Source organism: Motacilla alba, chromosome 13 (assembly GCF_015832195.1).
Source record: "Motacilla alba alba isolate MOTALB_02 chromosome 13, Motacilla_alba_V1.0_pri, whole genome shotgun sequence".
NCBI classification, from domain to species: Eukaryota; Metazoa; Chordata; class Aves; order Passeriformes; family Motacillidae; genus Motacilla; species Motacilla alba.
In genome coordinates this window covers 15915666-15976613 of record NC_052028.1, presented here as the reverse complement: position 1 = coordinate 15976613, position 60948 = coordinate 15915666, and the positions used below count along the sequence as shown (strand labels likewise).

The following is a 60948-nucleotide window of genomic DNA, read 5'->3' as shown; positions in this document are numbered from 1 at the left end:
GAGCTTCCCGTCGCCCTCTCCCCGTCCCCGGGCAGGGGTCGCGTTATTCGCGCTCGTTTTGGACCCGCCGGTTTTCTGCGCTCCTGAAAAAGTTGTTTTTACGCGTCCAGGAAATCCCCAAAGCGCTTGTTCGTTACGTTTTCACGGGGAAGCACTCAGGGCAAGAGCCACGCCGTGGTTTTTAGGGACGGGGAATTAAAGGACCGACGAGACTTTGATGTGACAATGCTTTGTCGCACGCGTCCCGCGGCCGGGACGCACCGCTGCCCGGTGATGGACGGGAAAACAGTTTCAAGAATGAAATACCTTCCGGGCACTGGGAAGTCTGGGCTGCTTCGAAGGACAAAGCTCTAAACGCGGCGGGGCTTTGTCCCCATCCGCCCGCCCCGGGCAGAGGGGTCCCCGCGGCTCCGCTGGGAACGGGAGCGGGGCTCGGCCGGGAAGCCCGAAACCGCCGCAAGATTTCAGGGTGTTTGCGGCTTGTCTGTCCGCACGATGCTTTCCAGAGGAGATAAAGGTCTGACTTCTCGGGTACTTCCTGCTGGCCGTGTAAAATCCGATCCGTCCTGCGATGTCACCGTGCGCGCTTGGCGCTCCTCGGGAGCCCGGGGGAGGGCAGGGCCGCTCAGGGGGAGTCACATTTAACATGAGAGGGTGTTCGGGCTTTAATTTGTCTCCGAAGTGCTCTGTCCTCGCCCGCACCCTCCCGCAGAGGTGAGGGACCCGCCGCGTTCCGGCATCGCCCTGCCCGGGGGTGCCGGCTCAGCCCGGGCACCGCGCGTTCCCCCGGGGCTCCCGCGGCAGGCAGCATCCATCCCGGCCCCTGCCCCCTGGAAAAGGCCCTTCCTGAGCGATCAGCCCCTTCCTGAGCGATCAGCCCCTTCCTGAGCGATCAGCTCCGCCGAGACGGATGGCAGGACGAACCCGGGTGACTCGAGTTACAAGCCCTGACCCTCGGCTCCTCTCCGGCGGCTCCCGGCCGCGTCCCCTTTGCTCCCAGCCTGTGACCCACCACCGGAGAGCCATGAAATCTGTCCCGGGGCAAGCCACAGGCTGTGTGTCCCTGTCCCCTTCCCCGTCGCTCCCGCGGGGCCTGCTCGGGATGGCCGCTCTGCCCTTCCTGCCCGTCCCCTTGCTCCAGAAAAGCGAATTTTCGCTTGGGCGCCGCTGCTTTTGCCGCACTTGGCGCTGGGCTGCCCCGAGGAGCCTCCCCGCTGGCCTGGGAAATGTTCTGCGCTCCCCAGGGTGAGCAGGTAATAATATTGCATATTGCAGGTAATAATAAATCATCTCAAAAAACCCCACAACAACCCCTCCTCAGAAACCAACATCCCCTCCAAATTCAACAAACCAACAACTACCAAAATAAAATTCAAAAATATTAAAAAAAAAGAAAGGAAGAAAGGAATATTCCTCGCTACCACGGAACTCTCGGAGCCGCGATTATTTTTGCCCTGAGATGCTTTTGGCAGAGCCGGGTCCTCCTTCCCCACTCCTGAATCCCACAAACGGAGGCACCGGGAAAAGCTCAGCCCTGCCTGGACCAGGACTTTGAGCTGTTTGTTTTTTGGTTTTGGTGTTTTTTTTTTTTTTTTTTTTTTTTTTTTTTTTTTTTTTTTTTTTTTTTTGGGAGAGGGGAAATAATCCTTTGGTGGGTTTTGTAAAGATCTGACGGGGAATGGATCGGTTTCTCCGAATTGTTTCATTTTTTCATCCTCTCCGGAAAGCAAAAAAACTCCGCGTGCTCCCGCGGCTTCTTTTGTAGATAAAAAACGTTTGGGAAGAAATCCCTGCAAAATTAAAATAGATAAGAAAGAGAAACGGGTAAAGACACGCAGGAGAAAGGGTTTTCATCAGCGTGATGAATCTATAAGTTACCGTACATAAAACACAGATATTTTGAGGGCATGGCAAGAACAAAAGGGCAGAAAGAAACGAAAATCTTGTAAAAGTTATTCTAAGTTTTTACCTTGCTCTTTTTTTTTTCCTATTCCGTGTAAAATTTTCAATTTTTGGATATTTTCGCGAGTATTATTATTATTTATTATTATTATTATTATTATTTCAAAGAAATGTCGCATAAATAAAACCAGGTCTGATTTTTCCCCCTAAATTTTGCCTTAATTATCAGCCCGTCTTTCAGAGGTAGAGCGGGAAACACCTTTTAAACGGCAGCCTTTTTTTTTATATATATTTTTTTTCTTGGAGCCCTGAAAATCTAACAAAAAACCCCCTGGGGAATGGAGGGAGAAGTGCCCGGGTGCCGCGGTGCTTTCCTCCCGACCAGCTCTGTGCGATCCCTGCCCGGATCAAGCCCAGCCGCTGCCACCTTTTCTATTTGTCAATTAAATAACAAAAACAACAACAACAACAACAAAAAAATCGAAGTGAAACGCACAAAACGTCAACCGCCCTTTAATTTCGCGGGCAGGATTTATTTCCTGTAGAATGGGAAGGATTTGGGGTGGCTGTTGCCACTTCCTTACACTTTTGTCCTCTCTTCTCCCGGGCGGTCCTTTGAGTTACTTTTGGTTTTTAATGACATCGTATCTGCCCTGCCTGAAAGCTAAAATTAGTGCGGGGAGCCGGCCGGGGGGATCTGCTTTTGGGAAAGCAGGAATCCGAGGGAAGGGATCAGTCCCGGGGAGCTGCCTGGGAGAAGGGGCTTGGGTGGGTCTCGGCTTTGGGATGGGGGGTTTGTGTCCCCCCAGGGCAGGGGGACAGCCGGGTTCCCTCAGAGCTGGTTTTTAGAGCCAGCACAGGGATCTCCAGCCCCTGGCTTGAGCATGGCCAGGGTCTGTGTGTGTGCAGGACATCCCTGGGCAGCACCTGCTGCAAGGGGAGCACGGGGATGATGCTGCTGGAGAAACTCACTCAGGCCCCATGGCCAGGCCCTGTCTCCAGCTTTCTGATCTGGGAAAAGGTCCCTGGGGAGGCACTGCAGCTTTTCGGGGCACCTTCACATTTAAGGTTAGAGCTGGAGTCAGGAAAGATCCTTTCCTGTGATTTCTGCTGTTTCCCTGACCCTGGCCCAGCGCAGTTTCAATGTTCAGCCTTGATCAGAGCTCAAGAGGACATTTCCTCCTCCAGCGTTTCTCTGGGCAAAGAGGCACCACCGGATTTTTTCCATAATGATGAAAACATCTGGCCCTCTCTGAGCTGTCAGGCTCTGCTGTGCTTCTTCCCAGATGCCTTCCCCACTCCAGCCCTGCAGCTGCCCCAGCACAGCCCCTCGTGCCCAAGGAATTCCCGAGCTCCAGCTCAGGGATACTCGACACTGTCCACACAGGGAGACTGACTGCTCCAGGATCTTCATTCCCTGGCTTTGGGTTTTAGGCACAGCCAGCCCAGGGAGGTGGAAATCTCCACCCTGAATTATTTTCTGAGGTTTTTTTTTTCCCTTCACTGCGTCCAACAGAAGTTGTTTCCATCACTGCCTCTGTATGTGTAGCTCAGGATTAGCTGCTCCATGGCTTCCATCCTGGAATGGGGGGGTACATCCATGCTTTCAGCCAGGACACTGATTTTCACTGTCCAAACATGCCTCAGTAATAATGTGCCCTTAGTTTTGTGTGTCAGAGTTAGATCAGGCATCCGCTTTCAAAAAAAGTAAAAAGATAATAAACTCCCCAAAGAGAAACAAGGAAATACTGAAGCACTGATTCAACGAGATCCTAAAGTGCTGATCAAATTTTAAATATCTGAATTGCAAGGATCTCTCACGTGCTTGAACTTTCATAACAGAACTGAGGGGAAACATTAGAAATTTTATTGACATACTGTGATTTAAAAGAAAGAAAGTCACAAAACTGAGCTGCCCCTGGAAACTGGAAAAAGGTACATCAAAGTGGAATGACTGAAAAAATAAATATGTTCTTGGGCCACAAGAAAACACTCGAAAGATGCATTTGGCTCCAAGTAGCCAGAGCAGCCTGAGCCCTGTCTAGAGCAACTCTCAGGATTTCAGCATATGAAAGGAAAGGGGGCGATGTCCTATGTTTAAAAATATGACTTTACTTAGTCCCAGGGAAGAATAAACAAAGCAAAGCCAAAATCCTCAGTGTCTCTAGAGGAAAAAAAAGTGTTTAACCACAATTCTAAACTATCCTTTTCCTTGTCCCTCCCCACTTTTTAAAAAATGGACAAATAACAGCGCCAAGCCCCAAAGCTTTGTGTCATATTCCAGCCTCTCCAGCTTCACTCTCATCGATGCCAAAGTTCATGGAAGAACAATAATATTTACAAAATATGAACCTGATCCAGTCGTTCCCATTCAGGCAGAGCTCTGCACTGAAGGTGATGGAAGCTGTGGCAAAACAGAGTGGAAAATCACGACGTATCTCCTGTCCTGGGAACTTGAATTTCCCCAGGGATGGGGAGGCTCTGCAGGCTGATCCTCGGCTGTGCTGCTGCTCAGGGTTTTGGTGCTGTGCAGGAGGAGGCAATGGACAGGGATAACTACATGGTGGGGATCTAATGGAAAGAGATTCCCCTTCCCATTCCTGTCCTCATTCCCAGCACATTCATTCTGAACCACTTGTTAGCATTAGCTGGATTAAAGTTCCAGTGGGATAAAATGTCCTGCAATAGGGATTTCTGCTCTGTGTTTTCAGGGCAGAAAATGCTCCTCTCTCTGTGTACATTTTTATTGTAAGCTCCATTGGCCCTGGAGTAAATCCTCATTTTGAAAAAGCCCCTTGTATGACTGGAGTCACTCTGAGCTACTTTTTGTACATATCAAACACGAGGGGAAAGGGACGTGGTGTGAGCTGCAAAGCCAGGCCCTCAGCACTCGGGATGTGACTCTGTTGTGTACATTCCCTGTCAGGCTTTTGGGTTTATTTCAGCTCTGCCTTTCCCCCCTAAAGCCTGAGTATCCCGAAGTGCACAGGATGCACAGTGCTTGTGCAGCAAAGTAACAATTCAGTCTTTAGTTTTATCCCTGTTGTTGAGCTCCCAGCTTTGTTCCACAGCAAGATCCCGTACCTCAGAGTTTTTCAGCCCCTCCTTCATTTCAGGGCTGTCCAAGTGCTCTGAAGGTGTGAGAGGTTCTGCCTTTGCCTATCCCACGTGTGGAGAGGAAATAACCAGGAATTTTAGCCCTGGATTTAAGGTGCAGACCGTGAGGCTAAAAGCATCCATGGATTTGGGATACTCCGTGTGAGATTGTTGCAGCGTGAATGAAAAGAATTCTGGAGGTTAAAAGATGCTACAGCATTCCAGGCATGGAGAAATTGCTATTAAATGGAGGGTAACTTGGCTATGTTTAGGTGATTCTCATGTAGATAAGAAAAATTCCTGGTCCTGGTGCAAAGGTGAAATATTTTCCTAAATGCACAGATGTGTTACAGTCACTCAAAGCAAGAATCCTTGGGATTTTTCTGATGCATTGTTTTCCAGCCTTGCTCTCCCCTGAGGTTTTCCAAATAAAGCAGGTAGATACAGGTTCCAAAAAGAGCCAGGTGCCTTTTGGCTCAGCTGCTAAAAAGTGTTTAGTAAGTGAAAATAATGGAAATAGCAGTGAAATCTCCATTAGGGGGAGAGCCAGGGATGAGAGGCTTCTCCAGCTGGCCAGTTTGGAAAGCTTTTGTGCATGAACAAGAAACAGGGGGAAAAAGGATCTTCTCTTGGGTAAATGCCCTGAACTGATGGTTTACAAACTGTCCTCCCGCTCGGGCAGCCCCTTTCTCTGGGATGAGAAAATCTGCTGCAGACAGGTGCCACCAACATTCATCTGCTCCACCTGCAGGCGCTTGGACCGTTCTAAAGCTAGAAAAAGCAGAGCTCCTTCTTGCTTTTTGTTTACTTTCCATTCTGCAAATTTAAACCCATCTAATTACGGCTCTCCAAGTGAACAGTCCATTTGGACGAGCTCGCAGCATCCTGCCTTCCTGCCTTTTACAGGGAAAGCTGTCTCAGCCTGTCGGCATCAGCTCTGTCTGCTTTGGGACACCCCATCCTCGAGTGGCTTCACTTTTATCAGTGGTGGTGGGACATTTTTCTGCTGGGAAAGGCCATCCTCGGGAACAGAAGCTGTTACCTCATCAGAAAGGTGTGAGGTGGGCCTGCCTTTTGATCACTTGGTTGACTCAGACTCGACGCGAGCGCTGTGGCAACTCCACGGCCGGGGCACCAAGGCATCCTGTCAAACCCATCCCCTTCTCCTCCCTGCCATCCCAGGCTGGAGATAAGCAGTAGTGAGATGTCTGTCTGTCTGGCTGGCTGATGGAACCAGCAGTTTCTGGTCTAATCCGTGCTGGGCTGCAGCACAAGTGTCTACCAAGGATCACAGAGTATTATGTTTTATACAATACATTCTGGTGGGTAAATTTAGAGTTGACAAGTCCCTTCCACAATTGGAGGACTCAAGGACAGTCCTATCAGGTGGCAACTGGCGGGGGGAGTATTTATAATCCATTTGCTGACTGGAATTAATATGAATCTGTCATCCCTTGTGCCACTTGGGAAGCCACGTAACCAGGGGCCGGCGGTGCCAATAGCTGTGGGAGATCTTTTTTGGCAATAGCTGGACGTGTTTTTCCCTACTGATTTCAGAAAAAGTTGTCACTGAGATAAAGCACTGTCTGGATCCTCTGTTTTCTGAGCCCTGCAGACTTGGGGAAAGGGGACATTTGACACGGGCAGTAGATTGTGGTGTGGGGGCAGCCAAGGCACAGCTGGTGTGTCCCAGGAGCTGACAGCTGTCTGGGGAGCAAGCTCAGAGCTTCTGGCAGCCCAGAGCAGCATCTCCTGCTGCTGTCTGGTTTTAGCAGGTAATGCTGCCTGTTATCTGTGCCCACAGACAGGGAACTGAGGCTTCCTCTGCTCTAATCTGGTGAAACACAGCCAGGCCAGCTTCTCCAAGCCAGAGAGGCGCTCGGCTCTTTCCTTGTCAGCTGGAGCCACAGATTCACCCAGTTTCCCCAACCTGCTTGATGTGAACGCCTTGATGGAGTTTCTTACCTCGACCCTGTGATTTTGGTGTGTGCCAGAAGCAGCTGTGAGTGTCACCCACAGGAGTTCCCTGCAGTGCAAACACCCGGGGGCTCCTTGCTGGGCTGGAGCTGCGGCTGCCTTGGGAGCAACGCGAGCTGTGTGGGGAGGTTTCCTGACAAATGACACCCCTTGGCTGTGCAGCTGGCTGATGTAGATGTAATAAGTGACAGTAAAAGTGGGGACTGTTACAGCTGAAAGGAATTGTACAAAGCAATTAATTTTTCCCAGGTTTTAATGTCTATTTTTGCATTTCGTTGTGTTCACAAAGGCACAATTTCCCTCCTTCTTTTCCCCAGACACAAACCTCTTTCCTTGGAGATATTGTTTAGCCACATTTTATCTCCAAGCAATTAAAGCCAAGTTATTTTCAATCCATTAAAATAACACCCTCTAAGACCAGCCACCCAAATTTTAGACACAGAAACACAAAACCTTTAAGGAAAAAAAAAAGTTTTATTCAGTGAGGGTTTCCTGGAGACTTTTCTGAGGAATAATGGGAGGCTGGTGGCATTCCCTAGAGATCTATCAGGCTGTCCTCTGCCTGATCCCCTGGTGACCCTGAGCTGGGGAGCCCAGCTCCCCCTCCTGCTGATGCTCCCCAGGCCCCGGGGTGCAGCTCCTCGCCCATCCCAGATGGACACAGCCAGGTTTCAGAGCTCTGGCATTTGGAAAAAAGATCAGAAATCTGGCCTGAAGCTTCCAAGCGGGGAATTAGGTTTCATTTCCTCTTCTCTGCCCCCACACTGGGTGGAACTGGGGCTGGATGGTTGCAGAGGCAGTGCAGGTCATTAGAAGAGCCTTTTTTCCCCCTCCCTGTGTCTCCAAGGCTCTCTGTGTGCACTGATGGCTGAGCTCAGGCAAGACAGCTTAGCTCTTAAAAGTTTCAGATGTCTTTCCTAAAATGAGCACAGAGAGAATTGTTCTTCCTTTAGGACAGTCCTTCTAGACTCCCACACCCTCCTGAAATGGGAAGGTTTGCCCCTGAGACCTCTTGGCTTCTTGCAGAGAGATTTTATTCTATTTTTATAGAAAATTTAATTGACTGTAACTGTGCCTGCTAAATCTGAGGAGAATCTTGCATCTTACAGTTCCAAATGAAAGTTCCCTGGAGTTTTTATTGAGAACTCAGGCAGGTTGGATGTGCTTAGGCAGGTAAAACAACTGGGGATAATATCCAGAATTTACCATTTGGCCTGAGACTGCAAGGAAAGGGATACAAATCTCTCCAGTTTGGCACATTGCATGCTCAGAGAGAAAATTGCACTGCAACCCACAGCTTGCTTCACACCAGATCTTTTCACTGTCTGAATTTGACTCCAAGCCCACGCACGTTTCAGAGGAGAACTATATTCTGCATCCCTAAATCACATGAACTGCTGGAAGTTGGCACAGGTTTGTCCCCAAACAGAAACCAGAGAAAAGGCTTCCTTCCAGAAAATCTGTTGCCAGATGGTCATTTTGAGCAGAAGGAAAAGAAGAAAATGTTAAATACTGCTCTGCTTTGAAGAGTGGCTTCATAAATGCAGCTTCATGCACACTAATGTTATTGGCTGTTCCTTCCAAAGTCGTGTCAAGAAGTGGATGTGTGTAATTTATCAATCTGTCTGTTCCCTGAAATTAATGGAAAAGCCAAATTTAAAACCTTGGACTCTTAAATTCTTCTATATTGCATCTCCTTTTGCTCTGTTCCTCTGCACAAACCCCATTACCATGCACCACCCTCTGCTGATCATTTCACAGGCCCTGCTGTTCATTTTGCTTTTCTCAGGTATTTATTTCTCCTGGTGCTTTTTTTTCCTGGCATCACAGACAGGTCTGTAACTGCCTGGCTGCTCTCAGCCCCTGCTTTTGAGGACAGGCAGTGCCTTTGCCCTCTGCCTGCCTGCTGTATCTCACCTGTCCCTCACAAGTTCACTAATGGCCCAGATAAGCAGCTCCAGGAGGATCCAAGGATAAAATTCCTTGGGGACAGCTGATTAGGAAATATCCCACTCTGCAGCTGGTTCTGGCCCCACTCAGAACTGAGCTGTCCCTGCTGGTGTGGTCGCTGCTGATGCTGTAGGTGAGGAGGAGAGCCAAGGCAGGGGTTGTTTGTCCCCTGCAGCTGCTGATCCTCTTCCCTGCTCCTCGCCAGGCCGTGGGCACAGAGGGGTTAAAGCACCTTCGGAGGAGTTGCATGGAAAACCAGCAGTGTTCAGATATTGATTAATCAGGTTTTATACAATGATTTAAGCTGTTTTTCCCCGTGTCTGAGCCCCCTGGAGGGAGGGAGGGCTTGGAGCAGGGCTCAGCTCTGTGGGGGCAGCAGGGGGACAGGAGGGATGGGCAGGAACTGAGCCCAGCCAGCTCCACCTGGATATCAGGAAAACCCTTTTTCCTGGGCAGTGCCAGCCCTGAGCAGAGCCCGGAGGGGCTGTGGGGTGTCATTCCAGAGCAGGCTGGACACACTGCTGTGCCCTGAGCTCGGGGGTGGCCCTGCTGGAGCAGGGAGGTGGCACCAGGGACCCTCTGTGGGCCCCTCCAGCCTGAGCCGTGCTGTTGGATTATGCTTTTTACAGACTAGAGATGGGGCAACCCAGGGGTGTTTTAAAAAACTTCTATTCTATTTTTAGTCTCATGTGAAGGGCGAGATGATGCAGATATTATAATTTACACTATCACAATCAAAAGCTAACTATTTTTAAATTACATTATAAGCGTTTCATGGCTTATTAGCTTTAGTCACACTATGCCGTAAATGCTTTAAAGCTAATAATTTAAAATTACCCCCTGTGGGTCTTACTACGATGCATCTTCCATAGTTATATTTCTCTCAAGTATCAATTTTTTTTTTTTTTTTTTTTTTTTTTTTTTTTTTTTTTTTTTTTTGCAAGGCCATCCTTTGAAACTTGTTTCTAGTTCAGTTTCTCAGCAATGTCTGTCCACTCCAGGGCATTTCCAAGCCAGCATTTCCTATCTCAGGCTTTGCATACAGGTGGGTACTACGTGAGCCTTCTGCCAGGCTTTGAGGATTTTCTGTAAATCCATTTCCTGCACCCTGCAGTGCTGCCCCAGCCCCTTCCCGTGCCCATGAGCAGTGCAAGGTTGCCTTCAAGTGAAAGCAGAAAGGAACTGCAGGGAGGGAGGGATGAGGGCTCTGCGAGCTGCACTCCCAGCTGCAGCTCTGCACTTGACAGGACAAGAGAATTTATCAATAAAAAAGACGCAGGAACAAACTGCCGCCCCGATAATTTGGCAAAATGTCCGTAATTTTGGTAATCCCGACCAGAATCTGTGGCTGCACATCCCTGAATTCACAGAGTTTGGGCTCCTCTCCCAGTGCTGCACGAAGATTGAGCTGGGGCTGGGTGGGAAATGCTGGTGCTGCCAAAAGGAGTCAAAGCTTCACCCCTGAGAGTCAACGCTGGCACGGGGCTGTTCTCACCCTCCTCTGGTTTTCCTTCAGTAGAAATAAGTTTTTATCTTCTCCCAGCCTGCCTGACACCAAGGGCCAGATTCTCCCTGAGTGTGCAAAAGGACGAGCTTTGCTTTCCCATTGTTCTGCTTTTCTATTAAATGAGAATTTTAAATATCTCATGTATTAGTGACAGGTCATTTTGGTCCATTTGGATTATGTTTCTCCTAAAAAAAAATGCTACTAACTTCAGAACTAATGACACAAATGGTCTGAGTGTGACTTTCCTGAAAATAGCCTTCTCTAAATTTTATTTTCTTTTACTAAAATAGCTCTTGAAATAATATCTCAGAGTTTACTTATATTAATATCAACTTTCCACTGTTTCAGAGCCCAGCATCCATTTTTTTGGAGGTTCTAAATTAATATTATTTTTATTTTAAGTCCTTGCACCTCCTCTGCTGTTACCCCCGGAGTTATAAAAACTGGATACTGACAGGAGAAAAGGAACTCCTCTCCAGAAACGAGGAGACCTAACTAGGAGTGTCAATTTAAACAAATTAAAAACCTCCAGCTGCTCTGTGTCCTCTCCCCACCAGCAGTTGCAAGGCAGAAGAGTCTGAAAGGGTTTTTTTGGTCTTTCCTGATGCTCTAAATCCACACGGGAGAGAATTCTGGGGCTGGGGACAACCTGTTAGAGGTCGTGGGGCCGTATTTGACTTTTTAGGCTCTGAGCAAATCACATTTGTTTCACATTTCCTTCCTGTCGTGGACGTGGCCGTGGAGGGCAGGCTGCTGGGAGCAAACCCAAGAAGAGAATTTGGCAGATAATTTGATTTTAGCTGGGTGCACAGCAGCCCAGTGCTGCATTTCCCTAGGCAGAAAAGGGGCTGCGAGTGCAGTGTAACAACCACACACCAAATCCCACAAACTATTCCCACGTTTGGCCGTGCTGGGGTTTTTCTGGGGTGGCAGATCTCCCACCCCTGACCCAAAGCTCCCATCTGTTGCTGGTTTTGCTGCTGCTGGAGCCGCAGGTCCTTCGGGCGCAGCCCTCCCGCTGCTGCCTGCAGAAGGGGTTTTCCTCCCTCTTGCTGAAGATGGTGCTGCAGAATAGGGAATTGTGGCTCTGGGAGAGGAGTGTGGGTGGGCACTGCTGCTGGGGGCCAGGGCCTCCTCCTCTTCCTCCTCTTCCTCCTCTCCCAAACCTGTGCCCGTGGCTGCCAGGGCTGCAGGAGCTGCTGGCAGCACTGGGGGACCACTGGGGGACCCCGGCAGAGCTGGGGGTGCTCCTGCCCTTCCTTCCCGGGCAAACTGCCTCCCTGGGGATGCTCCTGCCCTTCCTTCCAGGGCAAACTGCCTCCCTGGGGATGCTCCTGCCCTTCCTTCCAGGGAAAAGTGGCTCCCTGGGGATGCCCCTGCCCTTCCTTCCAGGGCAAACTGCCTCCCTGGGGATGCTCCTGCCCCCTTCCTTCCCAGGGAAAAGTGGCTCCCTGGGGATGCTCCTGCCCTTCCTTCCAGGGCAAACTGCCTCCCTGGGGATGCCCCTGCCCTTCCTTCCAGGGAAAAGTGCCTCCCTGGGGATGCTCCTGCCCTTCCTTCCAGGGAAAAGTGCCTCCCTGGGGATGCTCCTGCCCCCTTCCTTCCCAGGGAAAAGTGGCTCCCTGGGGATGCTCCCACCTCCTGCTGCCCCACAGATGTGGCGGTGTCAGGGCAGGCTGGGTGGAAGTTCCTCACCCACCTTTGCCAGGTTGCTGTGCCTTTTCCTCACCGTGCACAGGAAGGAAGGTTTGGGCGTGGGGCTGCTCCAGAGCTAAGGGATTCACTGATGTTATCATGCTTTAAATCAAGATAGTTGAGTTTTGAATCCCAGTCCTGTCCCACACTGATGTGGGATGCAGTAATCTCTTTGCAGGGATCCTGGTTCACACTTTGCAGTCAGATTTCCTGCCTGAGGTGCTCTGGGGAATCTCATGGCAGCAGTTTAGGATATTACTGCCCCAGGTCCCCACCTTGGGGACAGGACAAGCTGCACTTGAAGTTCTCCAGTCTGAAAACTTTCTTGGTTTATTTTTTTTCCTATTTGTTTTGGTTTTGGTTTGGTTTTGGTGGGGTTTTTAGTTTTTTGGTTTGTTTTTTTTTTGTGTGTGTGTGTGTGTGTGTGTTTTTCTCTTTCTTTTTTTTTTTTTTTGGGGGGGGGGGGGTGTATTTTTTTTTCCTTTCTTTTTTTGTGGGGGACAAACTGACCTTTGCCAACGGTTTCAGCTGCTGTACCAAACTCCTCCTGAGATGGAGGTGTGGGTCCCATGGGGCAGGTTTTGCTCCAGGAGTGGTGACCCTCAGCAAAATCCTGTAGGGATCCTAAACTGAGCTGCTGTGGCTGACCAGAGCCCTAAACACTTGCATAAAATTTGTTCTGGATTTGCCATACCTGTATACATTTACTTTGTTCCACTTATCAGGCGTTTATTCAGATTTTTAGCAGGACAATTTCTTCCATAAGAAAATTATGCTGGGCATATTTTTCTTTTTGTTTTCCTTCTTTGTTTTTGGCAAGATTTGGTTTTCTTTTGTGATATATGAAATTTATCAGGATTGAAATGGGAAACCAGAAAAGAAATGAGAAGGAATTGTTATCTAAATTAAACTGTCTAATGTGTCAACTACAGATGAAAATTGAAAAGTATCAAGGCCTGTTCTGTGTATAAAGCTGATTTGTTGAAGGAATTTTTAAGTAGGGAGTGAAAGAAAGTATTTTTGCTGGTCAAGGTCTTCACAGTTTTAGTAATAGAATATATTTTGGACTTTTTGATGGCTAGAAATGGAAAATAAACTTTCCTGCTTTTCAATTCATTAATTAACACCTGAATGATAAAGTACCCCACTCAAACCGATTGAATAAATCAGAATGAACAATTCTGATTATTTTTTCTGTATTTGCAGTAAAAGTTATTTTCCTCAAAACTTGTTGAGTCTTTTGCCATGTTCAGGTCATTGTGTGTGGCTTCCACCACTTCAGCAGTTTGCCTTTCCTTTAAAACCTTCTCATCCTCCATAATTTGTGCAATTTTTCTCTGCAGCGCAAAGGATTTCGAGACGTGATGGCATAACTTGGATTCTATTTCTGATGTCATTTTAAATTCAAGTAGGCAAAATGAAAAAAAAAACAAAACCAAAATGTAATAATTCAATGTACATCTCCAGCAGGAGCCCCCAGCGGCTGCCCGTGGATGACCCAGCAGGTATTGTCAGGCTGGCACTGGATTTGTTGGCATTGGTCTTGACTGGGGAGGATTTCTTATTTTCTGCTCTCCTGACGTTTATTCCTGAAGCTCTAAGAGTTGTGGCGAGGGGTTTGGACTTTTTCCATCCGAGCCTAAAGGATTCTGCTGGAGATGTTTCCCCAGCACCCAGAGCTGCAGCCTGGCACGAGCAGAGCCAGGACACCCAGCGCTGCTCTGGCTTTAATTCAGTGTTGTAAATCCAGGAGTCCTGCTTGGCCTGCAGGAAGCCACCAGCACCCAGGAGATCCTGGGCCACACCTGGAGCTCCAGGTGGATGTCTTGCAAAACAAACCACATATCAGCTGGCTCCTGACCCCTGTGTTTTGGCAACAAACCCTTCCTGTGCTCTGCTAGGCGCTGCTGCTGTGCTACGTGGTTTGGGGCCAGTCACTTCTCACCTTTGCTCCTTTCATCCTTTGCTGTGGCTCTTCCCAGCGTCACCTCCTCGGCCCAGGGACTCTTGTACCATGTATTTACCTGGTTTGAGGAGGGTAATAATCATGAGGGCCACCTGCAGCAGGTCTGACAGGTCCAGCTGGCCGAGCCTGGGCACAGCACGTTCCCTGCTGGGCTGCGCTGGGCACCGTGCAGGGCAGTGCCCGCAGCTCCTTCCTGCTTGGAGCTGGGGCTGCCCCAAATCTGGGAGCTGGGCAGGGGGAGGGAACCAGAGAATGGGTGAACAGGTGCAGGAATAGCAGGATGTGGTGGTAGTGGACACAAAGCTGTGTGTCCTGGCTTTGCCTTCATCCCTTGGCTCTTGGGGGGGATTCTGGGGACCAGAGCAGCCTCCCCTCTGCGCTAGGCTGTGTGCACAGGCTGAGCCTCATTAGCAGCTCAATTAGTAGGCAGTGGAGAGGTAATGTCTCCGGAGTAATTTCTTCACTCCCCGTGCCTTCCACAGAGTCCCAGTCCCTCCCTGCAGAGGATGGGTGTCCTCAGGGAAGGGTCGAGCTGAGCTTGCCTCTTGAAATACACCCACAGCGAGCAATTTGTCAGCTTCACTCCCTTGGAACCCCTGTAAGAGGGAACTGTGGAGCAGCTCAGAGTCCCCATTTGCCTTCTCATCTTTTCACATCTCTGTTCCTCCCCTTTCTGTCCTGTCTGTTCTTACACTTTCCTTTCCTCTTGTTCCTTGCTTCTCCCTTTCTCCTTTTTTTTCCCTCTCTCCTTTCTACCCCCTTCTGCTGCTGGATATTCTGAGCAGTGACAGCAGCTGCTGGGAGCTGGAATCCAGGGAGATAACAGCACTGCCATGAGAATCAGCCTGCCCAGCCACAATTAGCCCTGCTGACATCTTTCACCTGGGCAGAGCTGCCTTATCATTGCTACTTCTCGGAAAATGAAGGGTCACAGATACTGATCGCAGACCCCAGCATTTCCCTCTGGTTTTTGTGTCGCTGGAATCCCTTTCTGGCTCCCCTCTGCCCAGGATTAGTTCTGCATCCCTCTGGTTCAGCTGTGCTGCTGTCAGATGGAAAGCAGGCACCGGAGCTTCCAGCGCTGCTGGCTGACACAGAGACCCCGGGAAAATCCACCTGGTGTGAGTGACACCACGTCCAGGAGCCTCGGAAGGTCCTGGAGTTCAAAGCCAGAAATAAAATAACCCAGCAGAGCTCTACGGCCTCTCTCTGCTGAATCCCTGCCCTGTCTTTGGGAACTGTTGAAGGGCACGGGGCAGAGGCAGCTGGAGTGTTCCTGTGGGGCTGATCCCATCCCAGCCTGCTCCTGCCTGATTCTGCAGCTCCTCACTGGGGATATGGAGATACTGGCAAGTACTCAAATACTCCCACAGGTTTTTTTCCCACGCTGGATGGGCTTTAGCATCTGTTTCTAAAGCCTGTAGACAGTGGGGCTGTCCTTCCTGTGTTTTGGTGGCAATTTCACCTGTGTGATAAAGAGAAACCAGAGCCAACTTTGTGCTTCTGTGCTGTTGTTTCGTGGGTTGTAAGATTGCAATCAGAATGATTTTTGGTCTATCCCAGTGACAGACTGGAGGCACCAGCCCTCCCGTGACACCAGCGTGGCCTTGCCAGTGCCACAGGGGGGTCCCTGGGTCTGGCCCTGCTGTTTTTCTGCCGGAGGAGTAACCTGTGAGCGTGGGGGTGTGTGTCCTTGAGTGTATTAGAGCAGGGGTTGTGCAATCCTTACTACAGGTGCAGCTGCACGTGTGGCACTGCAGTGGCAGCCAGGGCCTCGTGTGGGGCTGGGGCATCTCCTGGACTGAGCTGACCCTGCCTTTCATGTGCTGTCCCTGCAGTGACCCGTGCGTCACCGCCGTGCTGCTGCTTCAGCCGCCCGGCACACGCCGTGCCTGCTCCAGAGCCACCACCCTGGAAGAGCCCTGGAAGAGCCCTCCTTTCCCAGCTGATGTGGCTCCAAAGCGAGCCCTCGGTGCTTTTGTGACCCCTGAAAGGGTTTGAAGTTCGCTCATTTTCTCGTCCCGTAGAGGATTGCTAAGACAGGAGGATACTCGTGTTTTTAATTTGAAGATAAGGATGGGTGTTGCACTGGGGATTTTGTTTTTCCCACCAAGTCTGGGCTGCCCATTTCATCCTCTGCCCTCTCTGTCCTGCCCATGCCTCGTGCTGGTAGAGAACATGATCTTCCTGTGAGCTGCCCACAACCCTTTGTCCCGACAGAAGAAAACACAGGTGAATCGCCGGTGGAATTTGAATCCATAAATTGCAACATTTGGATGTTTTTCTGACCTTCAGTGTTTACAAGGTTGGCTGGCAGTGGCACGAGAGAGGGTTTGACCAACTTGTTGGTCAACTGGGCTGAAATCTGTTCTTGTCCTGTTAGTCTGGCAATGCCCTAAGAACAGCTTGTTCCAAGCAAGCTCCTAAATGAGTTTATGTGCTGGACTGGCATCATCCCATGTTCTCAATACTGTCTCTGCTCCTTTCTCACTCCACCCTTTCAGGTTTTTGATTTCCATGCTATTGCTCAGAATAATTACTATATTTTCCCCCCAAAATGGTCTCATCCTGCTACTGTTTTCCTTGGGGAGGCACAGCTGTCTTTTCTCCTTTAAAAAGAGGGCCTGACCTTTTTTCCAGGGTGTGATATGTGACCAGCAGAAGGAAAAAGTGTAGGATGGCCAGAGTTCAAGCAATGGGGTACATAATGTCATAAACCTCAGTAAACTTTATTGCAGATTTTTAAAAGCAGTATTCAGGACTTACATTTGTCATACTTAAAGAGTTGTACAATTCTGGATTATGTGGAAAGGCACGATGGATTTCCTGCTTTTCCATGGTTCACAAATGGTCTGTGCTTAGGGAGTGCTGCATGAAAACCCAGTGCCTCAGATCAGGCATTTCTGAACGTGGGAAGTTTGAGGACAGATTATTTTCAGCCTCATCTCTTTTCTGGCTTTGACAAGACTGTCCCTGATAAGCCTGTGGAGTCAGGAAAGCTTCAGTGATTGGAAAAAGCCTAATCCTAATGTCCTGCTATTATTATCAACAGGTTGTTTTAGAGGTTTTGATGAAGATTGGGCCTTTAATTACTGTCCCAGAGTCATTGCCCAGCCCTGGGCTGTTGGCTGTGGCCAGCTTTCCCCAGCCCCTGTCCCACACACCTCCTTTCCCAGGAATCTGCAGAGTCAGCTCTGCTGCCATGGGCTGCTGGGACTCTCAGGAGCCCTTTCTTGCTGCAGAGCATTTCCAGCCTCCCTGGGCATCCTCTGCCCCCTCCAAGCCATCCTGGCTGCGTTGAATCCCTCTTTCTGTCCGGGCTGAAACGCTTTTAATGAGCTTCTGCAGACTCATCATCAGTCAGTGGCAGCTTTTGGGTCAGCAAGTGTAGGTGGGAGAAAACCACGTAATTCCTGTCATTGCTGTTGCAAAGCATCTTGTGCAGGCAGTTAATGCTGAGTGCCCAGGCAGGCACTGCTTCATTTTCTGCATGGGGAGGCAAAGGGCAATGTTTCCTTCTACCCATGGAATCTTTTTTTGGCCGGGGTTCTCTCCTGTGATACACGGATCAGTAGCCCCAAGGCTGGGGCTTGCTGACAGCCAGGAGCTACTGCAATCATAAATAATAATAATAATAATATTTTACAGAAGGCTTCAAGCATGTGCACTGCATCCCTCTGCAAACTGATTTTGTAGTGACTTGGTTTCATGTCAGTTTAGCAAAATGCTGAATGTGCATAGTTCCTCTTCATTTTATCTTAAAATAGGACATCTAAATAAGGAGCTCTGTAGGCCTTTCCCAGTCTCTCCTGGCTGTCAGCTTTCACTGAGCTTCCCCACACCTCCCACTGCATTTTTCTCCAGGGTAGGAAGAGACTCTGCAATGTAAGTGGGATTATTCATGGGTGACAAATGTAGCCCGGTGTGACTGTGGGATATAGAAAAGCAGCTACAAACTGCAGAAAATCTGAGAAATGGAAGCAGGGTTTCTAGCAGGGGTTTCGTGCCATGATGGCTCAGCTAGCAGAGGGCTGATCCTGTGCTGGGTTAAAATGCAGCCTGGTTTTAGCTTTTCCATGAGCTGCTGTTTCCAGTGGCACTGGGGAAGCTGGTGCTGCCTGTGCCACGGGGACTCTTTGCTCCTGCACCGTGTCAGCCAAGCCAGCCCTGGTTTCAGCCCTGCTGAGGTTCCTCTTGCAGCACCACGTCAGGGCTGGTGTCTGTGGTGTCACCAGAGCCACTGAGATGTGTGGCAGCTCATCCAGCACTGCCCCTGGGGCACTTCCTTCCAGCAGAGTTCCTTAAAAAAGCTTCCATCCACACGGAGAACCTCACAGCAGACTCTCCAAAGAACGGCTTCTTACTTGAAAAGAATTTCTAAATCAACTCCAAGCCACGTTTTTATAGGGAAGGATGGTATTTGCAGAAAAGGTTAAGGCTGTAACAGGCAGTATTCTCGGAGATAGGAATTCTCAGCCCCTGCAGCTCCCCATAATTTGACATGTCTCTAACCCTCGAGTCCCCATTTCACATTCCCAAGCAAGAAAGACACCAGGTTTGCATTTCAAAATGCAATGCTCCACTGGCTGGGGGGTTCCTCCCCTACAGAAAACTTACAGCAACAAAAACGGCGAGGATTTCATTAATTATTTTTAATTATGCTATGCTTAGCCCCAGCCCCGTGCCAGGACCTGTTGGTGCTGGTGCTGCAGGACAGACCCGGGAAAGGCTTTGGGAGGCACCGGTGGAACTCCTGCCTCTGGGGGGGTCCAGCTGCACCCCCTGGCATCCCCTCTCCATAATTCCCTTTTGGCTGCTCACAGGGCAGTGCCCACGATGGCTCAGGCTTTGCTCAAAGCTGGAGATGAGCTGAGCTTGTCCCCGGGGGAGCAGGCAGGAAAATTTGTGCCTGGAGCAGGTGTGAGAGAAGCCTTTCCTGCGAGAGTCTCCGAGGGGAGCATGGAAACACGAACAGAACTAGCAGTGAAAACTGAGTGGGATTTGTGTTTCTGGTGAGATGTCAGGAAATAGCTTTAAAAATGCTCTGCCGAGAGGCTTCCCAGCAAGCTTTTAACTATTCCCTCACCTGGGAAGAAGGCTGGGATGGATTCCTCAGGCGTGACGCAGCACGGAGCTGCTCTGGAGCTGCCTGGGCTCTCCCGGCATCTCCAGGCAAAGGAGGAGAGGGAAGGGCAGTACCTGGGAACCTGGGGAGAGCAGGCAGGAGTGCTGGCAGCAGCTCTGACTCAGCTCACCGTGTGGGCTGACATATGTAAATTGCCATATACATTTGTAAATGTTTTGGTATGCCTGAGCAAGCCAATATCTGGAATTCATTTTGTTCTTTTGGGAGGCAAGACAGGGGAGCCCGTAAAGAGGATAAGTCCAAGTGGATCACAAGTATGAGTACTGGGGGGGTTCGTTCAGCTGGCCGTGGATGTGCATTTGCAGTTTGAATTTGCTGGATTTGGTTTTCCTCACCTCACTTGTAAAGGGCCTCGGAACAAATTGAACTAAGATCACTCCAGCCTTGAAGCAGACTTGTAGCTGGTATTAAACATATTTTAGTGGGTTGTGCAATGCAGAATCCTCGCTCTGCAGTCTGTTTTAGTGTTTCTTTTTCTCCCTGTGCTTCTGCACTTTTTAATGTCAGCACTCTGTTACTGACTGTGCTATTTTGTGAGACGTGATGCCCTAAGGGGAGCTGGGGGTCGTTTCTCCATCACAAACGTTTGCCACTTTGGGGAGCAGGATGCAGGCTCACCATTTTTCATGGTAGGAGATGAAAAAGAACTTTTTTTGGTCGAAATTGTGGGGAGGGTGGTAGAGGCAGAACGCAGCTACCTCAGCTGCATCGCAGCCATGGTGAGGAGCAGCTCCTGCAAAAAAAAAAAAATGCACTGGGATGGTGGATGGCAGTGAAGGGTCCAGCACAAGCCATTCCTTGGCTGCAGGTTGGTCTGAGCTCACATCCCACCGAACTCTGTGACAGCTCTGCTGGCAGGGTGCACTCTCCCGTTGGTGTTTGACAGTCCATGACAGGATTATAAAGAGCTGCTGCACCTACAGGCAAAGAAATGCTACAGGTCCTACAGTGCTGCAAATCACATTTAGGCTTGTGAAGCCCATCTCATCCTAAGGCTTCAACTGGATTAGTTATTTTTAAACCCTACAGAAGGAGTGTTAAAAATGTGCTTTTTCATGCAAGCAGCCTTAAAAAAAAAAAAAATCCGTGCTTTATGTTCTGAGGTGCTTTCTCATAATTTCCCCATCCCTTTGCTGCCTACACCCCAACACGGTATGAAAATGACTTTGGAGACAACACAAAGGGCTGTTTCTGCAGCTTGCTTTTTGTAAACCTTAGGATTTTGCTTTTCTCCGTTGCTGAAACTCCAGTAAGCATCTAAGATTTCGATATCTGATTTAAGAGAGAATTACTGCTCCTGTGATATCCCTGTACAGAGCCACTGGCTGGTGCTCACTGATAGGTTATTAATAGCTGCCAGTGGGGAGTGAAAATAGATGTCCTCTGGTTTTAGGGTAAAATCTTGAAGGGGTAACTTGCTGTGTGACATGAAGTGAGTCTCTCATACGTGCAGGACGAATCTTATCAGCTCTTGCAGCTTGCAGAAAGGCTTGCTGCTGTATTTGTAATGGGTCTGGCTGGAATCCAGCACTTGGGGCTTTGGGGGCTGCCAACACCTTGGCCACAGGCAGGTGCTGTGGTCAGCCACAGATCCCCTCCCTGGCTCCTCTGGGATGCTCCCAGGGATGCTGGGCTGTGCCTGAAGCCAGCCTGGCCGAGCTGGGTGTGCCAGCTCCCGAGGGCTTTGGGAATCTGGGATCACCGGGGCACTGAGGAGAAACCCCAGCGGCTGCACCCCTGCTCCTGCCCCAGCCTCACCCTGCTGATCCAAAGCCAGGAGGTGGCTGCAGTGACCCCAACCCATGGGGAAACCTCCTGAAGGGGCTTTGTCTGAGCTGGAGAGCTGCAGGAGCTTCTGCTCCCTGTTTTTCACCCTGGCGTTGACTCTGCATCTCCCTTCCTGCCTCAAACCAAGCTCGCAGGTCCCAGGTCAGCAGTGAGGTCTCCCTCTCCTGGGGAATGACACACGAGGCCCGTGCCCTGCTCTAGAGGGGGGTTGGCTCTGTCCCCACGTCCTTCTGCCACTGCCTGGCTGGGGGGCACGAGCAGCCAAGGCCCCCCAGCCCTCCTTGGCTGCAGCTGCTGGCTCAGCTTCAGAGGGCTTTTCCTACCCCCTTATCTCACAGCAGCTACACAAAACCCAGCCACAGACTTATTCAAAACATTTATTAGTGTTTAAGGAAAATAATAGTGTGTGAAAGGTACAGAGCTTTGTCTAAAGCCATATGCATTTTCTTTATTTACAAGCTTATTTGGCTGCAAACTCTACACGAGATAAAACTAGTATGTTTTTCTCCCAGAGATTTGGAATTAAGGACAGCTTGTCTTTTATTTATTTATTTCATTTTATTTTTCTCCTTTTAGTTCAGCACTGTAAGTTAGGACAGCATTTTCCAGGGTTTACTGCTATCTTTTTTCCTGTAGGCATTTTGCTTCTCTCGCAGTATTTTCATTTCAGAACAAGGCTCATTCCAGATGCAAAGCATAAAGGAAACATTCATACCTTGGCTTTTAAGCTAAACCTCCTTCATGAACAGCAAGTTCATAAGGAATGTTAATTAAAGCATCATACAGTATCTAAATGGACTCTTTTTTTTTTTCTCCTTTTTTTTTTTTATAAAGAATTAAGGCTATGTAGATGTCACAATAAAATAATCTCAGGTAAAACACACCCTATCTGTAAGATATGAAAGAAAGGTTTAACAATAAATAAATGATTTATGCTGTCAATAACATTATGGAACTGTATAAAACTATATTTACGCAGCTTTAAACATAAAAAAAAACCATACTAGTGGCATGAATATATACAACACAGGTCATGACATACGTTTAAATTATCATAGCCAGCAGTGTTCTTTTTTTTAAATGGGGACACTATAATAAATAGAAATGTTAAATATTTACAATAATAGCATATGTGGAATCAGTAGATGAACACATAAAATCTTCACACACAGAGGAAAAAAAAAATGATACCTTGTACAAAAATCCCTCCCACCCACAGCTTGTCCCCCCCCTCCCCAATTTTCACTGACTAAACAAGGGGAATACACAATTTTCCCCACAGAACCAATGAATACAAATAAAACTGTATGCATGCTGAGGTGATATGTTGACTGAGACATTCAAAGATGTAGATCTCTGTTTGGTTCCCATTGATGAATCAAGACCTCTAATGACAGAGGGATCTTAGTTCAATGCAAGAACATTGGTAGCAAGTTGTTGTTTCTGGTTTGTGTTAGCTTTTTTTTGTATATTTTTTTTTTCTTTTTTGTGCTAAAATGCTTGGATTGTCTTTTTGGTTTGAGCTTGTTCTTCGTGGTGGTTCTGTGCCACCGAGGGGGAGAGGACACTTGCAGGAAACCCACGGAGGCACACGCCAGAAACCTTCTTAGGGCACCACCAGCAGGATTTTGGAGCAGAGGAGGTGGCCAAGAGAGTCAGGCCCAAATCAGGGTGCTCTGTGGGGCAGCCTGGGTGTCCCAGGGGGGGCTGAGCTGTCACCAGCCCCACGGGGCAGGTGCCACACTCACTGCACCATCACCGTGGTCTTTGCTGCCACAGCACCTGGCCTGATCCCGGCTCTTCCCACTGAAACCAAACGAAAATTTCATCACAGAGCTTTGCTAAAATCGGGCAGGATCGAGGCCACGTCTCTAAGCAAAGACCTGGTGATCACAGAGACACCTTTTCAACTCAACTGTCCCCTCTTGCCTCCCACGTGGGCGCTATTTAAAGCGGTGCCTCCAAGTTCTGCGGGTGGATCCCTGCATTAAACCCTGAATGTAGCTATTAGGAGCCGTGCTCACTTAGCAGGAACTGAAATCTGAGTTGGAAATTGTAGCCAAATTCCAACACCCTCCTCTCCTGTTTATGCAGCTCCTTCCCACCATGCAGCAAGACGTACGTTAGTTCATGGGTACGTTCTGTCTCTGCTGAACTGCCTTCCTGCCCCCACAGCTTTCCTCCCAAACTTTCTAAATGAGAAGGCTCCAATCCCCGGTGTGATTCCCACTTTCTAAGAAAACCTCCCTTTTCTCCTCTAGAGGAAGCTGAGAGCTCACCCTCCTGTCCCTGTGGGTGCTGCAGCCTCCACTTCCAGTACAATATCTGGGAATATAGGATTGCAGAGCTGCAACCTGAGAATTACAATTGCATAGGGGGTAGGAGAGATATGGCCAAACACCTCATTCACACTTGAAACTGCTTAAAGACAATAAGCTCTTGACACTCTTCACCTTCACTAACTCGTTCTGTGGAGACTGGTTGTCGTTACCTGCACAAGAATTAAAAAGCCCAAGTCAATCCCCTCTCCTTGTCTTTGGCATTTGGATAAACCAAGCTAGAGGCAGGTTAGAGTGGGGCTCCACATCCCAGCAAACCACACCACACTGCTAAGGAGAGGCAGGCTTCTGAAGGGCCTTCAACACAGCCCTGATAAGAACTGAATATATGGGGATTTATAGGGTCCTTTGCTGTCTGAGCCCACACCTGCCCCTTTAGGCTTGGGCTGTAAGGGTGGAAGACCTGTATCACTGAGGGGGCAGATGGAAGCAGAGAATATGCACAGGGTTTGCAGAGGTCCATGAGAATGCTTTTGGGGGGGTCCTCCACCCTGTGCAAGTCTTAACAGTCACATTGCCTTGTCTGGAAGCGGATTACTTGCCTTTGAAGTGACTGGGTATGGTTCTGTGATCAGCAAGTGTCAAGTTATGCGGTCGTTAAAAACTAACAGGGGGCACTTCAAACCAGGCAGCGTCGCCCAGGTGGGAACAATGGCTCAGAAGTTACTTCAGAGAAAGTGGTGGAGCTCCAGACCACACGGTTCCTGTGCCAGAGACGGGGCAGCTCCTTCATTAGAGAGCTTCACACAGAGAGCCCTGAGCTCTGGCGTTCCCAGCCGCAGGCAGAAACCAAATCCCCCTGGAATTCAGCCATCTGCTGTAAGGCTGTGCCCTGAACCTTTGGAGGTGCTAAGCCACAAGCAGCCACATGCAGCCTGGCAGAGCCCGCTTGGAACCTTCTCCCCTGCCAAGGAGACCAAAGGGGAAAAAAAACCCCAAATGAAAAAAAAAAAACAACCCAAAAAACCAAAAACCCCAAAACCAAACCCAACCCAACAACCCCCAAACAAGATCCTAAATTTCAGATGACGTCCGTTTCACAAAAAAAAAAAAGGGGGAAAGAATTTAGCTGGAGACATTTTGCCACCCGAGCGCCGAGTTTGCTGGATCGATAACCCATTGCCACTGCTCTCCCTTTGCTACTATATACACACTGATGCCGAGGTCCATAGATATCTTGCAATGCCCTGTGCTTGACCTCTGAATGGGAAATGCTTTGGAATGTCCATAGACAGGAGGATGGAACTCAAGGGAGGAGGGTGGGGGGGAAGGGGGAGCTGGTGCCTCTTTTCACCTCCGGATGTCGGAGAAGTCGGACAGTTCGTCCGCCCGGTCCGGGATCCCGTGGGCCCCTTTGGGACCGTGGCCCCCAGCTTTGACCCGGGCGTTGGAGTGGCCCTTGGTACCTCTCTCTCCCTTGGCCGCTCGCGGGCTCTCCCTGTGCTCGGCGTCGGCGTGGGCCACCATGTCCCCACGGCCAGCAGCGGCCCTGCTGCCTTCCCCCGCCTTCTTCTCGGCTCCCAGGACGGCGTCTCCGTGCACGGCCGAGGTGCAGAAGCTCAGGATGGAGCAGAGGCTTCCCCAGTTCTGTTCACACTGGGCCTGGACGCTCCTCGTTATTGCCTTTTTCACCTCCTCGCCGCAGGTGAGCAGGATGTTCACTAGGTCAACGTAAGGCCTGCAGGGAAAGGGAGCAGTGAGAGGAGAGTCAAAATGCACCCCAGGGAATCAGTGAAGAATCTGCCTCACCCTCCCTGGGCACAGCAAATCCAGTGGTGTGAGTCCCTGGCACCCCCTGACTCAGCAGCAATTCTGCCCACGTTAATTATGGAAAATCCCATATTCTAATCAGGCATTTCGCTGCAGGAAATGCATGGTGGCATCCTGTCCAAGCCTCTCTGGATTGATCTTGCTTGTTCTCCCCGTGGAGATACTCCGGGAGAACTGGAATGTTCACCAGAGAACAGAGGTCTTGCTTGGCAAGTGGAAGAACTGTCTCACACTTTCTGCCTCCATCTCTTCCCATGCCCTCCCATCTTTGTTACTCAGGACACCAGGCAAAGGACACTTGCTCCCGCCCAGAGCCATCAGCTTCACCAAGCAGGCTGTTCCTCTGGAGGAATGGCAGGTACAGAGCATTCACCAGCCCCTAGTCTGCAAGAGGGAGGCATGTTCTCACTCAGCTAGAGAGGCTCTGGCTTTCCTCATCATCTCTGGAGCACTGGGTGTTGATCTCCATCACAGGCGAGATCCTATCTGGACCCAGGATCTGCCCGAACAGAGCTCAGACAAATGGAATCCACTTTGGTGGCACTTTTTTCTTCCCACACCAAGTTTTATTTCTTCATTTCCTTACAGAGCTTTCAGTATCCACCTTTTCCCAGCTGAACAAGGCCTCAAACGTGCCCTGGCTGCATCCCCTCTGTGCTTCCCACCCACCCCTGAGTGTCCCCAAGGCACCAGCAGCTTGAGCACAGGCACTTGGGCTTCTCAGCCACAGGTCACCGAGTGCAGCAATTTTAAAATACTTGCGGTCACAAGTTTTGTGGGTCAATATTGATGTTGTCTATTGACACAACTGCTCAGCTGCTTGCAGGCCCAGAAGGACGTGCTTAAAAATCTTCCACGGCAGGAATCAGCCACAGCACAAGGGGAAAGCTGCCTGGGGCCAGCAGTCATGGCTGTGTGGGGTGGGTGGTGGGGCTGCACCTCCTGGGCACCCCATCCACCAGCTCTGTGGACAAGTCTAAATCTCTTCTCATTAACTTAAGACAGAAGAGACGAGGAAAACCAACAGATTATGCTCAGTGTCTAACTTTACCCACCGCTTAAACTCATTTTGAATCGCTAATCTTGGAGAGCCACCTATTCCATCTCAAAATATTTCCCATGGCTGGATTGTTCCTACTGCTCAAAAAAAAAAAAAAAAAAAAAAAAGTTGCTTGGAATGCAGCAGGGACCAATCTGCCAAGGCCTGTCACCACTTCCACCATAGCAAATCAGCCTGACCCCCACAGCTGACTCAGGAGGAGGCTTCGCTGCCCGACCGCGTTCCGAACACTCATCGGGAGAGAACAGTCAGAGCAAAACAGAGAACAAGCCTGAGAGCTGCCACTTGCTTCTCTGCTCTTAGGTTTTTGTTTTAAATGTAAAGTAGGAGATAAGAGAGAGCTGAGCACGTTGCATACAAAGTGATCCAGCAAAAGGACATAAACCTCCATCCCTCCCAAGAAACGAGTTCTTGAAATTGGGCATAACCTTTGCAGAAATCTTTGTAAGAAAAAAGGTCGCTGGTATGACTAAAAAGTGGCTCAGCTGCCAAATATTTCAGGTATTCAGAGCCTGCCAGAGCCCTGCGGATTAATACTGGCCCATTTCTCCTTGCCTGTTTTACTTTCTGCATTTCAGCCGGCCTGACCAGAGTACCTGAACTGAGCACAAGGCTGCAAGTCAGCAGACGTGATTTTATTTCCAGCTCTGCCACACTTGCCTATTGATCTCGAACAAGTTCCTTAGTTCAAGAGCTTCAGAGATGGCCTCTAAATTTAGGGGAGGGGAGGAGGCTGGCTGGTTCTATTTGGGGAGTCCCGCATAGGAGAGCCGAGCTCCCACTCCGGGAGATGCTGGAGCGTAGGAAGCGCTAAATGAGATCATGCAAATTATAGGTGTTCAGCTGAATGACCCTCTCTTCTCCAACCAACAACCCCCCAGCTCAGCTCCCCAGAAATAAGCAGCTGCCTCTGAGCATTCCTGCTTGAGCCTGTTCATAAAATAAGGATAACTCACTCCTCCTCGGACAGGCTTTTGGCTCGCACGGTTCTTTTCATCCCCAAATGATGGGGGGGTTAATTGGTGCCAAGTACCCAATTTATAGTTGCTGACACAGCCCAGGCAGTGCCCAGAGAGGTGCTGCTGGGCAGGATGGAACCCTGCTGCCCTTCTCCCTCAGCCAGCAGGATGGCCCTGGGCACAGCAGCTCTGCCCCCAGCCGTGCCTTTGATCCCAGCCTCAGGAATGTCCAGGGCAAGGGCCTTGCTTTCAGGCCACCATGTCCAGCTTGAACAAACCACAGCACAGGATTTATGGGAGCAAACTGGCATTGAAGCATCCCTCTGCAACTGCAGCTGAAATATTAGTGGGGGGTGGTTTTCAGCACTAAGGGAATCAGAGCACAGCTCTTTTGGCTAGCGAGGAAAATAAAATGCGAGGCTGAAATTCCCAAAGAAGCGATTCTGCAAAAAATTTGTCTCTCGTGACTGCTGGGATTTGAGTTTCTGTGCTAATATCAAGGCACAGAGGTGTGGTAGGAAGATGCTCTAAGCTTAAGCCTGATGCCAGGCTGTGGCTCAGCCTTCTTGTTTCAGGAGTGAGATGTTCACCTGCAAGAAAAACAGGCTCTGATTTTTGCATTTGTGCACAAAGAGTCAGTACAAACAGCTTGTGCTTGGTTTGTTGCTGTCATGTAGCAGCTTTGATCAATTCCAAGTAGGATTTGTGCCTGTCATTCCTTGGAGGACAGCTGTGCTCCCAGTCAGAGGAATGAAGTCCTCAAAAATCTGACTTGTGCCTTCATTTTGTACAACCCCATGTTTTATTAAAAAGCATCTGAGATTAACAAAGAATAAGATGAATGGAGATTACCTGGGGGACTGCAGCTCTTTCAGGGACAATTAACTACAAGACATTTCAAAGTATGTATTTAAAGAAGAAATTATCATCTGGCTGACAACTTTGCATAAACCCTCTTCCCCCTTCTCTAGTTGTCACCTCTAACAGGATACTGAGGTCAAAATGATGCCTTTGAGCTCAGAAAACAAAAAAAGCATTGTGAGATGCCTCTGGAAACGGCAGACACCCATGGTGTATTTGCCAGAGCACCGAGAGGACTGCCACATCCCACTCCAACTCATTTCACCTCCCTGCACAGTCACATCTCACCCCTGGTACACAAACTTCAAGGGGCCCTGCAAAGAGAGCTCTACCTTGGTGCTGTACATGGGAAAACAAGAGGTGCTTAAGGCCAGAAGGAGGTGAACCAGCTCTTGGGCAGATGCACAGCCCACTGGCACTCCTGGAAGGAGCTCCCACGCTCTGACTGCACCAGCACGGAGGCACTTACTCATGCTGCAGCAGGTCTTTGAAGTGAATCATCTCCACAATGACCTGGACGTTCTCCTTGGCAGCAGAGCAGAGGTCATGCTTCAGGTAGCACTCCCGCTGTAACTGGAACACCATCTCTTTAATGGCAGGGCACTTACGGCTGATGCAGCTGAATTTATGCCTCAAGGCATGAGCCTTACACTTCAGAGCGTCTTTAATGAAGGATTTTCCCTGAGAAGGAAAAGAAATGGAGTAGGTCTGTATTTTTGTCCATTAAGCACAGCAGCTGATTTATGCCCAGCCAGCTGCTTCTCTGCAGGACAATGTCAAGGGTTATTACAGTGCTAAGGGTATCACTTCATGGCTTTCCCCTTCTTCTCTGTTTCTCTGCCCTCAGAGACCCTGCCAAGTTACCCAGCTTTGCTATCCCAGTGGACCTGAAACACCCAGGGCTTCCTCACTGCTACTCTGAGGCTTCCTCTGCCCCAACAGCTGAATGCCCAACGAGGGGAAGAGCAAAAGTAAGCACCTTGAAGTAATTCAGTGCTGGAGTTCCTCGATTAATTTGCTTCCAGGGTGGCAGAACAACCGGTTCACACAAAGGAGAGGGCATCCTGCCATGGCTGAGCTCCTCAGGACCACAAGCAGATACCATTCAGTAACTGCAGGGTTTTTTTTTTTTTCATTTTAAAATTAGTTTACAAACTCAGAGACACATATGCATGATTTATATGCACCTGCCCTATTCCCCAGCTACCAGCATTTTCTTCCTCAGAGAGGGGCTCAAATCAGCACTAATAATAATAATAATAATAATCATCATAATCATAATAATAATAATCCTACAGTGTCTTCAAGCGTATTGCAAGAAATTCTAAGTGAAATTAAGAAAATCACACCAAGAAGTTAAAAAATAAGGTGGAGGAAAGTTGCTTTAGCAGCACCTCTTTAACCACTGTGACTCCTTCACTCAGTTGCTTGGTGGGCATCAACCTACCCCTTCCTTTCCTCTTTTATTGGACCCTGCAGCTCCAGCTCTGCTCAGACTCCCTGTGCTTTGCTGAGAATAGGCCCATGGAAGGCAATGCCTCCACCTCTTCATCAGCCTCAAATTCTGTTATGCAGCTGCTCCATGAAGACCAAAGCCTTGCTCCCCTTCATCCCAAGAGTGCACTGCCCCAGCTCCACTGACACTGAGATTCACCCAGACCTGCGAGCAGATGTTGTCGCCAAATTGTTTCAAGCCAGAAATGTTTCTTGCTCATCAAAGAGCTGCTTCACCCCTTTCTGTTTCCCATACCAAAGGCACTCCCTTGCCCTTCCCTCTAGGAACAAACACACATAGCACAGTAGGCACATAGGGGTTGAAAAAGAGAATTCTTATATAAACCCAAACTGGCATCAATTCTCGGGTTTCAGAGCAGAGAACAGAAAATGGCCAGTGTTAGTCTTGTCATTTAATGTAGCTTGAAATAACTGGGGATGATCCAGAGAGGAGCTGTGAAAAGCCATGTCACAGCAGAGGCTAAAGTCACCTTCATGTTAAATAAAGCTCCAGGGGTTCGAATCTCCTGCTCTGCACTGGGGACAGCCTGGATGTGAGACAGGCTGTGTTTGATAAGCAGCACCTGGGGATCTGGCATCAATGGCTGCTCTCAGCCTCCACAGGCACCATTCCCTGCCTTCCCAACTTTCCTTCCCTACTCCTTTGGTCAGCTCTGTTCACTTGACAGAAACATTGTGCAAAAATAAACGAGCGTTTTCTGGAAGCCGCTTGGAAATTAAGTTGGAGGTTTTCAGATAGCCACAAAAGCAGCAATTCCCATTTTAATGAGTAGCCAGGCCCTTCGTACATCCTTGAGCATTTGAACCTAAAGCTCCAGCACTCCAAAAAAGTGCTCCCTACCGGGTGGTTCCAGCACCCCTCACGGGACAGGCTGGATCCTGAGGACAGCTCTACTTTGTGCCACGCTTTTAGCAGTGCCATGTAGCTGGTGCTTTTAGTCAAGTTATTCTGGAAGCTGCCTGGCCAGGCCAAACGCTGCCGGCCTGTCGGAATGTTCCCTTCCCTCCACTCTGAAATGGGAGAGGAGGTTTACAAGACATAATAACAGGATGTCTCAATGATGCATAAATGGTCTGGGGAGAAAATGAAGGAGACAAACTTAATACCACATACCATGGAAGTAACGTATTTGAACGTCAGTGCTCGAACCCAAGGCTTGCTTGAGTACAGCAGCTTTGGGAGGTTGCCTGGGCTGGTTGTGTGCAAGTCTTGAGGGCCAGCTTTAGTAACCGTTGGGAAATACTGAGCTAATTCTAAATGAATTAGGAGCCCAAGATGCGTCTCAGAGTCGGCTTTGAACAAACATGGTGTAGAGGTTTAAGCTGCCCAGGTTTCTTAAACCCATGTTTGGCTCCATGAAGGGTTCTGCTGGAGTTATCCTGGGTACAGGAGGTGGAAGGGATCCAGGCAGCTGCAGCTACAGCCAGCCTGTCTCCTAGGACAGGTTGCTGCTTTATTACTGTCCTGAGGTCCTGATTCTGGACCTTTCAACCAAAAAATTCCTAGCGAATCACAGCAAGCAGACCAGCTCTGGGAATTTTTTGTGTTAAGGAGCTGCAGTACATGCCAAGTGTGTGTTAGAAGCAAGCAGACAGGTAGGACATCTCCCTGTGTTACCTGGGCATCGAATTTTCCAGCGTTGTGCAGGAATGTCATGCAGATCTCGTGTAAGCCTCGGATCTCACAAGAATTGTTCTCAAAGCATTCAAACACTCCACATCCCACATCGCCAGCGTTTACCAGGCAGTGCTGGATTTCAGCTAGAACGAGTATTGGTTAGAGTTAATTTGAAGAACTCTTCACAGGAACTGGTGGTGGGTAGAGAGACAAGAGTTGTTTTGCTACCAACATCAGTTTGAGAGAAAAATGCGTGACAATGGTTAATCGTGCCCGTTTTTCACAGGAATTGGGCCAAAACTTGGGTGTATTACGTTATGAAAGTGATATCCAAGAAGTAAATGCCAAATCCACTATGCTTACGTCAAGCCATTTCACTTGAGAACTGTCTCATGCTCTTGAATTCCTCAGGAGCAAAGGACAGGCGTGATTTTTGCTCTCTGGCTTGTGCAAAGCCCCCCCCCGCAAATTTAAGTGCCAAAATGAGAAGCCCAGGACCCAGCCAGCCAAAATTTTTCATTTTTGGTACTTTGAGCAAGTTTCTGGTCATTTAGCACAAGGATTTTTAGAGACCACTGGGTTTTGTCTGTCAGGATGTCTCTCAAGTTAATGGCAAAACTCCTACTGATAGGTAAAGTCCTTTGCACCAGGAGTTGAATAAAAATGCAACTGTGTGCTCAACTATGCAGAAATCAATAGAAAAGATTTATATTTACAAATGTCGAACATAAAAGAGATGTACTGGACCTAGCAGTTACATATGTGTTTATTCTGCCCTTTCAGATGTTATGTAATACTGCAAAAAATGCTGTCTAATACTCACTTTCAGAAAAAAAAAAAAAAAAAAAAAAAAAAAAAAAAAAGCAAAACCAAACCAACCCAAAAATCTAATTCTTAACATGACAGCTTCTGGTCCTTTAAAAAAAAAATGGATGTAGTAGTACTGCCAGAGGGAAGGTGGTTGCTTAAAAAGCCTGGGGATAAAGTTAAACAGGGGCAGCTTTTAGAGCAGAACTGAGGATGCTAAGAATTCCTGTACTCCGTGCCCTGTGGTACCTTTAATTAAAGTTCGCCCTTGGGAGCCAGCCTAATCCCCCTGGAACCGCAGCGTGTTTCAGCCATCCCCAGCCTCCCCCTCTGCCATGCGGTCCATTTGCAAGTCTTTACAGCAACTTTCGGTCTAATTTCCACCCGCTGCAAGGCAGAGCGAGGAGCCGCGGATGGAAATGCGGAGCCTGCCGGAGTTCTCACGACCCCCCCGCCACCACCAGCTCAAACCCAAATCACTACCGCCACACTTTTTTTTTTTTTTCCCCCCCACCTTATTTTTTTTTTTGTTCCCCTTCTACCTGCCCTGAAGTGCATCTGGGGGTGGCACAAGGGGTGGGATCCGGGGGTTGTCTGAGGCACGGAGGGAAAGCTGCGCAAAGCCAGCCGCACCGGGGCGGGGGGGAAGGGGCACTGGAGCCCTTTGTGGAGCGCTGCGGAGCGCGGAGCCGGGCGCGCTCGGGGCCGGGAGCGCGGCTCCGCTGCTTGTGTTGGCATCCGGATGCAAAAGCCTTTCGCCGGATCACATGTCCTGGCTCCAGCGTGCTGAGAACTGCACAGTGCCGTGATTCACATGTGGCAGTCCCTAATGGGCATTCGTGCATTCCTGCTCGTGTGTGTTTAAACACGTCTCGCAGCACGGAGAGTGTTAATAAAAAAAAAAAAAAAAAAAAAAAAAAAAAAAAAAGGGGAAAAGGGAGAAAAGGGGGGGGGGGGCGGGATGAAGGAGGGGGGGAAGGGAAGCGTCTGGATCCCGCGCTCTCTCTTTGCACGGCTGGGAAGCGATCCAGCCAAGTGCACGCCCCAACTCTCTCTTCCTGGGCAGATAATGCCCGGGGGAGGGAGCGCGGGGGGCGGGAGAGGAGGAGAGAAACCCCCGGCCCGTTGCATCACCGCCCGGCTCCCTCCGGAGGAGCCAGAGCCCCGGTCATGCCCGGACCCTCCCGGCTGCCTCCGGCCCTCCACCCGCTTCCAAACGCTGCGCCCAGAAACTTTCTCCTCGCCGGGCTCGCAGCATCTCCGCGGGGCTCCGGCCGCGCTGCCAGCCGGGCGCGGGGCCGCGGCCGCGCACGGGCAACACGTGCTTGGCAGAGCCGGGCTTTAAAGGTAATTAGGAGCGAGCTCCGATTTCCTGCCATGATTTACGCCTGACAGTCGGACAGCGAAATAAAACGCCTGTCATAACTCGACGCGGCTGCAGCAGCAGCAGCACAAGCAGCAGCAGCAGCAGCAGCGAGGGGAGGGGGACACGCAGAGGCCAGCCCGGTGCCACCCCCCGCCGTACCTGTGTTCTGCAGGGACAGGCGCCCCTTCTGCTGCGGGCTCCTGTCCTGCGGCCCCTCCGGCGGGTGCGTGGCCTCAGTGCCCGCGGCCGCCCGGGCGCTGGCCAGCAGCAGGGCCAGCAGCAGCGCCGGGGCCACCGGCTTTCCGCCGAGCTCCGCGCACATGGTCGCGCCTTCCCCCCGCCGCCGCCGCCGCGTCCTCCCCCGCGGGGTGCCGCACCCGGGCCCAGCGCGCTGCTCGCCGCGGCCCCGCGAACCGCATGTGCCCGGCGCGGCGGCGAGCGCGGAGTGGCGGCGGCGGCGCCGGAGGGAGCCTCAAATATCCCCGCCGAGCCCCGGTGTCACTCGCATGAGGGAGCCGAGCAGGTGTCGCTCCGCGCCGCGGCCAATGGCAGCCGCCGCCCCGCTCCGCCCGCCCGCCGGGGGCCGGCCCTGCCCCGCCGGCAGGTTGCAGCCGCCCGCCCCCCGCCCCACCCGCGCCGCGCCGGGGGATGGGGGTGCGGGGGGAGGGAGAGTAGGAAAAAAAATGTATTTAAAAGAAAAAAAAAAAGAGAAGGTGAAAAAGCAGGGTTTTGACACGCTTTGGAGGGAGGCGGCAGCCAGCGGCCGGTTCCCCCCTCCCCTTCCCAGGGCAACTTCGGGGCGCTCCAGCCGCCGCTGGCTCTACGCGAGGAGCAGCGGGGTGCCCGTGCCCGGAGCCGGCTGCCAGCGCCGGCCGTCCTGCGGCACTGCCGCCTCATGGCAAGACTTGATTTCAAAGAAAAAAAAAATTCCCTTTCCGAAGCAGCTATTGCAATGACTTTCTTGGAAACCTTCCACTCCCTCGGTTTTTTTTTTCCCCCACCCTGAGGATTTTGTACCGTGCTTGCTGCGAAGGGATTTGGGCCAAGTACATCACTTGAGGGGGGAGAGTGGTACCCTGGGTGCACACCCGGATGGGCGAATAGGGACGGGCGCTGCTTTCCCGGAGGGAGAACCCCCCCTCAGACCGTGGGGAGAGCATCACCCTTGCGACCCTCCCAGCAGCTCTGGCTGCTCCCTTTTGTCCGGTGGCTGGAGCGAGGTGGGGGACGGACACACACACACACACACACCCCACAGCACGACGTAGGAAAATCCGTAGCAGGTGATGAGAAGTGCCGCGCTGGCTGGGGAGGGGCGAGCGTGTCTCCCCTTGCCCTGCCGTAATGCACATCAGATGTTTCATCAGACCCCGCCGGCCCCATGCGGTCCTGCCGCCCCCTCCCCTGCAGCCCCCGAGCCCCCCGGCAGTGCCGGGGCGCGCTGTGCCCTGCCGGGGGCGGGGGTCCCGCCGGGGCGGGGGGGGCGCAGCTAGGAATGTCTCCAGCTGCTGCTGCCGCCCGCTTCCTCACAGCTGTCAAAATGCACTTGAGGAAATCCACTCACACCTCCCCGAGCAAGGGTCTCCTCGGCGGGACGTGACACCGCGCCGCAGGACCATGGCTCCACGGCTACGCACCAGCAGGCACGTCCTGACACCCCCTCGCAGCCCCCGGGCAGCCCCGGCCTCCCCTGGTTTTGTCTCAGGCCCACGGGGTTTGTGTGCCGGGGCTGAGCCTTGCGAAGTTTTATTTAAATTTTTTTTTTTTTTTTATCCTTGCGGAGGGTTTGACATCGCAGCGTCTTTTTTAAGGTTGAAATTCTTAACGGCGGTGCCAAGCTCGTGTGGAAATTCCCTTTTATCAACATGCTGCTGCCTTCGGAACTGCAACTTGCAGCTTTTCTCTAGGGAGCTGGCTGTGCCAGTGAGGATGGCTGCAAAGCCCCCGTGCCCCTGGGATGGGCTCTGCCCTTTCTGACAGCAGGGCTATTAAAGGAATAGGTTTTTCTTCTTCATTTGTACCTCACCCGGAGTGCCTGGCCCTTCTTTTGTCCTTGTTCTCTTACTATTTATACTGCTGAAGAGTTTTGCTATTTAATTGCCTTTGCTAGGTCTAACTTAGCTCGAGTGTTCAAAGACCGAGGGCTGAATGAGTTGAACTTGGGCAGGAAAATTTAAGGGATGGCAGTTTTTCTCTGTTGCAGGAGGTAACAGCCAATGCACTGCTTCTAACCAGCAAGTTTGTATTATATTTATATAAAATATATTTTTTTCCTGGTGCCTGGCAAATGATGCTTTCTCATAATGCTCTTTCCCTGCTGCTTTCAGTCTGATGTCCTCCTGCAGCCACTCCTCATCAATCTTTCTGTCTCTTTTTAAAGTTACAATTTTTGGACGTGTTTTACCCTTTTGACTTTTGCATCCTGTGCAGTCTCCATCCTCCAGACCCCATGTTCCTCCCTCTGCTTGATTCCTCTAGTCAGATCTCCTGATTTCTCAGAGCGTGTCCTTTGAGCCCCGCAGCCCTGCCTGCCTTAGTGGGCTGCTCCTCCTTTTCAGCCCCATATTGTATTAATCGCTGCAGTCAAGGTTATTTTAACATCTTTTCCTTACCAAAACCGTGCCTAAAATAGCCCCTCCTCGTGTCACTTTGGGGGAGAAACCTGCCGGCTGCCAGCACGTTGAGCATTTCCCATCTCCTGCTCAGCAGAGCAGGGCAGCGGGTGGCACTCAGAGCTGCGGGGTGTCCTTGCTTCTCTCTCTCTCCAGCTCACTCCTCACGGTGCTCCTGGGATTAGAGGACGTGCTGCCATCCAGCCCTTCCTTAGGGAGTCAGGGAGCTGTGGCTGCACTGTGGAGGTGAGTGCTGTGAGGGATCCACAGGTCATGCTCCAGCAAATCTGGCATCTTGGAGCGCGGTGTAACTCGCTCCCTGGAGCACGATGGACTGCCGGGTGATTTTATAGAACAGTTACCAACTCCAGTGATTTAGGGCTGGTTCCCAGGGCACTTGGGATGCCTGAATCCCAAAGGCAGTGCAGCTTTGTTCCAGCACTGGGAGCTTGTGTGGATGCTGCCCGACTGCAGGATGCTGCCCTGCTGCGAGGCGTTTGAGGACACATTTGAGCGGTAACACTTGGAGAGGATCGTAACTCCTTCCAGAAGTTCTGAACACCTGTTGGCTTTCAGGAATACACTCTGAGCTGCCTTTGGTGGACATACACAGGCTTTTCTTTTTAAGAGTGTTTCATAACTCCATCGAGGCTTCATATGATCAAGCAGTGGCACGAGCGTTTTGCAACTGCCTTGAAATGGGAAGCATTTAATTGTTTGGCGTCTTTAGGGAGATGAGCTGCCCTCATGACTATTAAGAGGGCTGTGTCCCTGCAAGGCCGTTGCAGGCAGGTGAAGGCTGAGGAATGCTGTGCAAGAGGCTCCAGCACACAGGGAGAGAGCAAGCACACCCAGTTCTGAAGGACAGAGAGGCCGATGACTTCAAAAGGGAAGAGGATGCTGTGGGGAAGGTGTGCCAAGGTCTGCATTCTGGGCTTTCTATCTGTGACTAAACACATTTCACACTAGAGTTAGAGTGAGCTGTGCTGTGCAGCCCCAGCAGCGCAGTGGGATTTCATCAGACTCGAGGAAAAGAAGCAAGACGGGGGAATTTAGTGTTGCCTCTTCTCCTGGGTAATTTTCCCACCTCGAGGCTTAGCGCAAGGTGCTGACTTGCAAATGACACATCATTACGAGGCCAGCCCAGAGCTGCAAAGCCCTGCTGGGAACGTGGTCAGGAGATCGGGGGAAGCTGCCTCTTGGACTTGGTTCCTCCTGGTGTGGGACCTGCTCTGGGAACATGTTGATTTAATTCCCACAAGCTGGTTCTCGGATGGTGCGAATAAAGCTGCTGACAGTGACTGAAATGGGATTCGACACTGGAGAACCTGTTAGGCTCAGTAAATGTAGGTCTGTTGGGAGGCTTCAAAGGGCTGTATTTTAAGCCACTTTTCCCCTCTCATCATCGATTTTGAATTTCTGGTAACTAGTTTTTATGAGGAACGAGCAGAAGTTGACAATAAAGTCCCAGAAGATGAAATGCATGAGAAGCCAAAGCTAATTATATTAAAAATGACACATATATTCTCTTCCTGATTACTTGTGTAAAAATCACGTATCTGAGAAATGTTCTCAATGAGCTATGCACAGGTTTAAAGCTGATGTGGCTTCTTTGATAAAATATGAACCACTGGAAAGATTTACAGGAGTCAGAAATGCTGCCGAACACTTCAGTATTTAGAGCGGCAGGAAACCACTCTGAGATATTTTTAAAACAGGTATTTACTCAAGTAATTGGTTACTTTTAATGTGGAATAAGAAAACCTGGTGCAGCTCTATTGGACTTGACATAAAAGACAGGTATGTAATTTGTGAGCAAAACAGGGTGGAATGTACACATTGTACCTGGGGAGGTATTTCAAGAAAGACAACTCCTTGAGACAAAAAGCCAAAACAACTGACACGCCGGGTTACGTGCCAGAATTGCTTATTCCTCAGTTAATCAGCTGTGTAATGAGTGTCCAGAAACAATCCCTTCTGCCCAGGTAGTTTAAGTTTCAAACTTCATCAGCTTTGTGGCCGTCATAAAACGGATTACATGGAAGTTGGACCAAAACCACATGTTTCTGAGAACATTTTGGTTCAAATAATAATAATAATAAAAAAAATGTGGCAATGCCTGTGCCAACAATTTACTACAGAATATCTGAACCAGATGCTGTTAAACTATAATTCCAAACAATTTGCCAGAATTATATATTTACTTTATTCTTAAAGTCAAACTGAAGATATGCATGTTTTCCATTACTGGTGGATATAAACAAAAATGTGATGCGATTACAACTCGTATAAGGCAGATAATGCCCAACAGTCAGGATTTCTGGGACTACTGCACGAGCTGAAGAAAAACTGGAAGTTCTGTTGGTAATTACGTGTGACATGCTCATCAAAATGGGGCTGTTCAGACTGAGGCATATCAGACTGCAGTCTGCTTAGTCACCACAGAAGAGCTTTGGCCAAAAATCATCCATTTCTCCCTTTTTCTCACAGTAGTACTTTTTTTTTCTGCCCTGAGAGAACAGGGAAGAGATCTGCAAGATGTGGAGAGTTACATTCTTAGCTGAAATAATCCATGGAAGGGTCTCCTGTTAGGAGATACTTGTAGGCCATCTCCAGCTTGCCAGTTCTTATGCAGATGAGCTGCTCAGCGATGGCTGAGATGACAGACTCTGATGTCAGAATCAGCAACTTGCACGCAGAGAGTGAGTTTTAGCAGGAGTTTTTATGACATTGCATGTCACTCAGGTCATGGAGGCTTCTGGCTGGCACTCCCACTAGCTGAAACAATCTTTACCTACTGTCAAGAGGCTCTCAGAAAACCTCAAATAATTTCCTCGAGTGAAGTGGCTACCTCAGGCAGCTGCAGCCTGACACAGAGAAGTGCTGAACGTCCTGTAACACCCCTATTCCCAGGCTGGCTCCAAATCAGCAGGGAGAAAAATCCATCAGGAAAAAAAAAAAAAAAAGAAAAAAAGAAGGAGAGTTTCAAGAAGCAGCTTTGATTTAGAGAATTGTTCAGCAAAGTCACCAAAACCGAATCCCCCTGAGTGCTGTAAAGGAAAGAAGGATCTGCAAAAGATTTGCAGTGGAGTCTCTGGTTTCATCCAGACCACGGCCTGCTGGGAGACAGCTCTGGCTCCCAACCCAGGGCAGCAGTGTGGGATCCAGCTTGGAGGACCACGGAAACTCCTCACAGCTCTTCTGCAGAAACCCAGTTTGATTTTGGAAAAGCAGAGAGCAAAAAAGCGTTTTCTGGGTCCCCCACCTGAAGACCCCGTGGCACATGAAGCATTCTCTTTGTTTTATGTGATTCCAGGTTACCATGGGCTCAGTTATGGGCAGCATCAAGTCCAGAGGTGAGCTGGGTTCCACGTGCAACACAGGATGGTTTTGAGGTTTTGAACCCACCAAATCCTGGAGCATTATCTACAGGACAGGAGAGAATCACTGCTATGACATTAATGCTTAAGCCCAATGTAAATAATTTGACCCAGGTGACATATTGATCAGACACACCCAGATTTTGTGTGTTTGTGGTGCAGTTGCTTACACGAGGCAGAAGTTAAAGATAGGCAAGATTTGCTAGTCCCTTCTCCTCTGAAATACCAGATCCTTCCAGTGTTCTGGTTCCTCCATTCCTCCTCCTCCTCCTCCTCACCTCATGAAGGAGCCACAAGTAAAACCTGCAGTCAAAGCAGATGTTGACAACGTTTTTTTTGCTCCAGGAAAAAAAGAAACAACAACCTACCTTGGCATTCCTGGCCTTCCAACTCACACTAAGCCTACCAACTTGTGGCCAGACCAAAAGCAAAATGCTCCAGCCCACTGTGGCAGGACTATCAGAAAGCCAGGTCAGGTAACGGGACTGTAATTCCATGGGGCTCGCCAAGAAGGAAACGTGCCAATGTAATTAGAGTGGTAATTATAGCACCCGAGTCACCACCCACAGACTGCAGAGCAGCGATTCCACAATCAGAGTCCAAACAATACAGTGCTCTGGAGCTGCTCTGGCTGCTCTCAGCTGGGCTGACCTGGGATCCACAGTGCATCTGCTGCTCCTGGGAATGGCCGTGCAGAAGCCAGCAGCTGGCGAAGAAATTAAGGCTCAGTTTTTGGTTTTATGTTGAACCCAAGAAATTCAGTGCAATCCTGCAGGGCTGGGAAGAGCCCTGAGAGAGAAAATCATCTCTGCAGTCTGATCTTGGGCTCTCACTGGCCTTCCATAACCACATTTCACTTTTTATGTATAGATGGTCTTCTCACTGCTTTGGGACTTCTCGGTTGGATCAGGCAATTAACCCATAGGTCCAGGTGCTCCTATGGCCTGGTAGGGCCTCTCTTTTCACTCCTGTGGGACCTGGGCAGATGCTCTGACAACAGCACAGCCTGTTGACCATGTTGGCTTGGAGGTATTGCATCCGTGACCTACATGACACAATTTATAGGTTTTTATTCTTCCTGTGCAATAATTAGTACTGTGAGTTGAAATTCACATTAAAAAACCCCCATGCTTTCAAGTAGATAGTTAATTGTCAGTTGAGGCTAAAAAGATTCTCCAAATCTCAGCAGTTACGAGCCAGGCTTAGAAAAACCAGGGGTCAGTGTGGGGAGCAGAGTCACAGAGCTGTGGTCCTGCTGCAGCTACCAACACTGCAACAGGCAACTTTTAAAATACAAATGAATACAAATATTTTAAAATACAAATGAAGGTCCCGCTGCTGTCATGGAACTGGCTGGGGCCACTTGGATGCAGGAACTGCCTGAACCCCTCTTTCTGCAGGGCTAATGCTGGCATCTGTTTTTAAATTAATGTAGTGTTTACACACCACAATGCAGCTTGGAGTAACTTTGCCACCACGATGTGCCTCTCGCCTGCATCACCCCTATCTGTGTTTTTTTAACGTGTTTTTACCATGAATAAGATTTGCTTGTGGTGGAAGCCTTTTGTTTTGCGGGGCTGTGGGGATGGGAGCCCTGTCCTGGTGTTTGTACCTTGCCCTGTGCTGGCTCTGGGGAAGTTGTGTCCACAAATGTTCCCTCCTGCTTCCAGCAGGATCCCACGCCAAGGAAAACACATTCCTTGAAGAGATAGGTAATTGCTTGAGACTTTGTCTAATGTTAGAGCAAGACCAAAAGAGCGCTTGAACCAGTTTAGTATTCATAATAATACGTGGTTCAGAGCTGACTAAAAGGCTATAATTCTTTTGAGGGGTTCCTCTGACATCATAAACCACCAGGGCTCAGCCAGTCAGCAGAAAGCAAAGACTGGATTATAGCTGGGCTCATCAGCATGGCACCGTACATGGCAGTTTCTCCTGTCTGCAAAGGGATTATTTCTGAAGTTTTTTTCCTCCTCATTCCAAATTACTTTATAACCCAAAATGGAAGAATTGCTGGGCGCTGTTTTCTGTGCAAAAACCCCTCAGAGATAATATTTGCTGTCTTTTCTGTCCTGGTGTAATCAGATTTTAATCTGGAAATGTGTCCTGGAGTGCCATTCAATCCTTTCACCCCCTTAATAAGCTGTGGTGCTGTGCTACAGCTCTAACAGCACATCTGGCTGCTGCACGAATAGTCCCTCATGAAATTGTTCTCCCATCTCCCCGAGAGTTTTGCCCATCCATGTACCAACCCTGGGCCCCATATTTACTGAAATATAATGTAAACATAATAATAGAGTGTAAATGCATACATAATATAGCATAATATAATGTAAACATAATGTATATGGAATATATTCTGGATGTGAGTTTGGTGGGTCCTTTCCTGGGGCCGTTTCAGCTACACCCATTTTCATAGTCAGTAGTGGGTTTAGTGTGCCAAACATGCCTTGATTTTTGGTTGATGTCATATTGCATTCAGAAGTAGCTGGGGACCATTTCAAAATAGAGATCTGTTTATATAAATATTTATATGTAATTTTCTGATAGCCTCGGGAAACCAAGTCAGTGACTGAGGAAATAAATAGGCATGGAAAAAATCATAAGGGTATTGTTTATGAATATAGACAGATGATAATAACAAGCAGAACGAATTCATTGGAGAGGGAGCACTGGCATGATGGATGCTAGCTTTAACACCATGTACTAAACTTTCTGTACATCTTGTTTCAGAGTTCCTATTTCATGAAAACCCGCAGGAATAATTTAGTGTGTGGGTGAGAGGTTCAGACAGAGCTGACTTGAGGGTGGAATGTGCAGAACAAGACCACAGACGGGGTGTCCATGGCCTTCTGCTGCCTCCTGGGACTCCTCTCTGTCATTTCCAGCCTCTGTGTTTAGCCAAGTGTCTCTTCTGATAACTGGTGGCACTTTGGCTGAGGTAAAAGCTGCCTGTGCTTTTGTGTCCTCTGTCCCCTGCAGCTTTGCTGGGTGCCCTGAGAGCTCTGAGGTTCCTCTGTGTCCGTGATGTCCCCAGCAGGAAGGTTGGGGTGGCTGTCCCCCTGTGTCACAGCGGGCTTTTCATCCAAACCAGGCTGGGATGTGGAGCAGCCCCTGCTCCAAGGGGTCAGAGCAGCCTGGAGGGGGAGAGAGTGGCAGGGCTCCGTGTCAATATGTGTCACCCTTGGGTGATGGAGAACGGGCACAGCAGCTTCAACTCTGCCCAGATCTTTTGGGGAAGCTTTGCAGGGCACAGACCTGAGCCCAGCACAAGCTGCAGCGAGGCCAGCCTCAGCTCGAATGGCACCGGGCTTGGGTTGCCAGGAGGGTTTTCAATAATAACAGCAGCTGTCCCAAGCAGTGGCACAGTAACACCCATTTATATGATTTATGGGAACACTGTATGTAATGATTCCAGCATATACAAGCAGGACTGAACTCCTTTTTAGCCTCCTGAATAGAGGCAGTTGTGTAATACCCACAGGAGCTTAGTACTTGTAGGAGTATCCGGCACTGCCTGTGGCTGGAGGAGCTGTTTACATCCATCATTTCAGCTGACCCGATTAGGAGCTTTTGCAAGCAGCAGAAGAAATTTCCCTGCTGTTGAACCTAGGGGAGCAGGTAGCCTGCTATCTCCCTGAGGTTTCCACGTCCTCCTGCCTGCTTCTGTGGCATGGTCAGTCAGGGGGATGCAGTTTGTGTTTGGGTCTGGATTATCAGCCAGCATAGAGCTGGTATTGTCTTGGCTGGCCCATCGTTGTGGGCAGACTGGCTGACTACAGTGGCTTGAGTCCTGAGATCATACCAGCAATTCTTCTTCCACAGCCAGTCTCCCGTTATAGGCTGCTGGAACACACTGGGGTATTTCCAAATTCTTTTTTTTTTTTTTTTTTTTTTTTTTTTCATCTGTCTAGGAGGGTTATGGAGTTCCCTCAGCGTTTGCCTCTCCTTCAATGAACATCTCTGGCAGGCTCAATGCACTAAGCAGGACCAAATCTCTGGGTTTGTATTTGCTGAAATATAGGCTGTTCAATTTCCTCACTGCTGGGTAGGATTTGTTAGGTATGGGAAGCTTGGGGTACCCCTTTCAGAGCCCTCCTGACACAGGCAACCCTCGGGGATGTGTGGATACACATCTGTGTCCATACACATTCCTCCCCGTGTGCCTGGAAAGCAGAGCTCAGCACAGATGTCCTCAGCTGGCTAAAGAGCACTAAGGAGAGGTTCAAAGTGGCCTTGTGACAGTGATTCACAAGAACAAGTCAGGGTAATATTCTGCAGTCTTCTATGAATTCCAGCTAAAAAAAATACAACCATAAAGTCGATTGTGTTTTTTGCAGTGAAAAAAAAAAAAGAAGTTTCTCACAACCCATTTATACCTTATTTAAAGAGAGTATTTTGTAGTGATTTACATTTTGGGGTTAGGTGTATTATGTTGGGCAAAGTTTGATAATAGGTGCTGGTGTTATTCAGCTGATCTTGATGGATCATCACTCCAGAGTAGCCATAAAGACCTAAAAGAAGAGAGCAGGATATGAGCTGGTGACCTAAGATCAGCTTGGTTTTGAAGTGCTTTGAATTCAGATACATGAGAAAGGATTGTTTTAGGCAATTTTGATGGAATGTTTTTTTTTTTTCAGTCAAAAGTCTCTATTAATTGGCTGACACAATAGTCCTGTGCCTCTTCTGTGAAGTTTTGAACAAACCTGTACGATTTTTTGGCGCCTACGAACAGCTCCTATGCCAAAATGTGTCTCCTGAAATAATCAGATGATTAAATCTCCTGCCAGGAGGATATGATTTCTCTCAAATTGATGCCTAGTCCCTGCAAATTTCATCTCTTGTCTCATTAAAATGATTTGGAGCCTATTATTCTCCTACCAAAAGTTCAGCCTGTGTTTTAAGGACAGAAACAACATAACTTAAATGAGAATGTTTTCATTTCTCAAATCTCGGGTTAGACTGTGTGTCATTCTCTGACGTATCTCTTGAGCATTTATGGCTTTGAATGACGTTCAGCAGAGCAGATTATCATTGTTTTACTTTGATATTTGGGTGCTGTTTTAGCCTGATGGCACCATTCATCTAAACTATGAACCTGTTTCCCTTGGTGTCCCATCCTGGGTGTCTGCTCTGGGATAAAAGTGGATTTATTTGTGAATGAAGGCTTCAACAGACGATCCTTATGCCCAAGTGTCTCTTGGCATCTGGTTCTGCTGCAGTTGGGTGTGCTGAGGGCAGTTCAGGCAGTTCAGAGCTGCCTCTGGCTGTGCTCCAGGGTAAGGTTTTCTCTTTCCTTGCTGCCTTACCAGTGCGATGATGACAGAGCTTCTGGAGGGCTCGCTCTGCTTTTGGTGCAGCCTTGTTTTAGATGAGGCTCCCAAGTTCTTCAGTCCTGGAGGAGTCCTGGCCTTTCATGAGAGCCACATTACACCTTCCTCTTCTTTCTGCTGCTGCATCTGCCAGCCTTTACCTCACTGAGCTGTTTCAGAGCCAGCCTCTTCTCCGTGTCACCACGTATGCCGACCTCTGTCCCCTGTGACGTGACTTTCCACCAGACTCTACCTGATTATGTCATTTTCCTGCAGAATATGGTCTTTGATCCAGCCTGAACTGGTCCAGCAGGAGCAGCTGATTCCCACCAGTCTGAAATGGCACAAAGGCCTGGAGGATCATGAATGGGTTTTGTGAACAGGATTCACCACAGTTTTACTCCAAGTCCACATGAGGAGCAATTCATCTCTGTCACAATTCACCACAGTTTTACTCAAAGTCCACATGAGGAGCAATTCATCTCTGTCACCCTGGAGGGACCGTGAGGAAACCATGAGTTGCCCCCAGAGTCAGCAATTGTTCTTATTCCCACCCACTGGAAATGTCCAGGAGAATACTTAGCCCAGTGAACAGAGAGAGGAACCTCCTCCAAACCAGCACCTTTCTCAGGTAATTTAATTTACCATGGCAAAACAGCAGGTAGCTGAAGTGATGGGTCACTCAGAGTCCCACAGCCCTGCAGACAGTGATCATTTTATTGACTTATCTGTATAATTTATTATTACACAGACATGAACTCGACTAAGAGCTGGATTTCTCCTGATGAGGCTATAATTATAGTTTATTTAGATCTTGCAGTTCCATGTGCTTGAGGCGTGCACGTTTTCCATGGCACAGAGTTATTTCTGACCAGCAGTGTGGTTTCCAGGCTGTCACTGTCCCACCTTTGGTGGCAGCTGAGTGGCTGAGGTTTTGCTTGGGCCTTGGGGACAGTTGAGGATGGGGACTCTGCTGCTTCAGCAACTTCTGGTTTCCCCCATGTGGTTTCCCTACACTTGGGCAATCCTGTCACAGGTGACCTTTGCCTCTGCACTGCCTGGAGATGGCATCTGGCCTCAGAGCCCTGTGGGAAACACGAAGTCTTCTCTGAGCTGTGGGACACCCACCACAAGCTTGCACTTGGGCCTGCTCCAGTTTTCAGGCAGCTCACTCACAATCCTTTTTGGAAGGGCTTTATCCTCCACAGAGGCTAGGAGTGGAAATTGCACACAGATGGGAGCTAACAGCTGGTGCTTTAACAAGACCCCTCTTTCTGCTTCCCTGGGGCAATCTGGCTCATTTAGAATTCCCTACCTTCCTTTTCTTCACCAGCGTAGCTTTTGGATTTCCTTTGGTCTGTTGTTTGTGACCTGACTTTTCACAGCAGCTTTTTCAGTGAAACCCTGGTATGAAGAGGCATCTTTTCCTATTGTGAGCTTTGCATTCTGCTCAGTGCAAGCTGCTTCCCAAATCCATTGCTGGGCTCAAGTGCTCCATCAGGACATCCCAAAGCAGTCTCCTCACTGCACGTTTTGTGCCAGGTGCATCTCCTCCCTCTGTCTGGCATTTCCAGCAGTTTTCATTGTAGCTGTCTGCAAAACTCCAGTTCTGTGAAGGCAACAGTAAAAAAAAAAAATAGAGGAAAAAGAATTTTACTGATAGCTACTGCTAAGGCGTTTTGGTCTAAAGACCTAAAGGCCTTCATGAATATTGCAGTGGCTTCTCGACTGGCCTCTAGTCCACACAGCCCCCATCTGCTGTGTTTTTCAGACTTCAGTTCATCTGCTCCCTCCTGCACGTCTTCACCAATGGAATAACTTTTTCCTAGCTGAAAGCCTTTGCCAGCTGTGCTAATACTTGCTTATAAACTTGCTTACAGAGATTTCACAATTCCAGCAGGCAGGACTTTACTCTTAGCCCCTGCTTAAAGTGCAGGCTGAAATCCTGAACTTGGCCCTTTCTGAGAAGTCATTTCTTTCCCTCTGCAGACTCACTGCAGGCAATGCTCATTCCCCAGTTTCCCATGTAAACCAGGCAGTCTTCTATGAACTGCAGCTAAAAAAAATAGATTGTATTCTTTGCAGTGAAATAAAAAGAAGTTGCTTACAACACATTTCCACTTTATTTAAAAAGAGAATTTTTGTAGTGACTTAAAATTTAGGGTTAAGTGCATTATGCTGGGCAAAGTTTGATAATGAATGTTGCTGTTGTTCAGCTGATTTTGATGGATCATCACCCTGGGGTAGCCATTTCCCTGCTTATCATCTTTTTCAACCATTTTCCTTTGAAGGCTCTGAGACAGGAGACTGGCAGCCTCCTGTGGGTAGTGCTTGCACAGGCTGTGTTTGTAATCCCAGGGCAACTCCCAGTCACAGAATGGGCTGAGTTGAAAGGGACCTCAAATCTCATCCAGTGCCACTCGTGCCATGGCAGGGACAGCTTCCACTGTCCCAGGCTGCTCCAAACCCCATCCAGCCTGGCCTTGGGCACTGCCAGGGATCCAGAGGCAGCCCCAGCTTCTCTGGGCACCCTGTGCCAGGGCCTGCCCACCCTCCCAGGGAAGGATTTCTTTCTAATATCCAATCCAACCCTACTTTTTGTCAGTTTGGAGCCAATTCCCCCTTGTCCCGTCCCTCCATTCCTTTTAGAGTCTCTCCATCTTTCCTGTGGGCTCTCTTTCAGGTGACCCCAAAGCTTTTCTTTCCCAGTCTGAACAACCCCAAACCTTTCCTCACAGGAGATCACTGAAGTGCTCTTAGGAGCTGCATCAGTCCCAGATGCAGAACCGTGTCAGGAGCAGATGCAGCACAGCCACCATCTGCAGAGGAGATGGAGCTGGAGAGAGGGAGGGAGCAGCTCCCTGCTCCCCTCTGCTGCTGGGACAGTCCCTCAAAGCCAGCCAGCTCCCTGCTCCCCACTCTGCTGGGACAGTCCCTCAAAGCCAGCCAGGTCCCAGCTCCCCACTCTGCTGGGACAGTCTCTCAAGGTCAGCCAGGTCCCTGCTCCCCACTCTGCTGGGACAGTCCTTCAAGGCCAGCCAGGTCCCTGCTCCCCCCTGCTGCTGGGAGCTCCCAGCCACTCTGCTGGGACAGTCCCTCAAGGCCAGCCAGCTCCCTGCTCCCCACTCTGCTGGGACAGTCCCTCAAGGCCAGCCAGCTTGCTCCCCACTCTGCTGGGACAGTCCCTCAAGGCCAGCCAGGTCCCAGCTCCCCACTCTGCTGGGACAGTCTCTCAAGGCCAGCCAGGTCCCTGCTGTCCCCCTGCTGCTGGGACAGTCCCTCAAGGCCACCCAGCCCAGGGCAGGACGTGCCACAGCCTCTCCGGGAGCTGGGCTGCCTCTGGAGCAGCGCCTGTGAGGGTCTGCTGCAAACCCTTTCAGGAGTGTTTTCCCTAAAGACTGCTCACTTCTGATATTTTGTACTAATATTTCAGACCTGCTTACAGCTCTGCTGCACGCTCACAGGCTGTGCCACGACCGCAGCGCTCATTGTTGAACAAAAATGCTCCACTTTTTAATTACTTTTCAGTTATATTGGTTTATCTAGTATAGTTTTAAATTAGATGGATTAGGACTGGATTTTTATTTCCCTAAAGCAATTTTGTTTGATCGTGGGTTTGGTCTTTTCTCTTTAACAAAAGAAAGGTAGAATCATAGAATCATTTTGGTTGGAAAAGAACTCCAACCCCTCCATCCCTCTCCAGCCTTAGGCTGATATTTTTCCATATTAATAAGAAAATATATGGGTTTTCTTCTGCTCTTATAGCCCCGATTGTACAAAAATGGAAAATTATTTTGGATTCAGACTCCTGCCTTTGTTTCTGTGAGTTTATTTCCAGGATCAGCTTCTCTTGCCCACTCATTCATTTGGATCTTCAGCCCCACAGGAATCAATGTCCTAAGGATTAATATCAAGTATTTCCCCCTCTTGTGTTACTTTTGAGCTTTTTATTTGAAGCTGGGAGTTCTGGTATCTCTGTGCACCGTTTGCACAAGGATTTTGCTGTTTTGAGCTGCATTTTCCAGGCGAGGTAGTGTTTATTGCTGTGTTGGTATTGTGACTGTAAGGGAACAGTATGTTTTCATCTGTGATGTTCCTTCCCTGAGCAGATCAATCCCAGTGAACTCTTACTCAGCAAAATTATGGGAGTTTTACTCAACATTTGCTCAGAAGATACATTCTGTGGTTAGATACACTGCCTGATATGACCACACTTAACAGCACAGTCAGAGCTGACCTGGGATTTAGGGTTGAGGGGTTGATGCAGAGCAAAGACTTCTTGCTGCTTTATTTTAAAAAGTTGGGTAAAGCACAGGGATGAAAATAAAATCATGCTTAAAAATACATGAAATTTAGGAAGAAAAGACAAAAATTATTCAGATTTTGGTTCTGTGAAGCTCGACAGCATCCTTTTGAGGGCCCCATGCCAGAACAACAAACCCCTGTGATTCTCAGGCTGTTTAAAAGAGCAGGAGACAGAGAACCAGTCCTTCCTGAGGCTCTGCCAAAGCCTCAAGTGGAGGCAGACGCTGATGTCAGAAAGCTGCTGGGATTGTCTTGTTTGCTACGTGATTGACAATCCCTGTGACACCATCCCTGTGCCCAGCACGGCTCTGTTGGAGTTTTCCACTGGCTTTGGTGAGAACTGGCTGAAGTCCTGCATTTGTCTGATGTGTTAATGTGTTAACTGTGTCAAAAACTTTGTGACACCCTTGCCTATTGTGCAGCTGATGATCCATGGGATGATAACTGTATCTGAGGAGGACAGACACCACAGGAATTTCTCTCAGTGTCTGTTGCATTGTTATTAAAGACAGAACTATCTGTGGCCCTGACAGCACAATTGCATTATAACAACAGTAAATTTTCCAGGGAGTTAAATTTTGGATTGCCACTTAATCACTAAACCAGTGAAGTGTTGTTTGACTGAATGGAGAACATTTTGCCTTTGACTGGGTGGTTATTATTTTTAAGTGCCACGTAATTTGCTGTTATTATTTTCGGTCAAGAATTAAAAACAAGTCCCTGGTTTGGGTCCAAGCTTTAGATAAAGAACATTGCAGCAGAAACTAAGGGAGGAAAGCCCAACACATCCTCTCTGACATTCCTGTCATCCAGGGCTTTCTTGTTAAGGGTTGTGTGTGTAACAGGATGGCTTAAACATTTAATTTGCATTATATTATTTAATGAATACTACATAAAAGTAGAATCTATGTGTTTTCAACAGCTACACTCCCTAAAAACCCCTGTAGCAGCCATGGCTGAACCCCAAGGTCCTTTCTTGACTCTGCCTCCTTATCACACCGAGCTCCAGTGGATTTCAGTGGGAGTTTTGCTTGAGGAAAAGGGTGATACTTGGGATTCGGAGCAGGATGTTCTGTGAGAGGACGTTCACCCATAACCTATATTGCCTTGACTTGGCAGTATTGTTTTATCTTGTATATCTGACACTCTCCCTTTCACCGCTTACGTAAGAAAATAGTTTGTACTGTCAACAGCTCTGTTTAACCTTTAATAACAAAATTAGTAACTAAAACCAAGGGGCCCAAGTCCTGAGGCCCATATTTGGGTACTTTCCATTGAAGCCAATGGTAATTTTGCCAGGGACGGGTCTGGAAAAGCCCTGAATTTTGAACTCACAATTTACCCCAGCAAGCTTTTTCAGTAGCCTCTGTTTCTGCTCTCCAAAGAGCAACTGGGACTTCAGTGGCAGGGAGAGGAAACGTTAGAGGAACCTTCCTGTACTTTCCATGAAATGACTTTATTGGACGAGACATCTGATGATACCAGGTTTTTCTAATTCCCATTTTTATAAGCGATCTAATGCGCGGAAACGTCAGTTCTGGGCATATGTTCCCGTCCCTGGAGTCTTGTTCAGACATTAGAGGAACATTTTCTGACTCAAAAGATAAACACTTCTGCTCGAGTTCAGGGACGGAAATTGTTTTCATCGCAGCAGGTGTTGCCCATTAGTTCTACTAGAACTGAAACCCTAAGCTGGGCTTTAAGGGAGATGCATAATCGAGCTCTTACATCATTGTGAGATGTACCGTACTTGAACCTTTTGCTTGCTGAGACTGTATTTCCTCCAAGAAACATCCTGTTTTGCAATCCCCCAAATTCCCCATGTGCCATACAGCATTAGGGATTTCATCACCTCCCGGGCACACAGGCTGTGCTTTCTGCACAAGACCCGTAGGGAGGGAGAGACAGAGAGCCAGACAAGTCAGAGGTTTCCATATTTCCTGATGGGACCATGTGATCCATAAAAGATGGCTTTATTTTCACTCCCCCCTCCTTCACTTCATGCTGTTTCCATTCTAGACCTGCTGGAGGCTGCTGATTGCATCATGTCGAGGACAGGATCATGCTCTCCTCAACCCTGTTCAATTGTTCCAGGTCCCATCTTGCTTTTAATGGCCTTGGCTGCTTTATTTCTGCCCTTCACTGTGTCATGTTTGAGGACAGAATATATTTCTTAGCGGTTTTTCATTTCGCACTGTCATTGTAAATCTTCATTTATAACTTTAGGACCTAGTTTGATTCATATAAAGCCCCTGGGGATTGTTACTCTGGGTTTAAATAGAGGTTTGCCAGACCTCAGCAGGCTCTGACTTCCCTGAGTGGCTCCATCTGGGCACCCACCTGTGCTGGCAGGTCCTGAGCTGCACTTCAGCTCAGCCCCTGGGCATGTGGGGCTGTTGTGCTGAGCCGTGTCTGCACCTTTGGGCTTGGTTTGGGTTTCTCTGGGTCTCTGGAGCGTGGCTGACCCCAGCTGTGGCCACTGGACCTGCTGACCTCTTGCCCAGGCTCTGGGGGCTGTATCTCTCTGGTGATGCTGCCCTGCTCTCATCCTTGGGCCTGCTTGTCTGTCCCTTGCAAAGCACATTTCAGTGGTTGTGGGATGCAGCGTCTGGCCCTCAGTTCCTGCAAACCCTTTCAGGAGTGTTTTCCCTAAAGACTGCTCACTTCTGATATTTTGTACTAATATTTCAGACCTGCTTACAGCTCTGCTGCACACTCACAGGTTGTGCCACGACTGCAGCGCTCATTGTTGAACAAAAATGCTCCACTTTTTAATTACTTTTCAGTTATATTGGTTTATCTAGTATAGTTTAAAATTAGATGGATTAGGGCTGGATTTTTATTTCCCTAAAGCAATTTTGTTTGATTGTGGGTTTGGTCTTTTCTCTTTAACAAAAGAAGGGTATAATAATAGAATCATTTTGGTTGGAAAAGAACTCTGGTATCATCAAGTGCAGCCTGTGCCCAATCCCCACCTTGTCCCCAGCCCAGAGCACCGAGTGCCACCTCCAGGGATGGGCTCTCCAAACCTCCCTGGGCAGTTCCAGGGCCTGAGCCCCCTTTCCATGGGGAAATTCCTGCTGTGTCCACCCTGAGCTACCCCTGCCACAGCCTGAGGCCGTTCCCTCTCCTCCTGTCCCTGTTCCCTGGAGCAGAGCCCAATCCCCCCGCCCCGGCTGTCCCCTCCTGGCAGGAGCTGTGCAGAGCCACAGGAGCCCCCCTAAGCCTCCTTTTGTCCAGGCTGAGCCCCTTCCCCAGCTCCTCCAGACCCTTCCCAGCTCCTTTCCCTTCCCTGGACACGCTCCAGCCCCTCCAGGTCCTTCCTGAACTGCGGGTCCCAGAACTGGACACAGCACTCAAGGTGTCACCTCAGCAGTGCCAGCACAGGGGACAGTCAGTGCCCTGCTCCTGCTGCCACACTGTTTTTGGCACAGAATGACACTTACAGCCACGGATTCCCTGGGGTATCACTGCTTGGTCCCCTACAGAAATGCAGTTGAAATGGCCCTGACCCTGCAGTGCCGAGCTGGTCAGAAAAGAGCATCCCTGGGTTTCTTGCAGGAGCTCATCCTGGCTGGGTTCACCTCTCAGGGCCAAAACTCCTTTTGACCCAGCAGAGGTGTGGAGGGCAGAGGGGAGCAAAGGAGGGACGATCCCACCCGGCCCTGCTGCGGGAGCATCCTCTGGGTGTCCAGCAGCTGGCCGTGCCGCAGGGTGGATCCGGGAGCAGCTGGAGCAGCACTTTCCCCTCGTCCCACTAGAGGGTGGGTGCCGGTTGGACAAGCCAGGCTCGGGCTGGAGCTCTGCCCGCTTGGCAAGGGCACAGCGGGAGCCAAGCATTAATTTATCACCTAACGAGGATGGCGGGGCTGCCAGGACTGGCAGTTGGTACCTCACAAAATATTCAGCTTGGGGATGGATGTAGGAGTTTTCCCTCTCTGCTTCAGTCTCAGGAATCAGGAGATGTTCTGAGTGTTAATAATATATAAATTGAGAGAGCCAACTTTTTATAAAATTGGGTTTTTTTTTTTAAGTTTTATTTTTAGTAGCTTAAACCAAAAATATCTATACTTCGTTTCTAAATTAATTTGAGAGTTTTTCATGTTCTACCAGGCGCAGCATTTAAAAGGTACCTCTTTCAGAGATGGAAAAAAAAATAAAAGAAATAGTTCAGATCATATTCGCTTTGGGTTTAAAATTTGCAAAATCAGTTGTTTTGTGACAAAAAGATGGACAAACAAAACAGTCATCTGATCACCATCTCCACTTTTGAATGGAAGAATGGTTTGTGCTTTATAATAAATCTCAGTTTAGAAAGGATCTGATTCATTGTATAGCCATCAGCATCATCTCATCAACTTCCCTGAACTCTACTTCAAGTACAAGATGTTATTTCAGGTTTTAAAATTTTTTTTTCACCTAATCTATTTGTTTGTCTTGTGGGAACTGAGAGAGCAATCTCTGTTCAGGACTGAGCCAAATAATGTTGTAGCTGAACTATATAAATCATGTCCAAGACAAGATGGAATAAAGGCAGAAAAGATTAAAAGTTTATAAAGTTTGGAGGGAGAGAATTAATGTACAAAGAAATGGAATGGACCAACATTAATTTGGTGTTGAATAGGCAAGGAAAGGGATTAAAACCCTGATAAACTGGGTAAAGTGAAAAAAAAAATCCTACACATCTACTTCTGTGAAAAAAAGATGTTAATTTAGGTAAAAACAATATTTTTAACACTAAACTCAATTTGTGAAGTCAAAGACTTGATCTGAAGAAGAGGATGTTCAGTTATATCAATCAAGCTAAAATAAAGACAGAAACAGAAAGGCCAGTGGTCTGTCTGGGACATATGTTGCTTTATGACAGCCCCTGAGAGCCTTTCCTCTCTGGGATGACATATTGCACACTTGCATGGAGCAGGAGAGTTTCTCCCTGGGTCAAGGGCAGAATATTGCACAAGCAGCCCAGGTGCCTTGCAGGCGCCGTGGATCCATCTTTAATCTCCCCTTCCAACATCAACGTTGGCCTCTGCTGGAGACGGGAGGCAGGGGGAAGATGGATCACTGAGTCTGTTCTGGCGTGATAGCTCCTGTGTTTTGTTCCATAGAAAGGGTTGTGATCAACAAAAGCTCTGCCAACGGAGGTCACTTGCCAGTTTATGAGCAATGGGATTGTTCCGCTGGTTTGTGCAGCCCCGGCTGTTTTTGCTGTTATTGAAATGTGACGTTGGCTGACAGCTCTGTGGGATCTCACATATGGAGGCTCTGCTCCGCGGGGATGGGAGAAACTGGACAAATTGTGGAGGGTTTTCACATATGGGGCCAATTCATGCCTGATGAACCCCTGTGGAAGCTGCTGGCGCTGCACCAGCCGAGAGGCTGACCCGTCAGATCCACTGATTCATTGTGGTGCCGTTGTCAGGATTAAAACACTCGACATTTTCCCCCTAATGGGGGACCACGCTGAGTTTCAGCATGTCCTGCTCTGCTGCCCGCCTGTTTCTGTTGTTGTTACATCTTCTGGGGTTGTTTGTGTTTGTTTAAAAGGAGCACAGTGAGCTAAGCTGGCGGTTGAAGCGGCAAATGTGGCTTAGTGGGATTATAAAGACATTTGACATTCTTTGCCACCTTCTGAAATGTGTGACGTGAATGGCTATGAGAACAGGCAATGTGGATAAAGAGGAATCAGATGACAGAAATGAGACCAGAGTGGTGGAAAGCAGAGGAGATGGGAAAACCACTGGGATTTATTTGTTCAAGGATGGTCCCAATCTGTCCTGTGTCCAAGTGGCTGAGGAGAAGGGATATGAGTCTGGAGAAGATGGAACCCTTAGAAGATGATCAGGAATGGAAGGGATTTGTGGAACTGGGAAAAGAATTCCCAGATTTTCAGCTGGGTTAAAAGATCTGTATGTGAGCAAGGGTGAGGGAAACTTCACCAGTGTGCTGTGCACGATTAAATGTGGCCTGGTGGATGCGGTGGCCCAGATTTCCAGGGTGTTAGAAGAGCTGATGAGGGCACGGATGCAAAGATACAACTGTCCTGCTGCTTTCCCAACAATTTATGGCCATGGTTTAGAAAGCAAGAGAGAGAAGATGTTGGCATGAGTGATTTAGTACAACCAAGCTCAAGTCTATTGTTACACACAGGCTCCCAGGGCGTAGTGTGGGGCTCACTTCCACTGCTTGCAGTGTGTTGTGGAGGACGGGACTGGAAGAAGAAAAGTAAAACTCCATGAAAATATAAGTGTGAAGCTTGAAAAGAGTAGCAGGGCCATAGGCCCTCAATGAGGAAAGCAGGGGCATTGCATCTGAATAATGCAAGATGCTTCAGAATGGGCTGCGAAGGTGAATAATAAACTGGTAACTAAAAAAGAACTGTATGGGTTATTTTTATTTTTAAGAGAGTTGGTAGTAATCCTAATTCCAACTAGGGATAGCAGAGGAGGCAGGCTGGGAAGTGATGTGGGCAGTGAAAGGTGGGGGTGGCTCAGGTGGTGCAGAGAACTTCCTTTGCAAGCAGTGAGAGTCTGCAAAATAATGAGTCCCACCCCTCATTTCACTGTGTTTGTGCACTTGTTCTGGCTGTTCTATGTGCTGCAAAAAGCTCATCCTGGCTGGAATTAGGGAGATTAATTTGGGTGGTGGGAGCCACAGATTTCAAAAAGGAATGAGGGGTTAAGCGTGGGCCCTGGGCTGTGACTGTCCCTGAGGTGCCACCATCCAGTGCTTGCCTTGGAGCTGTCTTCTCCCAGTCTTGTCCAACTGGACAGGGACAAACATGAAGATTTGCAAGCAGATCCCATCATCTATCCAGGAAAACACCAGGGTTGTAGAGCATTTAAAGAGCATTTATTTTTTTGTGTCTAAATTTTAGCAAGCTGGAGTCAATAGCAGCTGCTCTCTCCACAGGCTGAAGCTCACAGGTAAATTTTCAATCAGAGAATCCCAGGATGGTTTGAGCAGGAAGGGACGTTTAAGAAAACTTAGTTCCACTTCCCTGCCATGGGCAGGGGTACTCTCCACTATCCCAGGTTGCTCCAAGCCCTGTCCAGCCATGTTTGAGGTAGAAGCTGGTGAGGTTTTAGCTTGGAATCCAAAAGAAGGACAGGAGGATGAGGCAGGGATGATGCTCCAGTAGTGTTAATCTGGTTTTGGATGCACCATGAGAGAAGTGAAGAGCCACAAAGGCAGGTGGGTGGGCACAGTGATGAGATGGAGGTAAAAGGAAGATGCAATGATGAAAAGAGGCTAAAATTGAGGGGAAGGTTTAAAGTCAAAGGTTGTTAGAGACAGGAGGTTGAAGGTGGTGGATTTGGTATTAACACCTTCCTCTCTTGAGCTTTCCTCACTCTTTTATGAAATTTTTTTTGTGGCTCAGACTCTCAGACCCTGTTTCACTCTCCTTTCACTGAGCACAGCCTGTCCCAGGCAAGCAGGGATGGGAATTGCTTGGACTGCAGCACTCCATCCCCAAAACAAGCAGAAAATGCAGCTCCACACCAGCTCCACCAGTGCTGCTCCAAAGGCCAAAGTTACTCCTACAAAACTACTGATGTTACACGTAGAGATGGATTTTGCCACTGTGTTTGGGACTATGTGCAAGCTGGGCATCTTAAAAACTAGTAATAAAATAAAATAAATGGCGTTATTGCCTTCCACATCTTGCTTGTGTAATCTGCCTGCAGAATGTCTGAGCCATCTTCTCCCAATCTGGAGGTAGTTTTGGTTTCACATAGATGGTTTTTGACGGGCCACCTCCGTCAGCCACTATGTTTTGGAGCTGTAAAAATAAGAAAAATAATAATTTTGCTCCCCGAAAGCCAAATCAAACCACAGTACAGATCTGACAGCTGTCCAGGCAACTGAAAACAATCAGTCATAAAATGCCTTTAAATCAACAAATAGAGAACCAAAGAAGTATCAAGTGAGATTAATCACTGTCAATTGTTCCAAGATTTTATAACAAAGGGGCAGGAGGAGGAATTAGTCTTGCAGACTTTACACCCCCCCCCTTTTTTTTTTCTTTTTTTCTTTTTTTTTTTCTCAAAGGGCAACAGTTATCCAAGTCAGTAAAAATGAGGTAATTATATTGCAAAATTCTTTGGATGAGAATGAGACTTAGTTCTAAAATCTGAAGCTGCATTTACCCACAGCAGAAAATTGCTGGAAATTGGGTGAATAGCAGCTTGCATGTTTATTTTTCCTAGAAGAAAACAATTGACTCTTCAGAACTCGTTTGGAAGTGACTGAAAACAGATGGCAGTGGAGATGATTTGCTCCCCAGAAGCATCGGGGTGGTTATGGATTCCTGGGGGCTCCTCTCGTGTTTGTCTGCCTTGGGCTTAAACAAATCCAAACTGGACTTGGAAGCAAAAGGGGCTTTTCAGGAGTCCTCAATCACTGGTCCCTCATACTGAGAGGATGGGAATGCAGCTTTGTTCTTGCCTCTGCTGGGATCACTAGTTGGTTTGGTGTGTGCTAGGGGCTAGGCAGAGCTGGCACTACCTTCCCCAAATCCTGAAAAATTGATATTTTTGTTCTGTACCAGGAGGACAAAGGTGTGCAGCATTTCCAGACAGAAGCTTGAGAAAGAGAAATCCCCTCAGTGTTGTGTGTGGGGTTGAGCTTCCTGGTGACTCTCTAGCAGAGTTAATTTGTCCTGCAGTAACTCCAGGTGTTTGTGATTGCCATTCAGGACTCCACCAATAAGAAAAAAAAATAAAAAATCTCCATTTTGTGTGCAGAAGCTGGGAGTGGATCCCCCAGTGATTTTGGGGATCCCCTGTGCTAATGGGGGGATGTAAGGAAGATGCTGTGGAGGCTGGTTTTCTTTATCAGGATAAAGTTGGGTATTCAGTGTTTGAGTAAAGCACCTTTTCCTCTGATGCTTTTTGGTGTTAACACACCAAGAATTCAAACTGTCCAAGCCAACAAGTAAAGGCATTAAATGGAATTATGCTGTGTTTCCTCCAGCCAGAATACCCTAACCAGGCTTACCATTTCCCTTAGATTAGCCACTGAGAACAAAGATATAATTACCCTTTATCTATATCCTATTTCTATATCCTGTACAAGACAGGATTTTCAATGTATTTTATGCATCAATCTTCATAATTTCTATATCTTTGTGAGCTGCTGCATGATTTTTACTGCTGTGTCCATAGCATTGGCAGAAGCAGGTGTTGCTTTAATTAACTGTGCAGCCTGAGGACACCCATGGCAATGCTTTGACTGATCCAGAAAAGAAAATGAATTCAGATTGTCTGGGTTAGCAGTGTCCTGTGTTTAAAGGTGAGCACACAGATGCCTGCTTCGGTGGATCAGGGAGCAGGTGCACATTTTCGCAAGGCTTTTTTAATTTTTAAATTTTTTTTTTTTACAAATTTAAATGATGCTGTGGGAGGATTCCAGAGCAAACTCCCATTTTCAGGCGGGACCTGTAGCACTGCAAACTTCCTGGGGTCTGAAGGTGGAGCTGTCCCTTTTTTGTCCCTCTTTTCACCCTTGGTTTCAAAGATGAAGATGGCCCAGGTTGACCTCCCGTGCTGCAGCCCCTGGGGCAGTTCGGGCTTTCAAAGTTTGCTGATACAAGGTTAATTAGTGTAAAGTTTGACCCCTTGCCCCCAACTTTCTCTCTCTGAAGTCACAACGAAGCTCTTGTGCCTTTTTATTTACCTTGCACGTTATCTCCCTTTGTTCTCCCCTCCCCGGGAGCGCGGCTCTCTCTCCATGGCTCCAGGCTCTCTCCCTTTTCCCTCTCTTGTTGTCACGCTGAGCCTCTGGAGTTCTTTTTGCTGAAGAAAAGCCAGAGTGAAAAGTCCCCGCAGCCCAGCTCTCACATAATCTGATCTGAGCTTAATCCCATTTGCCTTGGCAGGGAGTTTTAGGGCTGGGATGGGCAGCCCCAGAGAGCAAACCTGAGCTGGCTGCACAGTGACATCCTCCTGCCTCGCCGTGTCACAGCTGGCTTGGTCCTGGCCAAGAAGGTGCTGTGGGTTAAGGTTTAGAAGTGAACTAAAAATGGATGGATGGCCTGTGGAGAAAGGACCTTGCACCAGCCTCCAGCAGAGGAAGAAGCTGGGACTGGGCAATTAAAAGCAGTTCAATGTGTGACTTCAAGGGCACTGGGGGAGTGACTGATTTCTGTGCAAGTCCTTGGCCTTGGAGGTTTCTTCCTAACTCCCCTCCTGCTAGAACCATCTCTAGAGTTATCCTGTGGTCCCTGAATGGTCTGGCTGCTTCTCCCTGCCCACCTCTGAGGGGTGGAGGGATGTGACTGTTGGCGGAATCAGCTGGAAGCACTGATGGTTTGTTTAGATGGATTGATAGAAAATCTTTCTGCATTTTAATAAATCAGCTGCTGGAGCAGCTCTTGGTTACTGTCATCCACGCTTCCCCCCTCACACTCAGTGACAAGGATGAGCAGAGCAACCAAAGTTTTTATGGTTCATGGGATGGTTCATATGTCCCCACAGCCATTAGCAAAGCTCCTTCCATGAGCACCAGCACTCCTTTTCCTCTCTGGGAGGACTCTGAAGGATGCTCTTCTTCACTGTGCTCATTTCAGGATTTTGGTGGGAGCAGAGACTGAAGAGGGAGAGGAGGTGGTACAAAACTGCTGCTTCCTGATAGTGCCAGAAACCAGAGTTTTTTCCCAAGACTTTCAACCTTCTAGAGAGCTTAAACTTGTGCTGATGGTGGGAATGTGTGTCCGTAATGCAGCTGGGGCCCATCTCTGAACAAAGTGTTCTTCAGGTGCTTGCTAATTTAGCACATGGCCAGGCTGCTTTGGATGTGGGGAGCATTTAACTCATGTTTACAAAGGCATGAAATGGTGTTCCTTGTGTTAATGGTCCATTTCATAAAGGCCTTCCAGCTAGGCCATTCCAAGGCATTAACTGAACTTCTTGGGTGCTCAAGGCCATTAACCTTTGATTGTAGCCCACACCAGAGGCAAACTAATCACTCCAGGTTCTCCCCAGCATTATTGCTTCAGCACAGAGCAGGAATGTGGTGCACGGTGGATAAATCATTCACCACGATATCATCAGGGCTGCTGGCCTGCCACCTAATCCTAGTGGGGCACAGAATGTTACAAACCATGGCAATTAGCATTTGCAGGCACTGGGAAAGCTGCTTGAGTGATATACACGAGTTTAAAAAAAAATAAATAAAAAGAGCAAAAAGGGAGGAGGGAGAACAAGAGAAGCAGGGAGCTGAATGTTGGCAGGGAGCTGCAGCCTTCCCCCAGGCAGGTGCCTCACCTGTGTGGTAGTTTGCCCTTATCTCTGCTGATCTGGACCATCTGCCAGGTCTTTTCCATGCCTGTGCTGGAGGCAGGGTTTGTTTGTGCCATAGTGATGCCTTATAACGGAGAGTGCTGTGCACATATCCAGAAAATCCAAAAGGATCCCGAAAAAAAACCACTGGAGACAGTTTAGAGCTCTGTATTAGAAAGTTTATTTTCTCTTTTGCTTTCCTTGCTCTCTGGGGTAGTTCTCTGGGGGATTTGCATAATTTTAGCAGTGACTCCAAGTTGCAAATTGAAGTTGGTTTGCTGGCTCAGACCAAAGCTGACAGTCCTTCCCCAGGTAAAACTCACCCTGGCTCTCATGAGACTTGTCTGAGGTGACAGTGCTCAGGATTTCCTTGCTGGCTCTTTCTGGACTGCTGTAATGAGCTCTGCTCTGTGAGAACAACAAGAAAACAAATGAAAAATTGCATTGACAACTCATTCTCTCCACAGAATTAAACCAACCAAGTAAAAACATCCTCCCAAACCTCGTTTTCCCACTCTTGTTGGTCTCCTAATTGCTTTTCAAAGAGGAAGCCTTCCCCTCCTTCCCATCTGACTCCTCTGGGCACCCCCTTTTCCTTGGCTCTCCTGCTGGCTGAGTGCTGAGCTATCTGCTCATCTGAACCAGCAGGAGCTCTTTGGAGCTTCTCAGACCTCCAGTGGTGGTTGCATCCCAACACAACTTTGGTCTTCCAGTGCTGAAACACAAGCAGAGACT

At 48.7% G+C, this 60948-nt stretch overlaps 1 protein-coding gene across 2 annotated transcripts; it reads right to left on the bottom strand.

Moving 5' to 3' along the window:
- Positions 1–21388: 21388 nt before the first annotated feature.
- Positions 21389–33854, bottom strand: STC2 (stanniocalcin 2). Of its 2 annotated transcripts, none has more exons than XM_038150533.1 (4): positions 33482–33854; positions 31150–31292; positions 28486–28697; positions 21389–25044 (listed from the first exon to the last, which is right to left on the bottom strand). In XM_038150533.1, the coding sequence occupies exons 1-4, from the start codon at positions 33642–33644 to the stop codon at positions 24657–24659; spliced, it is 906 nt and encodes a 301-aa protein (XP_038006461.1). In that variant the 5' UTR covers positions 33645–33854; the 3' UTR covers positions 21389–24656. The 2 variants fall into 2 exon arrangements, with proteins under 2 accessions (XP_038006461.1, XP_038006460.1); XM_038150532.1 differs by lacking the exon at positions 33482–33854 and adding an exon at positions 32499–32737.
- Between the last annotated feature and the right edge of the window lie 27094 nt (positions 33855–60948).

What these genes read in the sequence shown, in the direction of transcription:
- STC2 (XM_038150532.1), bottom strand. Translation starts at nt 32,694, where the DNA reads ATGCCAACACAAGCAGCGGAGCCGCGCTCCCGGCCCCGAGCGCGCCCG. An exon ending in CTGGAAAATTCGATGCCCAG is followed by an intron (nt 28,698 to 31,149) that starts GTAACACAGGGA and finishes TTTCCTTCTCAG; the next exon opens with GGAAAATCCTTCATTAAAGA. An exon ending in AAAGACCTGCTGCAGCATGA is followed by an intron (nt 25,045 to 28,485) that starts GTAAGTGCCTCC and finishes CTTTCCCTGCAG; the next exon opens with GCCTTACGTTGACCTAGTGA.